The sequence below is a fragment of the Salmo salar genome, chromosome 09 (genome assembly GCF_965601325.2).
Source record: "Salmo salar chromosome 09, fSalSal1, whole genome shotgun sequence".
Classification (NCBI taxonomy): domain Eukaryota; kingdom Metazoa; phylum Chordata; class Actinopteri; order Salmoniformes; family Salmonidae; genus Salmo; species Salmo salar.
The window spans coordinates 70865727-70924531 of record NC_138299.1 but is presented as its reverse complement, the minus strand read 5'-3'; the positions used below and the strand labels follow the sequence as shown (position 1 = coordinate 70924531).

At 43.7% G+C, this 58805-nt stretch overlaps 4 protein-coding genes across 7 annotated transcripts; 3 read left to right on the top strand and 1 right to left on the bottom strand.

The window, feature by feature from the left end:
• Nucleotides 1-2921: 2921 nt before the first annotated feature.
• Nucleotides 2922-24852, top strand: slc49a3 (solute carrier family 49 member 3). The gene is made up of 10 exons (XM_014212043.2): nt 2922-3252; nt 10814-10972; nt 11486-11702; nt 12029-12105; nt 12208-12345; nt 16929-17045; nt 17168-17320; nt 18406-18563; nt 18674-18786; nt 24190-24852. The coding sequence occupies exons 1-10, from the start codon at nt 3109-3111 to the stop codon at nt 24348-24350; spliced, it is 1437 nt and encodes a 478-aa protein (XP_014067518.1). The 5' UTR covers nt 2922-3108; the 3' UTR covers nt 24351-24852.
• A 285-nt stretch (nt 24853-25137) lies between these two features.
• On the bottom strand, nt 25138-32463 carry LOC106611634 (nuclear cap-binding protein subunit 1-like). 2 transcript variants are annotated; one of them, XM_014212041.3, is made up of 22 exons: nt 32269-32463; nt 31469-31557; nt 31220-31320; nt 30937-31093; nt 30700-30807; nt 30478-30599; nt 30225-30294; nt 29927-30142; nt 29704-29801; nt 29535-29598; nt 29329-29439; nt 28922-29049; nt 28736-28810; nt 28506-28609; nt 27978-28100; nt 27748-27850; nt 27438-27531; nt 27180-27283; nt 26867-26984; nt 26267-26410; nt 25941-26054; nt 25138-25828 (listed from the first exon to the last, which is right to left on the bottom strand). In XM_014212041.3, the coding sequence occupies exons 1-22, from the start codon at nt 32300-32302 to the stop codon at nt 25715-25717; spliced, it is 2391 nt and encodes a 796-aa protein (XP_014067516.1). In that variant the 5' UTR covers nt 32303-32463; the 3' UTR covers nt 25138-25714. The 2 variants fall into 2 exon arrangements, with proteins under 2 accessions (XP_014067516.1, XP_014067517.1); XM_014212042.3 differs by having other exon boundaries at nt 26267-26407.
• LOC106611636 (thiosulfate sulfurtransferase/rhodanese-like domain-containing protein 2) lies at nt 32410-38032 on the top strand. 2 transcript variants are annotated; one of them, XM_014212045.3, is made up of 9 exons: nt 32410-32553; nt 33535-33806; nt 33882-33990; nt 34073-34195; nt 36580-36685; nt 36805-36920; nt 37038-37196; nt 37317-37455; nt 37640-38032. In XM_014212045.3, exons 1-9 carry the CDS (start codon nt 32410-32412, stop codon nt 37864-37866), a joined length of 1395 nt encoding a protein of 464 aa, XP_014067520.1. In that variant the 3' UTR covers nt 37867-38032. The 2 variants fall into 2 exon arrangements, with proteins under 2 accessions (XP_014067520.1, XP_014067522.1); XM_014212047.3 differs by having other exon boundaries at nt 32517-32927.
• A 250-nt stretch (nt 38033-38282) lies between these two features.
• sec24b (SEC24 homolog B, COPII coat complex component) lies at nt 38283-57759 on the top strand. Of its 2 annotated transcripts, XM_014212039.3 has the most exons (24): nt 38283-38558; nt 39318-39980; nt 40118-40267; nt 40992-41111; nt 42959-43042; nt 43216-43379; nt 45785-45969; nt 46258-46360; nt 47179-47305; nt 47402-47511; nt 47711-47823; nt 48629-48747; nt 49105-49160; nt 49437-49643; nt 49760-49883; nt 50151-50309; nt 50910-51083; nt 51272-51382; nt 51580-51755; nt 51925-52062; nt 52869-52973; nt 53820-53912; nt 54435-54538; nt 56780-57759. In XM_014212039.3, exons 1-24 carry the CDS (start codon nt 38513-38515, stop codon nt 56892-56894), a joined length of 3546 nt encoding a protein of 1181 aa, XP_014067514.2. In that variant the 5' UTR covers nt 38283-38512; the 3' UTR covers nt 56895-57759. The 2 variants fall into 2 exon arrangements, with proteins under 2 accessions (XP_014067514.2, XP_014067515.1); XM_014212040.3 differs by lacking the exon at nt 40992-41111.
• The last annotated feature ends 1046 nt before the right edge of the window (nt 57760-58805 follow it).

Below are 58805 nucleotides of genomic sequence, written 5' to 3'. Positions count from 1 at the left end.
CAATGGGATTGAGATCCGGGCTCTTCGCTAGCCATGGCAGAACACTGACATTCCTGTCTTGCAGGAAATCACGCACAGAACGAGCAGTATGGCTGGTGGCATTGTCATGCTGGAGGGTCATGTCAGGATGAGCCTGCTGGAAGAGTACCACATAAGGGAGGAGGATGTCTTCCCTGTAACACACAGCGTTGAGATTGCCTGCAATGGCAGCAAGCTCAGTCCGATGATGCTGTGACACAACGCCCCAGACCATGGACCCTCCACCTCCAAATCCATCCCGCTCCAGAGTACAGGCCTCGGTGTAATGCTCATTCTTTCGATGATAAACGCGAATCCGACCATCACCCCTGGTGAGACAAAACCGCGACTCGTCAGTGAAGAGCACTTTTTGCTAGTCCTGTCTGTTCGAGCAACGGTGGGTTTGTGCCCATAGGCGACGTTGTTGCCGGTGATGTCTGGTGAGGACCTGCCTTACAACTGGCCTACAAGCCCTCAGTCCAGTCTCTCTCAGCCTATTGCGGACAGTCTGAGCACTGATGGAGGGATTGTGTGTTCCTGGTGTACCTCGGGCAGTTGTTGTTGCCATCCTGTACCTGTTCCGCAGGTGTGATGTTCGGATGTACTGATCCTGTGCAGGTGCTGTTACACATGGTCTGCCACTACGAGGACGATCAGCTGTCCGTTTAGTCTCCCTGTAGCGCTGTCTTAGGTGTCTCACAGTACAGACATTGCAATGTATTGCTCTGGCCACATCTGCATGCATGCCAGCCACATCCTCATGCATGCCTTAGGCACATTCACACAGATGAATGTGAACCCTGGGCATCTTTCTTTTGGTGTTTTTCAGAGTCAGTAGAAAGGCCTCTTTAGTGTCCTAAGTTTTCATAACTGTGACCTTAATTGCCTACCGTCTGTAAGCTGTTAGTGTCTTAACGACCGTTCCACAGATGCATGTTCATTAATTGTTTATGGTTCATTGAACAAGCATGGGAAACAGTGTTTAAACCCTTTACAATGAAGATCTGTGAAGTTATTTAGATTCTTACGAATTATTTTTGAAAGACAGTGTCCTGAAAAAGTGACATTTCTTTTTTTTCTGAGTTTAGTACTGAAAGCATAAGCTACAGCTAGCTAGCACTGCAGTGCATAACATGTGAGTAGTTGTTTCAAAGAGAGAGAAAGACAGTAGGTGAACGGTTTTGAACAAATTAATTTCTTCCAAAAGCAGGAGAGAAAGAGAGATTGTCATTTTCTTTTCACTTTCTGTTTCCCTTACTTAGCTAGCAAATGTAGCTAGCTAGTTTAGCATACTCACACCCTGCTCAACCAGAGCGAGGCTATGTTACCTAGCTGGCTATGACTATCCAACACAACACTGGAACTCTTCCAAGTGAAGATAAGCTTTTGGTTTGACTAATTTATTGCCACAGGGGCCCGCCATTGAAACTGCTAAACTGCTAAACTGCTTACTGACTATACACTGTAACATTACTGCATGATTGTAGCGGGTTTGCTAACACGTTAGTTCTATTAGCTATGTTGACTATGATGTTACTTTAGCTAATATGGTGACAACTCTGTAGGCTGTGTGTAGCAGATATGATATCGTTTGGCTTGGAAAGGTTTTTTTGCCTGGTCACATACAGCTGATGTGTTGTGTATTGAAGTCCACAAACAAAGTGAAAAGGTGAGAGGGGGAGAGCGCATAGATGCGAGAAGGAATATAACGTGGCTGCTATGAAGGTGAACTGTGTTTTCGTGTGATCAGGGGTGTATTCATTCTGCCAATTCTGTTTAAAAAAATGTTTCTTTAATGGAAGCAAATGGAATGAAACGGGGATAAACATACCTGAATTTGTCCAATAGAAACTCTCGTTTGCAACTGTTAGACTAAAGATTACAACCTAGATCAGCCAGATGCAGGCCAGAGTGTGCCAGGTAGTATTGAATGTGTCCCTGTCTGTCTCCTCAAATGTTTGTCTTGACCTGTGTGCACCTACCTTGCAAACTTTCATTCATAGGCTAGGTTGTAGCAACCTCATGATGGGTATAGGGAAAATTTGAGTATCATGTAGTAGCCTTAACCTATCAATGTTGCATTGAACTGGGTGAATGGAATATGAATGACAGTCATCCACTATGCTATAATAGAAATGATAAACAGGTTGGTTCGAGCTCTGAATGCTGATTGGTTGACAACCATGGTATATCAGACCATATACCCCGGGTATGACAAAACATTTATTTGTAGTGCTCTAATTACATTGGTAACCAGTTTATAATAGCAATAAGGCACCTCAGGGGTTTGTGGTATATGGTCAATATACCATGGCTAAGGGCTGTATCCAGGCACTCCTCGTTGCATCGTGCAAAGAGCAGCCCTTAGCGGTGGTATATTGACCATATACTACACCCCCCTGTGCCTTATTGCTTAATAAGGCCATGCTCATGAAAAAAATCATGGTCATCCCTCATCTTAAACAGCACAGACCTCCACTACAGTCTATCATATTCATCTCATCTCACATAATTTATCTGATGGTAACTCCTCATGTTCAATATGAACATGAATTTTGTCACTTATAATAATTGAACAGTTGAATAATAGAATTAGGTGTGTTAGTGCTGGGCTAGAACAAAACTCTGCACACCCTCTACCTCGATCTCCAAAGCCGAATGAGCATTGAACTTGACTATCACTATGACTCAATTTTTAGGGATAGACAAAGGGAGGGGCATCCGAATTGCAGTATTCCTGCTGGGGTGTAGTCATTACGCCGATTCTGTTGCAAAACGTTTCGTCTATTACAAAACGTTTTCTGTTAACTTCAAACGGAAAACGCAAACGGGAGTTTCTATTGGACAAATTCAGGTAGGTCTCTCGCCGTTTCGTTACGTTTGGTCTTTTTGCTTTCCGTAATGAATACCCGTCCTCACTAAAACACTGGGCGGTGTTGTTGATCTCAAACCGGCTGGTTGTGTTGCTTTATCGGAATGACAATGTAGGATATGTTTAAATCAACGTTTTAAAGGCACTATACCCTTGGCTCAAATATGCACGTTTGATATTTGAAAGTCTACTGCATCAGGCTGGATACAACACTACTCATGGAAGATGTTGATGAATTTCGGGACGACGTCATTCCGATTAAACCCAATCCAGTACTCGAAATATGTATTGTATTCAAAGTATACAAGAGGAGATGGTTCATTCTGTTCGTGCTGTGCTTGCTAAATTGCTCAAACTCCATAGTAAGTGGCTTTAATTATCATTTGCTGTCTCATACATTAACTTGGCTGTAATCTGTCAATACATTCATGGTGTGATTTTGTAACTTTTTGTAGCAATGTAAAACTCTGTGGCTCAGATTGCTACAACGTTATACCAATGTAATAATCTCCATTTCTCTGATTGCTACAATGTTACACCAATGTAATAATATCTAGGGCTATATTGCTACATTCTTTTAAAAGGTAAATGAACTGGAGAAGCATGTGACACTGTCATGTAGCCTACAGGTTACTTTTGAAAAGTCTGACCTCTACTTTCTATTGTTTGTGATCCTGATATAATATGGTATATTATGTGATTCCCTACTGCCACATTTGATAAATGAACTAGTGTAGCCCACAGCCATATGGCATAGTTTATAGCAACAATTTATGCTATTCTGTTCTTCTGAAAAATACTACATTTACTTCATATCGTGTTTCTTTAGACCTGTCTAGAATAAATAATGGATGTATTGTGATGTTGGCTATATTACATGGTTTTATTAGACTTTTTAAAATGTAGATGTTCTCGAGCAGCATTATGTCCAGGAATTTCCCAAATTGGATCGGTTGTTCGTACCCCCCAGGGCAATTGAACTGATTCCAGAGGCTGATCCAAAACACCCCCGGCGGAGAAGAGGTATTCGGAGTGGACTCCTAATCCGACTCAGCAGGCGCGCTCACCACCCACCGCTTCCGAGTGTATTACTCTCTAATGTTTAGTCTCTGGATAATAAAGTTGACGAGCTCAGGGCGAGGATCTCCTGCCAGAGAGACATCAGGGATTGTAACATACTTTGTTTCACGGAAACATGGCTCTCTCGGGATATACTGTCTGAGTCCATATAGCCAGGTGGGTTCTCAGTTCATTGCGCAGACAGGAATAAAGATCTCTCCGGGAAGAAGAAGGGTGGGGGTATATGTTTCATGATTAACTACTCATAGTGTGATTGTGATAACATATATAAACTCAAGTTATTTTGTTCACCCAACCTAGAATACCTCACAATCATATGCTGACCGCATTACCTCCCAAGAGAATTCTCTTCGGTTATAGTCACAGCCGTGTATATTCCTCCTCAAGCCGTTATCACAACGGCCCTCAAAGACGTACACTAGACTATGCAAACTGGAAACCACATATCCTGAGACCACATTTACAGTAGCTAGGGATTTTAACAAAGCTAATCTGTATAAAACGCTACCGAAGTTCTACCAGCACATTGACTGTAGCACTCGCTCTGAGAAAACATTGGACCACTGCTACTCAACTTTTCGAAATGGCTACAAGGCCCTCCCCCACCCTCCCTTCGGCAAATCTGATCACAAATCTATTTTGCTCCTCGCTTCCTATAGGCAGAAACTCAAACAGGAAGTACCCGTGCTATGGACTATTCAATGCTGGTCAGACCAATCAGAATCCATGGTTCAAGATCGTTTTGATCATGGGACTGGGATATGTTCTGGGTAGCCTCTGAAAATAATATCGACGAATACATGTATACGGTGAATGAGTTTATCAGAAAATGTATAGGAGATGTACCCACTGTGACTATTAAAATCTACCCAACACAGTGCCACCGACGCAGCTAGCTATCAAGGACAGTGGGCTCTCCATCTCTGTAGCCGACGTGAGTAAGACATTTAAGCGTGTTAACCCTCGCAAGGCTTCCAGCCCAGACGGCATCCTTAGCCACGTCCTCAGAGAATGTGCAGACCAACTGGCTGGAGTGTTTACAGACATATTCAATCTCACCATATCCCAGTCTGCTGTCCCCACATGCTTCAAGATGTCCACCATTGTTCCTGTACCCAAGAAAGCAAAGGTAACTGAACTAAATGACTATCGCCCCGTAGCGCTCACTTCTGTCATCATGAAGTGCTTTGAGAGACTAGTCAAGGATCATATCACCTCTACCTTACCTGACACCCTAGACCCACTTAAATTTGCTTTCCGCCCCAATAGATCCACAGGCAATGCAATCGCCATAGCAGTGCACACTGCCCTATCCCATCTGGACAAGAGGAATACCTATGTAAGAATGCTGTTCATTGACTATAGCTCAGCATTCAACACCATAGTACCCTCCAAGCTCATCATTAAGCTTGGGGCCCTGGGCCTGAACCCCGCCCTGTGCAACTCAGTCCTAGACTTCCTGACGGGCCGCCCCCCCAGGTGGTGAAGGTAGGAAACAACACCTCCATTTCGCTGATCCTCAACACAGGGGCCCTACAAGGGAGCTTGCTCAGCTCCCTCCTGTACTCCCTTTTCACCCATGACTGCGTGGCCACGCACGCCTCCAACTCAAACATCAAGTTTGCAGACGACACAACAGTAGTAGGCCTGCTTACCAACAATGACGAGACAGCCTACAGGGAGGAGATGAGGGCCCTGGGAGTGTGGTGCAGGAAAATAACCTCTCACTCAACGTCAATAAAACAAAGGAGCTGATCGGGGACTTCAGGAAACAGCAGAGGGTGCACCCCCATATCTACATTGACGGGACCACAGTGGAGAAGGTGGAAAGCTTCTAGTTCCTTGTGTGACGACCCTCCCACTCTGTCTGCCGTATTTTCTCTCTTTGCTCTTGTTCCTTATTAGGATGCCGGTGGGCGGAGTTGGGAGGGTCGTCAGCTACATGGGAAACACCTGGCCTCGGGTGTGTCCCAGGATAAATAGACCTCTTCCACAGTCATTGGGGAGACTCTCTCCATGCAGACACCTTGTTGTTTTTGGTTGTGCTAGTTGTGGTTTTTTGGTTGTTTGCTTTGGCACCCTTCAACACCCTGCATTATTACATTCATGCATGCAAACACTCACTTACATTACTGATTACACACACCATGGTTCATTGTTCTTAGGTTACTTTATTTAATAAATATATATTTTGATACTCCTTGTCTCCACGTTGTCTCCCTTTTGTTGCGAACTCAGAGCCGGTTCGTAACACTTGGCGTATACATCACTGAAAAACTGAAATGGTCCACCCACACAGACAGTGTGGTGAAAAAGGCACAAGAGTGCCTCTTCAACCTCAGGATGCAGAAGAAATTTGCTTGGCACCTAAAACCCTCACAAACTTTTACAGATGCACAATTGAGAGCATCCTGTCGGGCTTTATCACCGCCTTGTAACGGCTGTCTACGGAAGAAGTGGACCAAAATGCGGCGGAGTTAGGGTTCGTCATTTTTAATGTTACGAACACTATGCAATTAACAAAAACAACAAAACTGACAGCCAACACAGTCCTGTCAGGTGCAACAACAGTGACAAGCACAATTACCCACACCACACAACGGAAACGTAGGCAACTTATGTGTGACTCCCAATCAACCACAACCCTCTACAGCTGTGCTTGATTGGAAGTCACACGGCCAAAATTAAATGAAACAATAAAACACTTACTCCCTTCTGCCACGTCCTGACCCAACTACACCCTCTACTGGTCAGGACGTGACACGCCTGGTACAGCAACTGCACTGCCCGCAACCTCAGGGCTCTCCAGAGGGTGGTGTGGTCTGCCCAGCGCATCACCGGGGGCAAACTACCTGCCCTCCAGGATACCTATAGCACCCGATGTCACAGGAAGTCATTCTGTTCTACTGTATCTTGGTCTATGCCGCTCCGACATTGCTCATCCAAATATTTATGTTCTTAATTCCATTCCTTTACTTTAGATTTGTGTGTATTGTTTTGAAATGGTTAGTTATTACTTGTTAGATATTACTGCACTGTTGGAGCTAGAAAAACAAGCATGTCAATACACCTTCAATAACATCTGCTGAACATGTGTATGTGATCAATACAATTTGATTTGGACAGACTGCTGTAGATCCAAAATTAGTGTTTACCCTTCACTATGAAATACAGTAGCTTAGCAGCCTATAGTGACGTTTCAGGAGTCATCATGAACCCCTTCAGCATATCACTCATTGAGTCAAAATGCATTTGGTTCAGACTTCTACAAGGGTACTGTGAAGGTATCTGCCATATGCTGCACCCTAATATTTCAGAGAATGTAGCTAATGTACCCCTGGGGCTATTGCTTTAATAGGGGATGTGTGCCTTAGGGCAAATCACCCCTGACTATGTCAATGGAAGCCCCACCTTCCACATTCCTTCAATTCTTCCACTCTTCACCTCTAACTGAGCAGAACAATTCACACATTTCTTATAAAATTATAATATTGTAATGCAAAATGTATCAGGCTTTACTCCAACTTAACTGTCCCAGAGGGCGCACATACTCGGACTCCCGAGTGGCGCAGGGGTTAAAGGCACTGCATCTCAGTGCTAGATGCATCACTACAGACCCTGGTTTGATTCCAGCTGTAACACAACCGGCTGTGTTTGGGAGTCCTATAGGGTTTGGCCAGGGTAGACCGTCATAGTAAATAATAATTTGTTCTTAACTGACTTGCCTAGTTTAATAAAGGATAAATAAAAAATCCTTCTGGACAATGTATATTAAAGTTTAATAGCTAGTTTGGTGAAGTTCCCTCCCAATTTGTTAGTTATTCTTCTGCCTGTTTAGCCTGGCTGAGTAAGATGGTTAACGCAACCAAAAAGACGAAAGCTAACAAGGCGGTTCAGGTTCAAGACCATGCCCAAATAAATTAAAAGATACTCACATTTTGTTTTCTGGTATGTCTCGGCGCGGTGCATACTCTTGCTGCCCCTGCTCGGCTCAGCTTGTGTGCGAGACGAAGGAACGGTGTCAGTAACAGTGGCTTGCTGATGCAACCTTTTCAGCGGTGGGTGATAGGCACATGGACGCATCGTGCCGCCTAAATTGGTCACTCTGGGTGGCCCCGTTATGCCAATGGGCTTTGTTGTTGTTGGGGACCCCCATGGGATGAGTTATATCCCGCAAGGTGATCACGACAGACACATCCCCTGAGGGCAGCTACATTTGGGTTGCTGGCATACATCAACAGACAGGGAAGGGTGCCGTCTCTAACCATCTGATCCTTGGCTCACTCACTACTGCTGTGGAGCAGCGCGCCCTTTCCCTCACTCCGGGCGATGCATCTCCCCGGGTGCCTCAATACAGGTGTGGATCTGCTATCCAGGGGTGCCCCAGTTCTCTGGGATCTCCCAGATATGGGAAATGTTTGGCAAGGATGACGTAGATCTTTACGCATCACAATAAAACGTGCGTTGTTGGCTGGTTTTCTCGATAAGGGCTCTGGGTGCTCCTTGACGCATTTCCCCCTGTGGACCTGATTCAGCCCACACTGGAAAGGGTGCATCTGGAGGGATTGTCGTTGATCCTTGTGGCTTCCCATTGGCCCAAACAACATTGGTTCACGGAGATCATTCTCCTTTTAGGCGTCGACCCGGTTTCTAAACCTATTGCACCCATTTGGGATTTGGCTTTGGTTTTGGATGTGCTCTGTTAGGCCCCCTTTGAACCAATGGAGTCATTGGATAAGAATATCCTCTCCTACAAGACCGCCCTGCTCGTGGCTTTGGCCTCGGCCAAATGCGTTGGAGATACCCACGTGTTATCCATTCACCCCTCCTGTATAAAGTTTGCCCTTGTTGACTCTTGCGTCTGACGTTGCGTCCTATTGCACACTTTGCTGCTAAGGTCATGACTATGTCCTACAGGTCTCTCTAGCTTTGAGCTATTTCCCTTTTCGTCTCCTACATTTGCTTCTGAGGAGCAGTGGAGGTTACATGCCCTGTATCCGTATGAGCGTTACGCATGTACATTGAGCGGGCTAGGGGTGTACGTTTGAGTGTCCATCTTTTTGTCTGTTTTGCTAATCCGGACTGCACCTCAGGGGCTATTTCTCTGGTCCGCTATGACAGCAAAAGGCAGGAATTACCTAACTGTGTACGTTCCCATTTCACCAGGGGTTTGGCAACGTCTTGGGTGTTCTTTAAAGGGTTGCCTTCAGGAGATATCTGTTCTACGGCGAGTTGGGCATTACCAAACATTTTTGTGAGGTTTTATTGCTCGAATTTCATTGCCTCCAGTGTAGCCAACAGTGTGGTTACCGCTGGGGCAGGAGAGGGTCATTAAGCAGCATGCAGATGGCACAATACCCGGGTACCGCAGGTTTTCCTATCGGGTTGGAACTCTGAGTGGTCTGCCATTGGCAATTTCATTTGGTGTCCCCTGGGGTCGGCCTGGGATGTGATTTCATGTCCCCATAGCTTTGTTGTACTGAGTTGAGTGACTGAAAGGGAACGTACAGTTATGACTATAACTACTGTTCCATGAAGGAGGGAAAGGAGGTACAACACCTGTTCGGCCATGAACACCTGTTCGGCCAGTTCTGGGCACGGTGAAGATCGGTACTGAATTGAAGGAATGAATTCGTGCCTTCATATTTGCATGTTGTAGCTTAGACTTTACTTTAAATCATCTGAGGTTTTAGTGTTGTGCCCGCCATCGGTTGAGACACAACACGCTCTTGAGTAGGCTGGAATCTATTGCTCAGAGGCAGATGAAATTTAAACTTTGTCTGGATAGGCCAGAAAAGGTGGCACGTCACTCCCTATGCAAATGTTGGGTGTGAAACCTGACACTTCAAGTAAGCTCTGCTGATTGAGAAGTAGTGGAAAGTACTGGCACTATAAGGTACTGGACCCTGCAACGTTCACAGAGGGTTTTGTACACCAAAATGTAAGTTGGAACCGGTCCATAACCGCTCAAAATCTCCTATATAAGGGACAACATCTAAGAGGTTAAAGTTAGGTTAATCTTTGAAGGGGAGGGCACAGGGTTCAAACTGTATATGGTTAACATGCTGTGATGGTATAGGCCTATCACTGTTTATTAGGTTGGGATGGTTGGTCTCTCTTCTCAGCATAGGAATTCTACATATTCATTTTGACCAATGAATGCCAATATAAGTCATAGACTGTTCTCTCTGCTACCGCACGGTAAGCGGTACCGGAGCGCCAAGTCTAGGTCCAAGAGGCTTCTAAACAGCTTCTACCCCCAAGCCATAAGACTCCTGAACAGCTAATCAAATGGCTACCCAGACTATTTGCAAATAAGCCTATGTAAACACTCCATAGTAGCCTCTGGTTTGAATAGTCCGGCCTAAAGCTGGGTCATATGCTAGTGCCTTGTGAGTCATTGCTTCTGTTTTCACGTGACTTGGAGTTCCACAAGGCAAGGCTGTGATTTACTTCCTGCTTAGTGATGTATATTTTTATCACATGATCACATGTATACCAGTGGGTTGCATTTGTCATGCAGTTTTGCCATATCTTCCTTGGAAAAGAGGTATTCAGTCCTTAATAGGACTTCCTGGTTAAATAAAGGTTAAATAGAATATATCAAGCTTTTTTCATTGGTTGATGTCTTGATTGGACTGGAATATTAACAGATCGTGTCCTATCAGACATTTTTGTGTCACTGCATTGTAACATTGGGCAGATAGAATGATTGAGGAAATATCAGTGAAGAACATTTGTGTACAAGCAGTAAGTTGTAAATAATGTAATAACACATTTATTGTATATAATCAAATGATCCTAAAACACCCTCTTCCTTTGTGTTTGTGCTTGTATCCTCAGTTATGGCTGACCTTTGCTCCAGTGGCAGACCATTCAGCCCAGTTCATGGGTGTCACCCTGGACCAGATCAACTGGCTGTCCATCATCTACATGGTAGTGGCCATTCCTCTCAGTTTTGGGACCACATGGATGCTGGACACCTTAGGACTCCGAATCACAGTATGTACAGTCTGGTCAAGGTAGACCACACACAGGTCTCCCTTGTAGAAGAGGTCTCCTGACCTCAATGGGACTTCCTGGGCAAATAAAGTTTAAATAAATAAAACAGACCAGATTCCATTAAACCTGCCTTGCCTACAGTATCATGCAGAATATTTGTTTACAAGTCTGTGTACACACTGAAAACAAACCTGTGAGGGGAGTCTGTCCAGTACTTGAAATGAAAGATACAGACTGTTCCTTTAAGATATGCATGAAATAAATATGCATGAAAGAGATATGCATGAAAGAGATATGCATGAAAGAGATATGGATGAGAGGTATAAGAGGGACATTCAGTAAAGTGTGAATGTTTGAGTTTGTCTGGAAAAATCTCAGATAGAAAGTGTGTGGGCTTTGGATATGAAGTCTGCTGTCAGTGATAGAGGAAGCTGCCCACATGCAGATGGCACTCTGATTTTTTTTACTAAATCGTGCCCATTGTGACATTTTGCCTTTCTGACTGTTCTATAGCTGGTGCTGGGTTCCTGGCTCAACATGTTGGGAGCTGTGCTGCGTTTCGTGGGCATCATGAGGAGCCTACCAAGTGCAGCCAATTTCCCCGTGGTGATGGGGGGCCAAACTCTGTGTGCCCTGGCCCAGCCCCTGGTTATCTTCACTCCCACCAAGCTGGCAGCCCTCTGGTTCCCAGAGCACCAACGGGCTACCGCCAATATGATAGCCTCCATGTGTGAGTGAGCTATGGTTGCTGTCCTGTCCACCACAGATTTTCCTATCAGTTACTCTGTTAAAACTACCTGTGTCAAGTTAGCATTATTGGTTTAGTCACCACTTGCCATATATGTTTTGAATTGCCAACTGCTCCTCTTTCTGTCAGCTTTCTGAGAGATTTTCAGTCAGCTTTTCAGTCAGCTTTTCAGTCACAGGAACTGAGATCCCCTAAAAAGTAGGAAGAGAAAGTCCAAAATGTCTGTTCGTTTATGCTCCAAATAAAGGACAATATCATGGCGGCCTATTTTACATTTTTCGGTTGTGTTTCTCTATTTCTCCTTTCAGCAAATCCCCTTGGGATTCTCATTGCTAGCATCTTTTCCCCTATGATTGTGGGGACTACCAACAACATCCCTTTATTGGTGAGTTAAGGAAGAAATAGTAAAACAGATTGTCTTGACTTTAGATTGCATATATATTTATCACTGCATTAATACTTTTTCCGTGTTCACTGATCTTCCCAGCTGTTCATATATGCTGTACCAGCAGCTATTATCTGTCTCCTAGCAACAGTGGGGATCCGTGATAGTGCCCCCCCAACGCCCCCCTCAGCCAGTGCCGAAAGCTCCAACTCAGAGCCCTTCCTGGAGGGAATCAAGCTGGTGAGGAGTTATACACACAAAGAATGACAATACTGTACTAATAACATTTGTAGTCCCCCTCAACATTTAATTCACTCCTGATGGTACTGAGGTTCAGGCTCATTATACTTCATTTGAGAGGGGTAGCGGCATCCATATTGCATTGTATATTTGGTATTTATTAGTAGATACTCTTCCTTTTTTACTCTCTGTCCAGCAAAATGAAGGCAGTTATACAATTTTAAAAACATTGCAAAACATTAACAACAGATTTCACAACACATTAAGTGTCTGCCCTCAGGCCCCTACTCTACTACCACATATCTACAACACAAAATCCATGTGTACGTGTGTATAGTGTGTATGTTATCGTGTGTGTCTGTGCCTATGTTTTTGTTGCTTCACAGTCTCCGCTGTTCCATAAGGTGTATTTCTATCTGTTTTTTAAATCAAATGTTACTGCTTGCATGAGTTACTTGATGTGGAATAGTGTTCCATGTAGTCATGGCTCGATGTAGTACTGTGCGCTTCCCATAGTCTGTTCTGGATTTGGGACTGTGAAGAGGAATGTCTTGGGTGTCCGAGCTGTGTGCAAGTAGTTCAAACAGACACATCGGTACATTTAACATGTCAATTCCTCTCTCAAATACAAGTAGTGATGAAGTCAATCTCTCCTCCACTTTGAGCCAGGAGAGATTGACATTCACATTATTAATGTTAGCTCTCTGTGTACATCCAAGGGCCAGCCGTGCTGCCCTGTTCTGAGCCAATTGCAAAAAAGTCCCTCTTTGTGGCACCTGACCACACGACTGAACGGTAGTCCAGGTGCAACAAAACTAGGGCCTGTAGGGCCTGCCTTGTTGATAGTGCTGTTAAGAAGGCAGAACAGCGCTTTATTATGGACAGACTTCTCCCCATCTTAGCTTTTGTTGTATCAATATGTTTTGACCATGACAGTTTACAATCCAGGGTTACTCCAAGCAGTTTAGTCACCTCAATTTCCACATTATTTATTACAACATTTAGTTGAGGTTTAGGGTTTAGTGAATGATTTTTCCCAAATACAATGCTTTTAGTTTTTGAAATATTTAGGAATAACTTATTCCTTGCCACCCATTCTGAAACTAACTGTAGCTCTTTGTTAAGTGTTGCAGTCATTTCAGTCTCTGTAGTAGCTGATGTGTATAGTTGTCATGGGCGTCATAAAGGTTGGACCAAGGCGCAGCTGGTAAAGTGCTCATCTTCTTAATTTATTTAAAGAAAACACTTAAACAAAATAAACAAACGAAAAACAGTTCCATAAGGCTCCCAGGCTATACAGAAAATAACCACCCACAAAACACAAGTGAAAACAAACCCAACTAAATATGGCCTCCAATTAGAGACAACGACAACCAGCTGCCTCTAATTGGAGGTCATTGCCAAAAACCCAACATAGAAATAGAAAACTAGATATACACATAGAAATAGAAAATATAGAACATAAACCAAAAACACCGAAACACACAAAACAAACACCCCCTGCCATGCCCTGACCAAACTACAATGACAAATAACCACTTTTACTGGTCAGGACGTGACAATAGTGTTGAGTCATCCGCATACATAGACACACTGGCTTTACTCATGTTGTTAGTAAAATTGAAAAAATAAGTAAGGGACCTAGACAGCTTCCCTGGGGAAATTCTGATTCTACCTAGATTATTTTGGAGAGGCTTCCATTAATGCCCTGTGTTCTGTTAGACAGGTAACTCTTTATCCACAATATAGCAGGGGGTGTAAAGCCAAAACGCATACATTGTTCCAGCAGAAGACTATGATCGATAATGTCAAAAACTGCACTGAAGTCTAACAAATCTTTTATCATCAATTTCTCTCAGCCAATCATCAGTCATTTGTGTAAGTGCTGTGCTTGTTGAATGTTCTTTCCTATGCAGTGGGGGAAAAAAGTATTTGATCCCCTGCTGATTTTGTACGTTTGCCCACTTACAAAGAAATTATCAGTCTATAATTTTAATGGTAGGTTTATATGAACAGTGAGAGACAGAATAACAACAACAAAAATCCAGAAAAACGCATGTCTAAAATGTTATAAATTGATTTGCATTTTAATGAGGGAAATAAGTATTTGACCCCTCTGCAAAACATGACTTAGTACTTGGTGGCAAACCCTTGTTGGCAATCACAGAGGTCAGACGTTTCTTGTAGTTGGTCACCAAGTCTGCACACATCTCAGGAGGGATTTTGTCCCACTCCTCTTTGCAGATCTTCTCCAAGTCATTAAGGTTTCGAGGCTGACGTTTGGCAACTCGAACCTTCAGCTCCCTCCACAGATTTTCTATGGGATTAAGGTCTGGAGACTGGCTAGGCCACTCCAGGACCTTAATGTGCTTCTTCTTGAGCCACTCCTTTGTTGCCTTGACTGTGTGTTTTGGGTCATTGTCATGCTGGAATACCCATTCACGACCCATTTTTAATGCCCTGGCTGAGGGAAGGAGGTTCTCACCCAAGATTTGACAGTACATGGCCTTGTCAAATGATGCGGTGAAGTTGTCCTGTCCCCTTAGCAGAAAAACACCGCCAAAGCATAATGTTTCCACCTCCATGTTTGACGGTGGAGATGGTGTTCTTGGGGTCATAGGCAGCATTCCTCCTCCTCCAAACACGGTGAGTTGAGTTGATGCCAAAGACCTCCATTTTGGTCTCATCTGACCACAACACTTTCACCAGTTGTCCTCTGAATCATTCAGATGTTCATTGGCAAACTTCAGATGGGCATGTATATGTATTCTTGAGCAGGGGGACCTTGCAGGCGCTGCAGGATTTCAGTCCTTCACGGCGTAGTGTGTTACCAATTGTTTTCTTGGTGACTATGGTCCCAGCTGCCTTGAGATCATTGACAAGATCCTCCCGTGTAGTTCTGGGCTGATTCCTCACCGTTCTCATGATCATTGCAACTCCACGAGGTGAGATCTTGCATGGAGCCCCAGGCCGAGGGAAATTGACAGTTCTTTTGTGTTTCTTCCATTTGCAAATAATTACCTTCTCACCAAGCTGCTTGGCGATGGTCTTGTAGCCCATTCCACCCTTGTGTAGGTCTACAATCTTGTCCCTGAAATCCTTGGAGAGCTCTTTGGTCTTGGCCATGATGGAGAGTTTGGAATCTGATTGATTGCTTCTGTGGACAGCTGTCTTTTATACAGGTAACAAGCTGTGGTTAGGAGCACACCCTTTAAGAGTGTGCTCCTAATCTCAGCTCGTTACCTGTATAAAAGACACCTGGGAGCCAGAAATCTTTCTGATTGAGAGGGGGTCAAATACTTATTTCCCTCATTAAAAAGCAAATCAATTTATAACATTTTTGACATGCGTTTTTCTCGATATTTTTGTTGTTATTCTGTCTCTCACTGTTCAAATAAAGGTACTATTAAAATTATAGACTGATCATTTCTTTGCCAGTGGGCAAACGTACAAAATCAGCAGGGGATCAAATACTTTTTCCCCCCACTGTACGTGTGCTGAAAGTCTTTTGTCAATTTGTTTAGTGTAAAATAGCATTGTATCAAGTCAAACACAATTTTTACTAAGTGTTGGTAACAGGCTGATTGGTCGGCTACTTGATCCAGTAAATGGGGCTTTACTATTCTGAGGTAGTGGAATGACTTTTGCTTCGCTTGCAGGCCTGAGGGCACACACTTTCTAGTAAGCTTAAACTGAAGAAAATATCGTCCGCTATTATCCTCAGTAATTTTCCATCCAAGTTGTCAGACCCCAGTGGCTTGTCACCTCTTCCACCTTCACTTTACGGAATTCAAAATTACAGTGCTTGTCTTTTATAATTTGGTCAGATATATTTGGATGTGTAGTGTCAGCATTTGTTGCTGGCATGTCATGCCTAAGTTTGCTAATCTTGTCAATGAAAAAATCATTATCAGTGGGTTTTGTGATGAATGAGCCATCTGAGTCAATGAATGATGGAACTGAGTTTGCCTTTTTGCACAAAATGTCATTTAAGGTGCTCCAAAGAATTTTACTATCATTCATTATGTCATTTATATTTGTTTCATAGTGTAGTTTCTTCTTCTTTTTATTCAGTTTAGTCACAAGATTTCTCAATTTGCAGTACGTTTGCCAATCTGTTGTGCAGCCAGACTTATTTGCCATTCTTTTTGCCTCATCCCTCACAACCATACAATTTTTAAATTCCTCATCATTCCAGGGGGATTTATCAGTTGTTACAGTCATTTTCTTAATGGGTGCATGCTTATTAGTAACTGGGATAAGCAATTTCACAAATGTGTCAAGTGCAGCATCTGGTTGCTCTTCATTGCACACCACGGACCAACAAGTATTCTTTACATCAATCAACATAGGAATCACTGCAAAACATATTGTATGACCTCTTATACACTATATTAGGCCCAGCCTTTGGAACTTTGATTTTCCTAGATAAGGATAATATTGTGATCACTACATCCGACGGATTTGGATACTGCTTGAAATCAAATTTCTGCAGCATTGAATGATCCCTGATGGCTATCTTCTAACAGGAGCATCTGTAACCCACTGTAACATGCGCCTGTCTGCCTCCTGTTCCTTTGTAGCTCCTGAGGAACAAGGCCTATATGATTCTCCTGCTGTGTTTCGGCTCCGGGATCGCTGTGTTCACCTGCTTCTCTACACTGCTGGAGCAGATTATGTGTGTCCGAGGGTACACTAATGTAAGCACCCATCAATGATCCCAAAGGACCAACAAGATTCGTTTTTCATTGCAAAATATGAAAATATATGTCCCATGATTTGGTTTCCTGAGCAATATTTTCAATGTGTGTTCTTGTTGCAGGACTTTGCAGGACTGTGCGGAGGTCTCTTCATTGTGTTCGGTATAGTCGGAGCTGGCTTCCTGGGTCTCTACGTTGACAAGACCAAGAAGTTCACGGAGGTCACCAAGGTCAACATGAGCCTCTCAGCGCTGGCCTGCATTGCCTTCTCAGTGGTGAGTCGGGGTCAAACCTCAGGGTTATCAGTTTAGTACTTCATGAATAGATGTGATGATGAATTAGTTATGCTTGTTCCAAACTAAGGTTTGGGGTGGAAGAAAACAGCATATATTTGCAGTTTTTCTTCTTTCAAGGTATCAAATCAAATTTAATTGGTCACATACGTGTTTAGTAGATGTTATTGCGGGTGTAGCAAAATGCTTGTGTTTCTAGCTCCGACTACAGTAATATCTAAGTAATACCAAACAATTTCACAACACACAGCCTATACTCACAAATCTAAGTAAAGGAATGGAATTAAGAATATATAAATGTATGGACAAGCAATGTCAGAGCGGCATAGACTAAGATACAGTAGAATAGAAAACCTTATATACATATGAGATGAGTAATGCAAAATATGTAAACATTATTAAAGTGACTAGTGTTCCATTTATTCAAGTGGCCAGTGATTTAAAGTCTATAGGCAGCAGCCTCTCATGTGCTAGTGATGGCTATTTAACAGTCTGATGGCCTTGAGATAGAAGCTGTTTTTCAATCTCTCGGTCCCAGCTTTGATGCACCTGTACTGACATCGCCTTCTGGATGATAGCGTGATGAACAGGCAGTGGCTCGGGTGGTTGTTTTCCTTGATAATCTTTTTGGCCTTCCTGCGACATTGGGTGGTGTCGGTGTCCTGGAGGGCAGGTAGTTTGACCCCGGTGATGAGTACCTCTCCGCTGCCGGCAGTGTTTTGGGTCGGCCTCTGGAATCAGTTAAATTGCCCTGGGGGGTGCGAACAAAGGATTCGCTTTGGGAAAGTCATATTCCTGGTTGTAATGCTGGTAGTGCTGTTCAGTTACCGCCGCTCTGATATCCAATAGTTCTTCCCGGCTGTATGTAATAACACAAAAAAATGTATGGTCTATTAATGTAAAAAATAATACATAAAAAACGAAATACTGCAAATGTTCCTATGAGCTAGAAGCACAGCAGCCCTCTCTGTTGGTGCCATTATCCTCTTTACAATCTTCTATTTTTACCAAGAAGTTCTGTGTCTAACACCTTCTCATCCTTGTGTGTGTGTGTTTCCCCCTACCAGGTATCTCAGATGCGGAATCAGGGAATAGCTGTGGCCGTTGCTTGTTCACTCTTCGGCTTTTTCGGCTTCTCCATTTACCCGGTTGCCATGGAGTTGTCTGTGGAGTGCTCCTACCCGGTTGGGGAGGCCACCTCAGCAGGCCTGATATTTATATCAGGGTACATCTGTCTGATACACTGTTTCATACAGGAAGAACATAGACTAAAGAGCAAGACTCTGAATAAAGGGCTATGTGTTAATAAGCATGTTCTTGTTTTTGTTTTTCCAGACAGATCCAGTCAGTTATCTATATACTGCTTCTTCAGGGGTTGACCAAACCAATGGCCTACTCGCCCTTCTCTACCTGTTCTGTAGGAGGTGATGCGGCCTTGAGTTGGAGGGGTAAGTCAAGAACTACCATGTGTATCGGAGGGATTAAAATAGTATATGAATGCTAATTGAGGTACAATCGGCTGCCCACCATTACATTTCTGTAGGCAATTACAGCTATTGGTTGTTTTGTTAGCGGTTAAGACTTTGCATTTGTATGCAAATAACACAAGGTGCACATGGCGGACCGAAATGTTGGCTGAAACGGCATCCTAGACAACACATGCTTTGCCACAGCTAACAATATACAGTACCAGTCAAAAGTTTGGACACAGTTACTCAGTCCAGGGTTTTTCTTTATTTTGACAATTTTCTACATTTCTACAAAACTGTGAAATAACACATATGGAATCATGTAGTAACCAAAAAAGTGTTAACCTCTTACAGCTCCTTAAGGATAGGGGGCAGTATTGACAATTTCGTAAAAAATGTGCCCATATTAAACTGCCTCCTACTCAAACTCAGAAGCTAGGATATGCATATTATTAGGAGATTTGGATAGAAAACACGCTGAAGTTTCTAAAACCGTTTGAATGGTGTATGTGAGTATAACAGAACTCATATGGCAAGCAAAAACCTGAGAGAAATCCTACCAGGAAGTGGAAATCTGGATGCATGGGCTCTCTTCAAGTCTTTTCCTATTGAATACACAGTGACGTAGTAATAATTGTGCACTTCCTACGGCTTCCACTAGATGTCGACAGTCTTTACAAAGTTGTTTGAAGCTTCTACGATGAACAGAGCCCGAGGAGGAGAAGTTGTTGAGACAGGGGGTGACATCACTTCTTGGGGCACGTTCACGAGGGTGGATCCTCCCGTTCCAAAACCTTTTTCAAGACACAGGAACCGTCCGGTTGAAATATTATTGAATCTTCACGTTCTGAAGGCCCTAAGATTGATGTTTTACAACGTTTGACATGTTTGAACGGACATCGTCCGCACACTTTCTACTCTTGGAGTAGCTTACTGGACGCACGAACAACAAGGAGTAATTTGGACATAAATTATGGACTTTATCGAACAAAACAACATTTGTTGTGGACCTGGGATGCCTGGAAGTGCCTTCTGATGACGATGAACAAAGGTAAGGGAATATTTCTAATGCAATGTATGATTTTAGATGACTCCAAGATGGCGGCTATCTGTATAGCCTAGTGTATTTTTCTGAGCTCAGCACTCAGATTATTGCAAAGAGTGCTTTCCTCGTGAAGCTTTTTTGAAATCTTTCATAGCGTTTGCATAAAGGAGATGTTCATCTATAATTCTTTGAATGACAGTTTAATTTTGTATCAATGTTTATGACAAGTATTTTTGTAAATTGTGGCGCTGATTCACCGGCAGTATTTGAGGGAAAATATTTTCTGAACGTCACGCGCCGATGTAAAATGCTGTTTTTATATATAAATATGAACTTTATCGAACAAAAAATGCATGTATTGTGTAACATGATGTCCTAGGAGTGTCATCTGATGAAGATTGTCAAAGGTTAGTGCTGCATTTAGCTGTGTTTTGGGTATTTGTGATGCATGCTAGTTGCTAGGAAAATGGCTGTGTGGTTGTTTTTGTCGATGTACTCTCCTAACATAATCTAATGTTTTGCTTTCGCTGTAAAGCCTTTTAGAAATCGAACAACGTGGTTCGATTCAGAAGAAGTGTATCTATAAAATGGTGTAAAATAGTCCTATGTTTGAGAAACAGAAATGATTAGATTTGGTTTTGAATATGGCGCTCTGATTTTTTCGCTGGATGTTGATCCGAGCGGCTTAAACAAATCAAAATATATTTTATATTTGAGATTCTTCAAAGTAGCCACCCTTTTCCTTGATGACAGCTTTGCACACTCTTGGCATTCTCTCAACCAGCTTCATGAGGTAGTCACCTGGAATGCATTTCAATTAACAGGTGTACCTTGTTAAAAGTTAATTTGTGGAATTTCTTTCCTTCTTAATGCGTTTGAGACAATCAGTTGTGTTGTGACAAGATAGGGGTGGTATACAGAAGATAGCCCTATTTGGTAAAAGACCAAGTTCCTATTATGGAAAGAACAGCTCAAATAAGCAAAGAGAAACGACAGTCCATCATTACTTTAAGACATGAATGTCAGTCAATTTGGAAAATTTCAAGAACTTTGAAAGTTTCTTCAAGTCCAGCTGCAAAAACCATCAAGCACTATGATGAAACTGGCTCTCATGATGACCGCCACAGGAATGGAAGACCCAGAGTTACCTCTGCTGCAGAGGATAAGTTCATTAAAGTTACCAGCTTCAGAAATTGCAGCCCAAATAAATGCTTCACAGAGTTTAAGTAACAGACACATCTCAACGAATCAAATCAAATCAAATTGTATTGGTCACATACACATGGTTAGCAGATGTTAATGCGAGTGTAGCGAAATGCTTGTGCTTCTAGTTCCGACCGTGCAGTAATATCTAACAAGTGATCTAACAATTTCACAACAACTACCTTATACACACAAGTGTAAAGGAATGAATAAGAATATGTACATATAAATATATGGATGAGCGATGGCCGAACGGCATAGGCAAGGTGCAGTAGATGGTATAGAGTACAGTATATACATATGAGATGAGTAATGTAGGGTATGTAAACATTATATAAAGTGGCATTGTTTAAAGTGACTAGTGATACATTTATTACATCCCATTTTTAATTATCAAAGTGGCTAGAGATTTGAGTCAGTATGTTGGTGGCAGCCACTCAATGTTAGTGATGGCTGTTTAACAGTCTGATGGCATTGAGATAGAAGCTGTTTTTCAGTCTCTCGGTCCCAGCTTTGATGCACCTGTACTTACCTCGCCTTCTGGATGATAGCGGGGTGAACAGGCAGTGGCTCGGGTGGTTGTTGTCCTTGATGATCTTTTTTGGCCTTCCTGTGACATCGGGTGGTGTAGGTGTCCTGGAGGGTAGGTAGTTTGCCCCGGTGATGCATTGTGCAGACCTCACTACCCTCTGGAGAGCTTTACGGTTGTGGGCAGAGCAGTTGCCGTACCAGGCGGTGATACAGCCCGACAGGATGCTCTCGATTGTGCATCTGTAAAAGTGTGTGAATGTTTTTGGTGACAAGCCAAATTTCTTCAGCCTCCTGAGGTTGAAGAGACACTGTTGCTCCTTCTTCACCACCCTGTCTGTGTGGGTGGACCATTTCAGTTTGTCCATGATGTGTACACCGAGGAACTTAAAACTTTCCACCTTCTCCACTACTGTCCCGTCGATGTGGATAGGGGGGTGCTCCCTCTGCTGTTTCCTGAAGTCCATGATCATCTCCTTTGTTTTGTTGACATTGAGTGTGAGGTTATTTTCCTGACACCACACTCCGAGGGCCCTCACCTCCTCCCTGTAGGCCGTCTCGTTGTTGTTGGTAATCAAGCCTACCACTGTAGTGTCGTCTGCAAACTTGATGATTGAGTTGGAGGCGTGCGTGGCCACGCAGTCATGGGTGAACAGGGAGTACAGGAGAGGGCTGAGCACGCACCCTTGTGGGGCGCCAGTGTTGAGGATCAGCGGGGTGGAGATGTTGTTTCCTACTCTCACCACTTGGGGGCGGCCCGTCAGAAATTCCAGGACCCAGTTGCACAGGGCGGGGTCGAGACCCAGGGTCTCGAGCTTAATGACGAGTTTGGAGGGTACTATGGTGTTAAATGCTGAGCTGTAATAAATTCTTACATAGGCATTCCTCTTGTCCAGATGGGTTAGGGCAGTGTGCAGTGTGATTGAGATTGCATCGTCTGTGGACCTATTGGGGCGATAAGGAAATTGGAGTGTATCTAGGGTGTCAGGTAGGGTGGAGGTGATATGATCCTTGACTAGTCTCTCAAAGCACTTCATGTTGACGGAAGTGAGTGCTACGGGGCGATAGTCGTTTAGCTCAGTTACCTTAGCTTTCTTGGGAACAGGAGCAATGGTGGCTCTCTTGAAGCATGTGGGAACAGCAGACTGGGATAGGGATTGATTGAATATGTCCGTAAACACACCAGCTAGCTGATCTGCGCATTCTCTGAGGACGCGTCTAGGGATGCCGTCTGGGCCAGCAGCCTTGCGAGGGTTAACATGTTTACATGTTTTACTCACGTTGTCTGCGGTGAAGGAGAGCCCGCAGGTTTTGGTAGCGGGCCGTGTCAGTGGCACTGTATTGTGGCACTGTTAAGAGGAGACTGTGTGAATCAGGCTTTCATGGTCAAATTGCTGCAAAAAAAACACTACTAAAGGACACCAATAAGAAGAAGAGACTTGCTTGGGCCAAGAAACACGAGCAATGGACATTAGACCGGCGGAAATCTGCCCTTTGGTCTGATGAGTCCAAATTTGAGATTTTAGGTTCCAACCGCCCTGTCATTGTGAGACGCAGAGTAGGTGAACGGATTATCTCCGCATGTGTGGTTCCCACCGTGAAGCATGGAGGAGGAGGTGTGATGGTGTGGGGTTGCTTTGCTGGTGACACTGTCAGGGATTTATTTAGAATTCAAGGCAAACTTAACCAGTATGACTACCACAGCATTCTGCAGCGATACGCCATCCCATCTGATTTACTTTTTGTGGGACTATAATTTCTTTTTCAACAGGACAATGACCCAACACACCTCCAGGCTGTGTAAGGGCTATTTGACCAAGAAGGAGAGTGATGGAGTGCTGCATCAGATGACCTAGCCTCCACAATCACCCGACCTCAACCCAATTGAGATGGTTTGGGATGAATTGGACTGCAGAGTGAAGGAAAAGCAGCCAACACGTGCTCAGCATATGTGGGAACTCCTTCAAGACTGTTGGAAAAGCATTCCGGGTGAAGCTGGTTGAGAGAATGCCAAGAGTGTGCAAAGCTGTCATCAAGGCAAAGGGTGGCTACTTTGAAGAATCTCAAATATAAATTATATTTTGATTTGTTTAACACTTTTTGGGTGACTAGATAAGTCCATATGTGTTATGTCATAGTTTTGATGTCTTCACTATTATTCTACAATGTTGAATACAGTAAACATTAAGAAAAACCCTTGAATGAGTAGGTGTGTCCCAACTTTTGACTGGTACTGTATGTTGCAAATGCATTATTCCCATTGAAATTGAGGGGACAGGTGCCCCGACAAGCTATAGTTTATTTTACAAAGAATACATTCAAAAATATTGCCCTCCAAAAATAAATGACGTGCCCAAGGCCAAAACACAGTAATGCCGGAGGTTATGTTCAGTTAAGTTGCCACTCTTATTTCTAAATATAACATAATGAAATCCTCTCGGGATTTGATAAAGAGGAACAAGCCTGTATTGTTATTGTCTGGTTCTTTGCTGTGGCTCTAGCGGCGTGATTCTAGAACACACACAGTGATTAGTTCCTGTAGAAATGGCTAAAAATGACTTAGCTCCAGTCATTGATTTGTCTTTTTCCTGTGTACGTCTCCACAGTGCCCGTGCTGGTGATGGCAGGCCTGTTCAGTGTCTTTACCTGCTGCTTCGTTATCTTCTTCCACACGAAGTACAGGAGACTGGATGCTGAGGCACAGGCTGGTGGAAAAAAGACAACTCTGACAACCTGTGACAGCACGTCAAACTCTGACCAAAAGTAGGAACAGGTCAGGGGTTAACTGAACTGCTTTGAGATCACTACCTCACTGGCATCATTTCAGAAGCACGCCAATTCTCACAGGAGGCCAAGTGTATTGACTTATCATTACATTCCGTTATAAAGATTATTTAGGTTTTCATTTCTACCTTTGCTATACTGCTTCATTCTCTAGTCCCAAGTGAATGATTTCAGTTTTTACAATAGCAATATTTACTATTGCTTAAACGGTGGTGGTAAACAGTGATCATAAGTTACTCAATTTGAAACTGGGCTTTCCTTTTATACAGGTATGTATTAAGAGGAATAGCATCTTATGCACCTTTTGTACTGATGCGGAGCAGAGTTGAGGTCATTTCGGCTCGGTCTGTTAAATTGGACATTAAATGTATGATGCAAAAGTAATCCAATAACATAATTAAACTGATGGTGGTGGACATGTATGCTTGTGGGGTGTAGACAGACTAGTTCATTAAAAAAAAAATCTGGGTATTTGAATGATGGCACATTTTTGTCAGTACCAAATTCTTTTATATATTCAATTGTGTAAATTTGGTATTTTAAACTACTCCTGTAATATACTTTATAGTAAAATAAACCACCATGTCAGTCATTGGTTTAATTCGCTTCTAAATACATACAACTTAGTGAATAATTGTCAAGACTTTCATTTCTCTGGGATACTATTATGTACCGTTTACCACATGCATACACCCCGACCAAGATACAGGCAGCTGATAAAATGAGCCATTTATCTAAAAGTTCTAAGTTAAAAAAGAGAGAGACAGGGGTTTAAAAAAAAAAGGAAGCCATTTCAGTGCATTTATTTCATCACTGTTCCAAAGTGTTACAGTGACCAACAGAACTGCACTCCCCTCAGTAGAGACACCATACAGACAATACAGGCAGATAAGACTACAGGAGTTTGAATCATTTCCCCAATTTCAATTCACATAAAATACATATAAAAAAAGTAGAACACTCTGGATTCAGGCTCGCCTGAGCAAAAGTGAAAGCCATCGTCTGCCTTTTGCCTAGTTGCAACCTCAGGTTTTTAAAAGAGCCACCTTAACAGGGCTACGAGTAGCGTGGTAAAAATGAACAGCAAAATGAAGGGGGGGAAAAAAAACAACACACAAAGAAATGGCATAAGACCCGAGAGACAGATTCTAACATCTGTCAAATGTACTACTTCCCCAAATAAACAAATCCTCCTTCAAATATGGTCTCTTATAGTTAATACCGTCAATGGCACTCTCACATACAAAGTAAAAATAAAAAAAAGTCATGGGGACATCTTGATGCAAGTGTGTGTGTGTGTATATAGAGTATGGCATATGTAAAGTAATGGTGTGTGTGTGCAGGGTCTCAGAGCTGCAGGGCACAGAACTGCTGGTAAACAGCTAGGATGTGGTGGTCAAGCTCGGCGGTGAACAGCAGGTTCTCCAGGGTCCCCATGTACTGCTGGATGGTCACATGATGCTACAAAGAAAACAAAAGAACCACATGAACATCAGTTGAACTTGAATTACATGGAATTGAACGGACAGGGCCCGTCAGACTGACAAACGGGGCGAGAAAGGGTAGCTAATACCATGAGGAAGATCTGCTGCAGCCTCTCGATGCAGTTCTTGTACCAGGGCGTGCTGAAGTCCACACTGCCTGTCTCACAGCGCACCAGGTGCTCCGTCAGCATCATGATGAAGCGCTGCGGAGACAGAAGAGAGGGACAAGATTAGAAGGGGGAAAAAAGGATGAAATCAGGCTGGGTACTATGGACTCATACAAAACACGTTGGAGTGACATCCTGTCTACTGTCCTCTTTCCTCAGCATCACTGAACAGTTGAAAACAAAAACAGGAAACCATGTTGCCGACATAGTACATTTAACTTCACAAAGATTTATTGCCCACGCACTACCTGGAAGATGACCAGGAAGAGGTTCTTCTGCTCACTCTGGGCCGACTCCACCTTCTCCTGCAGACGCTCGATCTGCTCCTCCAGCTGACCGTCCTCATCCTCACTGTTCTTCTCCATGTCCTCCTCATCGCCACTGTCCTTCTGCTGAGAGAGGGAGGGGAGAGAGACAAACACACGAGAGAGATTGAGGGAGAGAAAGAGTCAATCTTATTTGCGTATTTGGCTCCTCTCGTCCCTTTAAAAATGGCAGCAGCACTGACATCTACTGGTAATGTCTATTACCAGCAAACACAGACTAAACTAATTAAAATGTTTTAATATGATTGAAAGGGACAGTGTGTCCATTCAAGGCCAAATTCAATTTGTTGGGTTGATAATTCACGTGTGATGCATGTTTAGAAAGCAAAACTAGTGCACAATCTAAAAGGACACTATATATAGACAAGGGAACATTCTACCTTGTGCAAACCTTGGAAGAGAAACTACTGGCACAATCAGTACAATATTCAGAGCAATGCTGTTGGTTGATTTGTGCATTTAAAGTCTATAAAGAGGCAGTGTTTACAGCAGCGGTTGCTAGGACACCCTCCTGCTGCCTACCTTCTTATGCTGTTGCCTCTCCAGCTTATCCTTGGCCTCCTCCAGCTCTTTCTGAATCTTCTGGACGTGTTTGTTCATCTTACGGATGGTGGAGTGCAGAATCTCCCACACGTAAAACCTGCCCGCCACAAGGCCAAGCATGGAGTATCCATGAGTTCATTCATTTCAAAACAGTGGATTTTTTATACTGTAGTACATATTAGGATAATTGATAACTATTGATCGCGATACTTGCATGATCTGATTTACAGCAAAGGAAGACACAGCAAACGTGCATGTGCGGGCGCACACACAGAGAGAGTTTAACACCCACCTGGTAAATTCATGAGCCATGTTTGGGGAGAAGAGCCAGTTGGCTACGGCTGCACAGTCCACAATCTGTGTACGGATCAACTTGTCCACCAGCACAGAGATCATCTGCACAGACAGAGAAAGGTCAACCGCACAGTTACACCACAGACTCACCTTTCTCCATACACCCTATGGTCATATCACAATTCACAAAATCTATATTAACTCTGTGGAAATGAGGGTTCTAGTGTAGGTGACGGAGGTGGGTGGTCGGTCTCACTTGTGGGTGGTTCCTCCAGACCTCGTAGACCACCCGGAGGATGTGCAGCTTGCCCTCGTCACAGTCCGTCAGGACCTTGAGAATCTCATGGAACCTGGCAGATGGAAACAGGAGGCGTTGTACTTTAGGCGTTGTACACACAGACAACACACGCAAAAATCAACAGACGACGGATTCCCACCATTCATTCAACTGCCTGGTATCATAGCGATGCTACACTAAGGCTCAAGACTGAACAATGCCACCCTTTTCTGTGGCACAGAAAAGGGCACAGAAAGGGAGGGTGTGGGTCGGCATAACAGGCACTCACTTGGCCAGGGCACTGAAGGAGTGGCTGAAGGACTTGGCAGCCAGATGGAGAAGGGTCTGCAGGAACACTTCTATCTTTAGGGGGTTGAAGCCCTCGCCCTCATCTGGAAACAGACAAAGGAGGAGCGAGTGAGAAATGAGCAGAACATATCCCTATGGTGTACAGTACTGTAATGAGTGTATGTAGGATATAGGAACACTGAGAAGGTGAGTGCTTTGGGGCTAACTGACCGTCGTCATCTTCCTGGTTGGGGTTTGGCACGTCTTTGAGCACGGTGAGGATCTCCTCGTTGGAGGCCCGGTTCTTGATGGCGTTGCCCACGGTTATGGCCACGGCATAGCCTGGCAGCGCACCTGGATAAAGGCAGAGGTGTCGTGTTGTATTTCTGATAGCGCTTACGTCAAGAGTTCAACAGTAAGAAAAAGGAAAACTGCACACTGTATTTACTTAGATTACGCTGAGTGAACTACTTTCCTGTTACAGGCTAATTACATCTGTTCCATTACAGTTTCACTGGAATAACAACACTAATGTGAAGTGTTACCCCTGGGGTTTATTTGAGCTTTACCCTCAAAAGGCTGCCACTTGTGATCACACTCTTACAATCCAACAGAAAAAAATAAATAAATGGCAGACCAATTACGAGCACATTAGAGTCATCTTAGTCCCCAGGCTATGATGCGCCAACAGAGAGAAGTTTACAGAAATACATTCAGGAATACATAAAAGAATGGCCCCTGGTGAGGCAGTGTACTTACTGTTGGCCTCATCTTGGTATTTGTAAAAGAAGATGGGGTCGGCTGGGATGAGGGCTGAGAAAGTGGGCGGGACAATGTCCACTATTCGCTGATGATAGGAGAGCCTGGAGGTCAAGGACAAAAGTCGATTGGTCAATTTACAGGGACAGACTCTATAACACATCCCTCCCCATGTATGATTTAAAACAAGCTGGGTGCAACACAGTATTAGTGAATCTGAATGGAAATACCTCATGCATTTCTCCAGAACCTCCTTGACAAACTTGGGCTTGGGCTTGTCTGCATCCAGCGCTAAACAGTCCGTCCTTTGGAGAATAACATTTATTTGTTCTAAATAGTAAATCAGTATTTCATATAATAAGTAGGGGTTCCAACAAAATAAAATGAAAAGTTGTGTGAAAGACAGCTGATCTTACCAGTCGTCCCAGCTCCATCGGAACTGAAAGTTGCTCAAATGGTGGGAGAACCAGTTGAGGAGTCGGTCTATGCAAGTAGTGTTCATAGTGTCCAGTCTCATGTACATCATCTCTGTGGCTTGGGCCAACTGGGAGGAGGCTGTTAAGGGGTTAACGCTCACTGTTGATGTAAAACAAGTATCCAAGCCTGACAAAAAATGACTTGTGGTCGATCTGTTGATTAAAAAAAAAGTAGGATCTTTCCCATGCCATTTTGTGTACCTTGGTTTCCCACTATTCTCAGATGTTGCATAGGAGAAAAATGTATTTCTAAAGTATTCAAACAAGCATTTCTGTGATGGACCACCCATTCAGTGTGACCTTCACTAGACTGTGATGGGTAGTCCCAGTAGTGGGGAGAAGGATACAACTTGAGGCAGGGAGCCTGGCTGCAGCTTGCAGAGCTCGATGAGCAGTGTGGTGTACATGACGTCGATGTGGGGGGGACAGGGCAGCTGGAAGAGCTCTCCAAAGATCACCTGGCAGAAGAGAGGGAAAGAGGAAGCGAAGCGTCGACTTCGGTCATGTCCTCATATTGATATGAAACCTTGATATGAAGCAGTAATGGGCTTACCTCCACAATGTGATAGTTGAGTGGGATCTTATTTTTTCCTGGATAGCTGAGCAACTGCGCAGCACTGAAAACAAATAATAAGTTGTTCGCTCAATTACGAGTCAGAAATGACTCAGTCGCACAACAAGAGGACACATAAACAAGTAAATTAGAAAGTTCAGCAGCTCACCAGGTCTTCCTCTCTTTCCAGTGGGATTTGATGATGTTGTGAAGGTTATCCTCAATCACAAACCTCTCCACAGAGTGGCTGCCTGGCATGACGGGACCCTGTGGTCAGGGAGAGAGAGAGAGAAAGACTAGTCAGAGCATTCCAAAAAGGCCACCCCATTCCCAAACGTTCCTCTTTCTATGTACTCTCTGACTGGTCTGAGCGAGGGAGTACTACACAGTACCTCGGGGGCATCGGTGTAGTCGAACATGCGGAAGATGACGCGGGGCATGGGGTACTGGCAGTCGGGCATGTGGGCAGGCGGGGTGAAGGGTGGCAGGTTGTGCTGCAGGGCCTCACACAGCACGCTGTCAAAGGCGATGTACGGCCGCAGGATGTGGCGCTCCTGCCAGCGGTCCTTCTTCAGCTTCTGGATCTGAGCCCACAGGCAGTCCAGGTACTGAGGGCGAGCGAGGAAGAGGTGATGGTTATGATGGTTATGACAGAGGATTAACATATATGAACACATATCTCTTACTTACCTCCTCTTGTGGGTGTGGCTTCTCTGCTGTCCAAACCTGAAGCATGGGGACATGAGTCTTTAGTCGCCTCCTAAAAAAAACATAGATTGGTGTCACCATGACCGTCTCACCACTATTGACTGCAGTTGACAAAGGAGTCTCCCTCAAAATACTCATGAATTTCAGTTGCATTACATCATGCACAGTTCCTCAACTAGGAAAGAGCCAGAAAGACATGTTAATACCAAACTAAGAGGGGGGAAAAAAAGCATACTTGAGGTAACTGTCAATCTGGTTAAGGAGCCTGTCCATCTCCACATCCTTCTTCTCATAGAGTTCCTTCCCAACCCAGGGGAGACTGGAGAGTACAACATAGACAAACCAGTCCGAGCGCACCTGGGAAGAGGGAAAACAGTCAAAATGGACCAATACTAAAACTAAACTGTATATACTTGCATACAATTCAAGGGTTTAAAATGCATCAATAAGATGTTACCTGCGGCACATCTTCCTCCTGAGTGACACTAACAAAGTTCTCAAACATGGCCACCATGGAGGGAGCAGCGATCACGTGGCAGTTCACCAGGTCACAGAGGAAGCGCACCTGGAGAAAAGAGGGAAACCATTGTTTAGCATAACGTTAAACATGATTGTAATGCATCTATAATTACTTTGAAAGAACATTGCCTTGGTGAGCCTGTGGACTAATTATTTTATCGCACCAAACACTTACTAGGTAAAGCGCTTCGGTGTACAGGTTGGCCTTCAAGGTCTCTTTGAGTTGTCGGATCATGGCCTCCACAAACTCCCCGCCAAAGTTGTAGTTCCTGGCATTGAGAAGGCCCACTAATGTTGTGTACACGGTCAGCTTCTCGGGTAGAAGTCGAGCCCTGTCAAAACCAGACACACAATTACAGTACCAGTCAAAAGTTTGGACACACCTACTCATTCCATGGTTTTTCTTTATTTTTACTAAAAGTCCTTCAAATGTATAAGAATAACTTCCAATAGCTTACACAGCACACAAAATGCGGAGGATTTTGTTTTTGTAGTTGGGGAGGTCGGCTTCCAAGACACCTGCAAGACCTTCCAAATTGCTTTCCAGGGAAGAGGTACTCTGCAAATGAAGAAATTGTTGTAGGGCAACATATCTGGTGATTTCTGGGGTCAAATCAGGCAACAACAAAAAAGTATAGTGAGTGAGAAAATACACACATGGGTATCATGCAGAAAACATCCCCACACTTACTGCAAAGCCCTATTACCTTTTCTCCCACTCGACATATCAGTGATTCCAGGCGATCCTCAATCTCAATGGGCTCAGACGTTCTCCTTCTTTTGTGAGACTGGCCGCCTTGAAATCAGACACACATACAGGACGGATGATGGGGAGATGGAACATATACAAGCTGAGATAAAGCCTTCCTTCAATGTAGTATTTTGTGCTAGCTCAAATACGCTTAGCTCTAAAAACGTTATCCTTCAGTAGTGTAACAAGTTACTAGCTAGTTAATTTCACTAATCATTATTTTGAACATCCGCTGTCTGTGGGGTAGCATTGCCAGCTAGCGAGATTTACAACTTTTTGGCATCACTGGTTGCCGCCCCCAAGGTCTGAAATAATATTAACAGTTGTTAACAACAAGAGAATAACGTTAGCTATATATCACATTATATGTTGGTCAAATGTTTAACGTTATGGTAGGATAAAGAAGTGTTTTTGCTTTATGTGATGGGGAACGAAAGGTAGTTCGCTAGGCAATTTCTAGTCAACAGGCTAAAAGCAAGGGCTATGCTAATCCATCAGGCTAACTAGCTAGCCAATCACGGGGCGCTGGAAAACTGCCAATGACTTGCGAAATACTTGTTTTAAGGTGTCACATACAAGTATGAACCGATACAGTCATCGTTAGCTAATTGAAATGACTAGCTATAATGATTTAGTTAGCAATCAAGGTGGTTAGCTAGCATGCACACACTGACAAACAGAACGAGCAGCATCAACTCTCGCGGGCTTCAGCTAAACGTTATACCGTTAGCCACGAAGTAACGAGCGACAACTTACCATCATCTCCGTCACTGTGCCGTCTTCTCGACATTTTATTGTTGACACCGTTGGATTAATAATTGTGTGCTGCTTCTTTTGGAATATGGCAACAATATTTTTCGAAATAAGTAACCGAGTTATAAAGATTAGATTTTTTCAATGGTCGCGAAAATAATAGCGGTCAGATTCAAGTCAGGCACATCCGGAGTGGAGGTTAACCAGAAGTACTTGGTTGTGTACTTTATTTGTCTTCCGAATTTCTTGTGTTTGGTTCCGTATTTGTCATCACCGGTGTGTCTTAACGTAAGTTAGCTAGCTAGTACTGTTACTTTATAGCTACATTTTGTTGGTTTTGATGATAAACTCGGGTACAAAGGTTATTTGCTTGTTTTGCTTCGTTTAATGTTTTATTTGCTGACATAAGTAAAAGAAGGCATGGGGGCTAGCTTCAACTGCATGCTAGGTAACATCGTTATTATCATCTTAGCAAATAACGTTATCACTCTAGAAAAGGTCTAGCCACAGAAAGAAGAGGGGACATGATGACAACCGATGATATGGCTTGCAATGAGTTAATTAACATAGATGTTGACACCCTTGCCCCCTATGATTTTAAACAAGAAAAACTCAAACTTTCTGCAACTCTACGAAAGTACTACTCATTCTGTAAGAGGAGGGTGAGTGTTTATTTTTTTTTATTTAACCTTTATTTAACCAGGTAAGCTAATTGAGAACAAGTTCTCATTTACAACTGCGACCATGCCAAGATAAAGCAAAGCAGCGCGACACAAACAACAACACATGGACTAAACAAGCGTACAGTCAATAACACAATATACCAAAATTAAGTCTATATACAGTGTGTGCAAATTGCGTGAGGAGGTAAGGCAATAAATAGGCCATAGTAGCGTAGTAATTACAGTCTAGCAAATGAACACTGGAGTGATAGATGAGCAGATGATGATGTGCAAGTAGAAATACTGGTGTGCAAAAGAGCAGAAAAGTAAATAAAAACAATATGGGGATGAGGTAGGTAGATTAGGTGGGCTATTTACAGATGGGCTATGTACAGCTGCAGCGATCGGTTAGCTGCTCAGATAGCTGATGTTTAAAGTTAGTGAGGGAAATAAGTCTCCAGCTTCAGCTATGTTTTTTTTTTTTTTTTGCTATTCGTTCCAGTCATTGGCAGTAGAGCACTGGAGTGTAACAAACGGTCTATTTTATTGGCTTGCTAAAGTGCTGGTTATTGTATGTCATAATGGAAACGTATCTCTAATCTTGCAGACATTTGGAACATTTGTGGCATCCAAAAGAGCTTCAATAACAGTTTGGAATTGCTGTGGCCAGACCTTCAAGGAACTTTCTTCCATCCACAAACATGTGGCAAGGACTCATGACACTGACATTCACCAGCTTACCCAGTCCACATTTGAGGTTTTACTGAGCCAGATTGAGAAAGAAGCCACTTCGCAACAACAATCAACAGAGAAAGAGCCCGTGGACATTTCCTCCTGGATACCTGACACCAGTCACATCACTGGTGACCAGCTACACAAGTATGGGAGTTATTACATTAGACTGTATGGTACTCTATGAAATCAATAGCTTCTCATGCTCTGTTTCTTGTAAAGTGGCCCAGGCGAGGTTCTTCTGCTCTACTGCTACTGTCAGCTGGCAGATCCACAGCTCATCTGTGCTTGGCAAAAGGCCCTTTGTGAAAAACTCCAGTTAACTGGCAAGGTAACAGAATTACAGAATCTTGGCTTATAAACTGATGATGATGTATATATTTTTACATTCAGTTATCATACAATTTCTACAGGTGAGGGTGGCAACTGAGGGGATCAATGGAACAGTTGGAGGCACAAAAGTGGCGACTAGCTTGTACATCAAGGCAATGTGCTCCCATCCAATCTTCAATATAATGAAAAAAGAAGATTTTAAGGTAAAACAGAAAGGCTTCAGTTTGGGGCAATTCTATTGCCCAAATTTATGAGAAAATCAGGATGAAAGGGGCCATTTTTAGGCCCATTTTAGACCTTTACGTGCCTCCTTTGAGACCCTATGATCCGTGAGACGTACATGATACAGACATCTTGGTGTCATTTTACCAGTGTAGTGGAGGGTATACGCTGTATATCCACTTGTTTTTCAGTGGGCATTGTATATACTCGCGTCTTAATCCCTAAGATGCGTATCAAAGTAGTGTAGTGGAGGTATACACCGTATCAAGGCTGATGGAACCGATCAGAATGTTTAGCTTAATCTTGAACTAGTATTATTTCTTCACATTTTAGGCGCAGCAATGTGCATATGGTGGTAGGCCTAAGTGCGAATGTTCAAAAATGCAATTTGTGGGTAAACACCGTTATAAAATGCACACCGCACATGGACAGAGATGGACATTTACTTTAGAAATGTAGAAAAGATGCAACAACTATCATGGGTTGATAATGCCTTTAACTGCTAGACAATGAAAGAAACTTGAAAGAACCAATAGAACAGGAAAGGAAGTCATTATAAAATAATTACCTCTACGTTTCTATGGTGGGATTTTGTCTATAAGCTATATTGAACAAAAATATAAACGCAACAATTACAGTTCATATAAAGAAATCAGTTCATTTTAAATAAATAAATTAGGCCCTAATCTATGGATTTCACATGACTGGGCCACCCATGTAAACAAATTATACACAACATTTTAGAGAAATAAGCTTTTTGTGCGTATGGAACATTTCTGTGCTCTTTTATTTCAGCTCATGAAACATGGGACCAGCACTTTACATGTTGCGTTTTATATTTTTTCTAAGTATTCTTTGAAGCAAGGCAAGACATGCCTCAATATATGAAGTAAATGTCCAGTTTTAAACAATTAAAGAACAGGAACAATATAGCGACACCAACAATAGGCCTAACCATTGTCTTGTAGATGGAAAGCTTTCCAAGAATGTTCTCAATTAAATGTTAACTAGCTACAAAGTAGCCTATGCCTACCTGGCAGAATCAATCCAGTGGCTGTTTGTTTTGCAAACTGCAACTCGTGCTACAGAAACACATCTAACCAAACCACAGTGCTAGGTGCCTGTGCGCTTGAATTAAAGGGTAACTACATTCGAAAAAACAAAAGTCTTAGATTTTTCCCAAACCTCAAAAGTGGTCTCCTGATGTGGTTCTAAGTCCATAACAATGCTTTAACATCTTTTTTTGTTGTTGTTGAGAGTGAAAATCTGAAACCTATTAATTTATGACAGTTGATTGCCGAATTTATGTTTCAATAGTTGGTCTATTATTAGCCTACTGCACAGTACAGCTTGGGTTGGCCTGACTGTGAAAGACCCATATGGGATTTATCACGTTAGGTCGTTGTGCGTGTCTCTGTTTGTCAAAGAATTTTTCACACGAGGTGCCTTTCCTTTGCCGGGCAGGCCGTCTGGGAAATTTTTGGAAAAATGTGAGTATTCCCACTTCTCCAGGCACCACTACACCATTGCATTTGACTCCTTTTATCGTGTGATCTCAACTATGGAGTATATCATGATCCCGGAAAAAAAAATGTTCACATTCATTTATTCAACATTAAAAATATTAATATCTCAAAAGTACCCTTTTTGATTTTGCTTATTTAAAAAAAAAATGTTTTACATATTGTTTGGAACCATATACTCTTCAAACACGTCAAATTTCCAGAATGGGTTCTCTGGTTCTTTAATATTTGATCCATTTAATGCTTAGAAATTGACATGAATGAAGTCAAAAAGGGTACTTTTGAGAAATTATAATTTATATTGAATATTTTTATTAAATGTTGAATAAAAATGTGTATTTCTGAATCTAGACAGACTCCATTTGTTAGGAGTATAATGACACCAATATGTTGTCTGTATCATGTACATTTCACAGATCATAGGGTCTTACAGGAGGCAAGTCTTCCCTGTGGCTCAGTTGGTAGAGCATGGTGTTTGCAACACCAGGGTTGTGGGTTTGATTCCCACGGGGGGCCAGTACAAAAAAAAAAAAAATGTATGAAATGTATGCTTTCACTACTGTAAGTCGCTCTGGATAAGAGCGTCTGCTAAATGACTAAAATGTAAATGTAAATGCATGTATAGGTCTAAAAAGGGCCTTAAATGGCAATTTTCATCATGACTTTCTCAAACTGTTTGTGATTCAATTGTAAAAAGCATGTCAAACTTTCTTTATCCCAATGAAGTTATGTGAAAATTGTTTTAGCAATCTGAGAAACCTAAAATATTTTCGGGCTGTACTGGCGTGGAATCGACCAAGTGTTGTTTTCAGTGCTCAATATGTCTTTCTGTGTCTCCTTAGACCAGCAATGGGGGCGCAGAGTGTTTTTGTGACCTGAGGGTTGGAGTCTACAAGGAAATAGTGCCAATGGGAGTGGACCCTGATGCCCTCTCTTACAGTCTAGCAGGTAAACAAAATGTGTGTCTCGTGTACGTCTGCGTTGTATATGCTATTTAACATGATGGAACCAGTAAGTGGTTATGGTTGAATATGGCCCTGAGTTAAGCTTCTGTTTTTACCACTTAGGTACTCACTTGGAACCTGAAGAATTCCACAAAGAAGTGGAGGCACTTTTGTCAAAAGGTGACTCTTGCAATGATACAATACTGCTGGACTGCCGGAACTTCTACGAGAGTAGAATTGTAAGTATTGCTTTTGACTGCATATGTTTGTATCCCACTTTGTTCTTTATGACATTTTTTAATTTATCATATAGGGTAATAAAAATAATGGCAGGTTAAATATGTTTTTGTTTTCAGGGCCAGTTCAGCCAGTGTTTGGCCCCTAACATCCGAAAATTCAGTTACTTCCCCGATTACGTTGACCAGAACCTTGACCTCTTTCGAGACAAGAAGGTCCTTATGTACTGTACCGGCGGCATTCGTTGTGAACGCGGCTCAGCCTATCTCCGCTCAAAAGTAAGCCTACCTTTCAGGTTTTGCACAGTGACAGTATATCATTGGAACATTTCAAACACACTTCATCCAACCAAAAAGCGAAACCTAAACAAACAGTGTTTGTTTCTTTCCTACTTCCAGCATGTGTGTAAAGAAGTTTATCAGCTGAAAGGTGGCATTCATAAGTACCTGGAACAATTCCCTGAGGGCTTCTATCGCGGCAAACTGTTTGTGTTTGACGAGCGCTTTGCAATCTCCTCCAACAGTGACATCATCTCAGGTCTGTATTAACTGTGAATTGCCCTTTAAGACTTTGATCATCACAATGTTTTTTTGTTTTTTTATGTAAGCAGTAGCAAACCCAGCATTCCAACATATGGTTTTAAACGATGAATGCAGCCTTAAGATGCTTTTGGGAAACCAGGCCCTGTTCATCAACATTCCTCTCCCCTTCCTGTGTGCAGAGTGTAGGTACTGCAATTCTCCGTGGGACCAGTACCAGCTATGCTCCACCCACTTCTGCTGCCAGCTGGTCCTTTCCTGCTCTGCCTGCAGACAGGGGGGCCACACTGCCTGCTGCCCCATCTGCCAGACCAAGGGCAAGGGAGAAGAGTCCTCCGCCACACCTCCACAGAGAGAGGAGTGCGAGTGCACAGCCATGCGGCCCAGGATCCCCCAGGATGCATTGTGATGTGACATAACCAGTTAAAAAAAGTTCAACAGCGCTAAGCAGAGACCTTACAAGGAGCTTAACCCATGCATGTATTTTAAATGGTCAATCCTTATTCAATAGACTCAAATGTGATTGTGGTGACAATCGGCTTGTGCCTATTTTAAATAAAGAAATCCTCAACAGATCTGTTATTTTATTCGTTTGCCTTTAATTACTCACCATCATGAGTTAAAAATGCAATAACATTTTACACTAGATAGTAAACATAAGACATCATATGTCCCTGATATCATCCCCTGGTTTATTGTTTAATGCAAATAAATAAAACCTCTATATTCAATATTTAGAAAGACAGAAAAAATTGGTGCTGATTCGACTAGCTAAATACTCTGTTTTTCCAACACTGATGCAGCTCTTGCACTTCTGCCTACTGACAGGTGGCGTCGTTATGCCATCTCTAGTCGCATAGAAACGGCAGCTTCACATAAGTGGATGAACCTTGTCGTCTTTGCTAGACAGCCATCGGAGTAGGGGGCACAGAATCCTCAGCCAACACCTAGCTAGCTAATGGGAATATTGCCTTGGTGACAACCTTTCATGTGTTTTTGTCACCCTGTGCATTCGTGACCAAGAGACGAACCTGAAAACCCCTGTCGGTTACAGCATGAACTCTACGCCGAATGGTGGAGCAGCACCCCCCTTTCAGAATGGTAAAACGGGCCGTGGAGATACGGCCGCTAGCTAAACTAGCAAGTGCCAGTGGTTGAAATAGCTAGTGGCTGTGTGAAAGGGTGTTGCATGGCTACATATTGCGTCTGGCAATTAGCTTAGATAACTAACTTACGTAAGCTATAGCGTTATTAGCTAGTAAAAACGGACAAATGTCTGTTTGTTATTAATTAGCATTAACGTTAGCTAGAAACAGCTAGCAACTGTACTGTAGCTAGCTTGCTAGCTAACGTTAAAGAGAAAGCTAAACTTTCTAGCTAACATCCATTCAAGCTTGCAACTAGCCAGCTAGCTAGTTGGCAAGCTATCTTGAACAACCACATCACTAAAGTATTTGTAGTCATATTGGTTATGTTCACAAATGGATGTCGCCAGCAATTATCTATCTTCTTTGCTTATTGTACTAACGCAGCCAGGGTCCATGGAGGGGAGGAACCTTTAGGCTAGCTAACTAGGGTATTGACATCTCATTACTGGTAGGACAATACACCGGTAGCTAGTTAGCAAAATTATTTTACTGTTGGTTTGAATAAGTCAGTAACTGCTTAGCTGACATTGACAGGTTTGACCCCTTCTATATAATATTTAGTAATGTAGGTAGGTAATACTTTTGATAATGGTTGATTACACATTGATGATCCAAAATCCATCAACAATATGTAAATTGGCCGCAAACTCCTTAAAAAAAAATTCTAACATAAATCCTGGTTTTGCTAACCTCAACCTGTCATTCTCCACAGGTCCAGTAGGACAGACCTACCCATCCACATATCCTCCGGGGTACTATGGAGCAGGGCCTCAACAGCAGGGCTACCCAACCATTTCAGGACACTGTGCCCCTGCCCTCAACAAATCTCCTATTACGAACAATGACCACAGTGCTTACTACCACCACAACAGCCACCACCAGCCTATTGCTGCACCTACTGTAGCCCCCTCTGCATACAGAGCAACCCAAGGCTCCCATCCTCCCTCTCAGCCCTATGGCACCCTTCCCACCTCAGTTGCCCCTCCAAACCCCCAACAGGCACCTCCATTCCAACAACCATCCCCCTACGCACCGCATGGGGCCTACCATGGACAGCAGCAGTACCTCACCTCCCAAGCGCTAATCTATCCCCAGCAGCTTAACTTGGTGTCAGCGACCCCCAGCAGCCAAGGCACTCCCGTATACCCCATTGTCTCGTACCCCTCTGCGCCAGGAAGCAGCCAGTACGGCACTTTGCGTTCCTCCCAGTCTCCCACCGGCCCAGGAGCCGTTTCCAACCTGATAGGCGCTCCCCTCCACCAGTATCCCCCAGGAAATGGCACCAGTCACCCAGCATCTACTGCAGCAGTTCCCTCTGGGCATAGCATGGCTCCACCCGGCCAACCAGCCACAGTCAACGGCCAGGGTAATGCAGGTACAGTCGACTGCACTGTTGTGATTGTCCGTACATAATCGATTTTGAGACACTTGTCAATCCCCTTTTCTTTTCAATTTATGTGATGACAATATTTGAAATACTTGCCTCTGCCTTAATTGTCGTCTTCTCCCCAGTCCAAGCCCCAGTCCTCCAGCACTATGACCAAAGCCACCAGGCAGCCATGGCACATGACCACTATGGAGTCACACACAACACCGGGGCTGCTGACGGAGATAGACCACCTTCAGGAACTCCTTTCACTTCCTCCCCGGGGCATCAGCAAGGTAAATGGAGAGAGAAGAGAGGCATTTCAACTTTCGAATTAGCCTCCATATTGCTATAGTAGCTCTATATTTGGTCATCAGCATTGAAGTCCTCAATGGCATGCCCATGTCTGCCATTTTGATGCAAGTTTAAGAGGATCCTGCCGAGGCTGTGACAGTCATGGAATTTTGGATGATGGTAAATGACCGCGGTAATATCCGTTTTCATTATTTATTTTTTTATTTTATTTTTTTTACAGTTATGACGGTTACTTAATTTTCATGACGGTCTTCATCCATAACCGTCAGTTATACGGTAATTTTGCCTGCCCTAGTTCCTGCATTTTTACGTTTGTGTGGTTCTCCGTCCTCACCCTGAGGACCTTCATTAAATGATTGATGAAGGGATCTGTATTTCATCTTTCAAACTCAGTTCTTGTAGGCTTAGTCTAACTAAGTGAATTGAATAGGTCCTCTATCTCCTTTTTGTTCTTGTCCTGTCTCGCTGTCCGTTTTCTCTTCTCCATAGATACAATCCTACCATGATTTGTTTTTGTCTCAATTTGGTAGAAGCTAGTGAGAAGTGATGTTTCCACAGGCGAATCGCAAGCATCCTCACCAACATTCCCACCACACAGACACAGATTTTCTAAACTCACAGTCCTCTGGCTCCGTCCTCGCCCCCTCCTCCCCTCCACATAGTTGACGGTTGTTCTGTTTTGTACCCTCTCCCACCCCTCTACAGGCATGCAGTACGGATATGTAGCCAATAGTGGCGCTAGCTCTGCCAACGCCTCCACCAACGCTGCCCCCTTGTCATCCAGCTCCGATGAGGATGTTGATGAGGAGGAGGATGAGGAAGCAGGTCTGCTTATAGCTTTTATTCCCATCCCTGCCTGCCCGCCCGCCCCTCATCCCAGCCCAACTCCAATAACCACCCAACCAACCCGACCCTCACATCAACCCACTTACTTTCCTTTCAACCCCAGGCACTTTGCATTCATACTCATGTCTCAAAGCCACCTCTGCCCATCTCCAGCAGCTTGCCTGCCCCCCCACTTGCAGATCCATCTCTCTCTGCTGCCCATCTGACGGCGTCCACGCATTCAACATCTACGCCATATCTTCTCCCAACATTATCACAGTGTTCCCAATAGATATTTGATGTTAGTGATGTGAGCTCGTTGTAACTAAAATCACAGAAGCATGGCAGTCAGAATGGTGTGAAGCATCTGATCAGTTATCCTAACTTCATCACAAAGAAGTTCAAACAATGTGAGTACGGTGTAGTGTTTGAGAGTAAATTAGCTGTTTTAGAATCTGTTTAGTCTTCTTGACATTCAGGCTACGCACTCGTTCCTGTCCTTTCCAATCATGTCCTCAGTTTTCCTCTCACCCACGAACCATTTGGGAATGTCTGTCTGCATTTCAATTACAGGAAGGGATCTAACTGGTCTCTGAATGAATAATAACTTTATTGCTTCCCATTGGAATTTCCAAATTGTATCCTCCTGAAAAACAATAGATTTTTGCATGATTGGTTTTGCATTTAAATAAATTATGTCTGCTCTAAACATTTAACACAATTTTCAATAGACCCCTATCTGGGCCAGTCAATAGCCTCCACTTTGTTTGGAACCTGAAATCTTAGCAACTTCCATAGTTATGCTATCCTGATAATGATATTATTCATACCACATTTCATATTTTGTTATCAGCGTACATGCAGTGTTTCAATGAGAAGGTGTTGATGAGTGTCCTAGAGGCGCTGGTGGGTCCCACCCTTGGGTAGTGTGTTATTGTCTAGAGGTTAACAGCTTTTTATATTTAGCATGTCCCCTGTTACCACGGGCCAACAGGCTCTCTGCTGCTCACTGGTCTCCAATGGGAAAAGGGTAGAGGCTGAGGCATGTCAGCACTAGCAGCTAACACTCATTAGCAACTTGGTTAATTTAAGTGTGCTATGCCTTAACTCTTTCTCCTCTGCCCTTGCACTCCAAACGCCCTCGGATGTCATTTTCATGCAAATTTTTTTGCCACTGATGTTTCTCTGTTTGTCCTATTTCTTCCCGAGTGGTTTCTTATCATTCTCTGTAAATTTGGCCAATCATCATTCAGTCACTCTCCATTGCTTGGCTGTCGTTTTGTTTAGGCCTACTTAGCTTTTTTTTGTCATTTTGATATGTTTAATTAGCTGAATTCCCATGTGGTAGGAGGGCTTGTCAGTCATAATACATGTTTCCCCAGGCCCAGGTTCTTTAATATCTAGAGCACTTAATCCACTGAGGTGGCAGGCAGATTTAGCTGCCTGTGATAATTGGAGCTCATCCAATGAGGCAGCGCTATCTTGGTTCACTGTCACAGCCCTCCGTTTTGCCCAATTGGATTAAACGACTCGTTCAGAGCTTCCAGTGCGTGGGTGTGGGTGGCGAGACCTAAAATGTCTTCTCTCAGAGGTCTGGAAGGGAAGGCTGGATGTGTACAGCCTAGAGAGATGATGGTGAACTGCTGCCTGTCTGTCTATGGCTTCACTTATTTTCCTATTTCATCAGCATCACAGTCCTCCTCCCCTGCTTACACACGCCTAACTTGTCCATCTTTCATGTGTCATTTTTCTCCCGCCTGCATGTGAGCTGTAATAAACTTTTAAAGTTAGAGAGCAGCTCCTCAAAACTGTTTTTCTCTTCCTTCCCCCACCATCCCCGCTGTCAGGTGGTGATAGTTCCTCAACTACCACTGGCAGTGCGTCCCCGGTGCCCAACAGCTACGACTCCCTGGAAGGCGGCAGCTACCCAGGTACATACTGTACTCGGCTCTTAAAAATCCAGCTCTACTTTGAGGCATTTGACACAATTGAATGTTTCTGCTGCCACATTTCTCTCTGCTCAACCGCAACCCTAAATGCACTAAGTGGGCAGGCAGTTATCAATTGGTACATTCAACCCTAATGCTTGTCACTCTATTTCTAGAGTCCTCCATTCCCCCCTCTGCCGACATGACCAAACAAGCCCCGCCCTTTGGCTATGGCTACCCCAGCATGCAGCCAGCTTATCAGCAGAGGCCGTCCCCCAGGACAGGCTCCTCCCCCTCACACGGCAGGTACAACCAAACTGGCTACCAGCATTTGTCCCAGGTAAGATATTCTGGTACAACTCACCTGGTTGTGTATGACTAAAAGATAATATATATTCTAAATAAATTGGGTGGTTCAAGCCCTGAATGCTGATTGGCTGACAGCGTTGGTATATTTAAGCAATAAGGTATAGTGGGGGGAAATATTATTTGATCCCCTGCTGATTTTGTACATTTGCCCACTGATAAAGAAATGATCAGTCTATAATTTTAATAGTAGGTTTATTTGAACAGTGAGAAACAGAATAACAACAAAAATCCAGAAAAACACATGTAAAAAATGTAATAAAATGATTTGCATTTTAATGAGGGAAATAAGTATTTGACCCCTCTGCAAAACATGACTTAGTACTTGGTGGCAAACCCTTGTTGGCAATCACAGAGGTCAGACGTTTCTTGTAGTTGGCCACCAGGTTTGCACACATCTCAGGAGGGATTTTGTCCCACTCCTCTTTGCAGATCTTCTCCAAGTCATTAAGGTTTCGAGGCTGACGTTTGGCAACTTGAACTTTCAGCTCCCTCCACAGATTTTCTATGGGATTAAGGTCTGGAGACAGGCTAGGCCACTCCAGGACCTTAATGTGCTTCTTCTTGAGCCACTCCTTTGTTGCCTTGGCCATGTGTTTTGGGTCATTGTTATGCTGGAATACCCATCCACGACCCATTTTCAATGAGCCTGGCTGAGGGAAGGATGTTCTCACCCAAGATTTGACGCTACATGGCCCCGTCCATCGTCCCTTTGATGCATTGAAGTTGTTCTGTCCCCTTAGCAGAAAAACACCCCCAAAGCATAATGTTTCCACCTCCATGTTTGACGGTGGAGATGGTGTTCTTTGGGTCATAGGCAGCATTCCTCCTCCTCCAAACACGGCGAGTTCAGTTGATGCCAAAGAGCTCCATTTTAGTCTCATCTGACCACAACACTTTCACCAGTTGTCCTCTGAATCATTCAGATGTTCATTGGCAAACTTCAGACGGGCATGTATATGTATACTTGAGCAGGGGGACCTTGCGGGCGCTGCAGGATTTCAGTCCTTCACTGCGTAGTGTGTTACCAATTGTTTTCTTGGTGACTATGGTCCCAGCTGCCTTGAGATCATTGACAAGATCCTCCCGTGTAGTTCTGGGCTGATTCCTCACCGTTCTCATGATCATTGCAACTCCACGAGGTGAGATCTTGCATGGAGCCCCAGGCCGAAGGATATTGACAGTTCTTTTGTGTTTCTTCCATTTGCGAATAATCGCACCAAATGTTGTCACCTTCTCACCAAGCTGCTTGGCGATGGTCTTGTAGCCCATTCCAGCCTTGTGTAGGTCTACAATCTTGTCCCTGACATCCTTGGAGAGCTCTTTGGTCTTGGCCATGGTGGAGAGTTTGGAATCTGATTGATTGCTTCAGTGGACAGATGTCTTTTTTACAGTTAACAAGCTGCGGTTAGGAGCACTCCCTTTAACAGTGTGCTCCTAATCTCAGCTCGTTACCTGTATAAAAGACACCTGGGAGCCAGAAATCTTTCTGATTGAGAGTGGGTCAAATACTTATTTCCCTCATTAAAATGCAAATCAATTTATAACATTTTAGACATGCGTTTTTCAGGATTTTTTTGTTGTTATTCTGTCTCTCACTGTTCAAATAAACATACCATTAAAATTATAAACTGATCCTTTATCAGTGGGCAAACGTACAAAATCAGCAGGGGATCAAATACTATTTTCCCCCACTGTACGAGGGGGTGTGGTATATGGCCAATATACCACGGCTAAGGGCTGTTCTTATGCACGAAGAAACCCGGAGTGCCTGGATACAGCCCTTAGCCGTGGTATATTGGCCATATTCCACAAACCCCAGAGGTGCCTTATTGCTATTATAAACTGGTTACCATCGTATTTATAGCAGTAAAAATAAATGTTTTGTCACACCCATGGTATACGGCTGTCAGCCAATCAGCGTTCAGGGCTAGAACCACCCTGTTTATAGTACACCACAGGAATGACAAAACATTTATTTTTACTGCTCTAATTACATTGCTAACCAGTTGTATAATAGCAATAGGGCACCTCGGGGGTTTGTGGTGTATGGCCAATATACCACGGCTAAGGGCTGTATCCAGGCCCTTCTCATTGCGTTGTGCATAAGAACAGCCCTTAGCCGTGCTATATTGGCCATATACCACACCCCCCCGGGCCTTATTGTGTAATTTTAATATGGTCCCTCATGAAATGCATGAAAAGGAGTTGGCCTACTAAGACACTCCATGTCAATACATTTCTCTGGGGGCATATTAGTGTTGTGGATATCGGTTCCTTTCTATCGTGTTCATCTCTGCTCCACACCTGACCCTTGTGGTAATGATCTACCTGTCCCTAGTGACTGTTAGACTAACTACCTCCTGTTTGTCCATGCAGCCCTTCCCTAACATGTCCCAGCTGTCTGCGGCCCTGGGGGGACTGAGCGGTGTGCCAGAGCTAGAGGTGGAGGCGCTGCGGCCCGTCAACCTGCTGCAGGAGAGGAACCTTCTGCCCCACCGGCCCTTGGATGCCCCCGAACCCAACCTCAACGCTGACCTCAAGAAGGCCAACTGCAGCCCGGAGTAAGGGGCAGGGGAAGTTTGTGGGTTTGAGGATATGCTGGTATCTGGACACAACACTAACGGACAATATTCAGTGTAAACTGAAACACTAGGAATGACAAGTGCGATCCCAAGTTTATTTATAGGATCAAGCAAAACGCATATTGGGAACATTTGTTGATTTCAAATGTACTTCTCCTCTATCTCCACACTGCATTGTACCTCCATAGTCCCCGCTCACTCAATTGAACTTATTAGCTCATGCCTTTACAAAGCTGTGCTAAAAGCTCTTCTCTCTGGCCTCCACAGCACATTCAGGTGTACCCTGACCAACATCCCACAGACCCAGGCCCTGCTGAATAAAGCCCGGCTGCCCCTGGGCCTCCTCCTGCACCCCTTCAGAGACCTCGCAGTAAGAAGACACCCAGCCCTAATACCCGGGCCCTGTCCACAAACATCCTCTAGCCCCTAACTCCTATGCGCTGGTGTAGATCTGAGAGGTTTGGTTAGGTGTAAGCAACTGACATTTCAGGAAGCTACCAACTTGGAAGTGCAATTGAATTGAAACGCTACATTGAACATAGCACAAATGTTTTGTTGTGGAATTGAGTGAATATCCTGGAATAAGACACTTTAGTGGTTATTTATATTGACTGGCGTTCAGTGCCCCTTAATAACACCCTGTCAGTATGTCATAGGAAGTTGACCTGAGTTCAGAAACAGAAAAGCAGGAGGCAAGGCAGGATGAGCTGGAGGGTGAGGAGGTGCAGAAAGCCATGATTTTAGTTTCATTGAAAGTGTCCAAGTGCAAGGTGGTAAAAGTACAAAAAGCAGACTGTTGATATAAGGACTTTACAGAAGGAATCCTCTTCTATAGATTGCAGACGCAGGTTTGATCAGATGTAGAATGTAGAACACATTTTCATAAATCATTTAATGAGTAACAAACCACAAATCAACAGTCGTCTTCATCTTTGGGCTCCCGAGTGGCGCAGCGGTCTAAGGCACTGCATCTCAGTGCTAGAGGCGTCACTACAGTCCCTGGTTCAAATCCAGGCTGTATCACATCCAGCCGTGGTTGGGAGCCCCATAGGGCGGCGCACAATTGGCCCAGCGTCGTCCGGGTTTGGCCCGGGTAGGCCATCATTATAATAAGAATTTGTTCTTTAACTGACTTGCCTAGTTAAAAAAATAAATAGTATTTTTTTTTCTCTCTTTCTCCATCCATAGCAACTCCCAGTGATCACGTCCAGCACCATAGTGAGATGTCGCTCCTGTCGTACCTACATTAACCCCTTCGTCTCCTTCCTGGACCAGAGGAGATGGAAATGCAGCCTCTGCTACAGGGTCAACGATGGTACGGATCCCTCTATTCAATGTGTACTTAGGGCAGCACCGTCCAAAATGCGAGACGTTAAATATGACTTGAACGCGCATATTCTCACCCTCGCAGTTCCCGATGAGTTCATGTACAATCCCGTGACCCGCTCCTATGGAGAGCCCCACAAGAGGCCAGAGGTGCAGAACTCCACTGTGGAGTTCATAGCCTCTTCAGATTACATGGTGAGTGATTATTTTGATTTTTTTTTTAGATCAGTGTTCATTCATCCAGAAACAGTTTGCCCACAATCCTCTAGAGGGCAGGTCTCCATCAGATTCATGCAGTCACCAATGGCAAGGCACTGTGCTTTCCAATATCAGACTGTCAGTCTGCAGATGTGAACTGGTTGAATGTTTTGAGTAAAGCATGTTTTGTCCCCAGCTGCGGCCCCCTCAGCCTGCAGTGTACCTGTTTGTGCTGGATGTGTCTCACAATGCGGTGGATGCAGGCTACCTGGACGTCTTCTGTCAGACTTTACTGGAGAACCTGGACAAGTAAGTAGCTTCGCACCTGGATTCATGTGTTCAATATGATCTGAGTTGCTTATAGCACTACTGTTGACTCCTGATAAATTCACTTAGATAACCGGTGCAGAAGCTATAGTTTTCCAGTCAGTTTATATGTGTCTGACAAAGGCCTTTCCTGCTCACACTCCTACTATTAAGTAGTCAAGGCTCCATTTCAAAGAAAAATCAACTAATAAAAGCCATGGATCAAATGTGAAACAGGTCAAGCCCTACTATAAAAGTCATACTAGTATTGGCCGGCTTGCAAGTGCGTAAGAACCGGAGGCATATAAAAGTAAAGGGTGATCGCTCTGTTGCTTTCTGTTTTAGTAGTTAAGTCCGTCAACATTCATACACATGGTGAACAATAAGATTTGGTCAAATCCAAATTTAATCGGACAGTTCCACAGGGAGCAAACCATTTTGAAGTGTATATACTTGAACTCTTGCCAGAAAAAAAGAAAAGAGAAACATGAAATACTTTAGCAGGACTGTCCTTCCTGTTTTTCCCCAGGAAATTATCCTGTTCTTTGTTGCAACTATACAAAACTAGCTCTGACGAAGGTTCACTGCTGGTTCCGATGTCTGGAAAATCTCAGTCACGTCAACTTGAACTCCATAATCCCACATTCTGACGTGAAAAAGAGTTCACCAGAACTCCACACTCACACACATCTGGTATCTCTCAAACCAGAGAGTTATTCTGCCATTTTCTTGACCTGTTCCGTTGTACAGTACTGTTACATGCCGCGGCTAGGCTAACTCTCCGGGGGGTGTCTGTTCTGTGTCTCAGGATGCCGGGGGACACGCGTACCCGAGTGGGCTTCATCACCTTCAACAGCACCATCCACTTCTACAACCTTCACGAGAGCCTCTCGCAGCCCCAGATGCTGGTGGTCTCCGACATCGACGGTGTGTGTTCTGTGTGTGTGTTTCAGTCAGCTCTCCTCCGTCTTTAGGTCCACTGCCTAAAAATCCCCAGCCTGGGTGCCAGTCGGTTTGTGCTCGAGCCAACATGTCGTTGTCTTACCAAACAACAAATAGCTCTTGGCAAGGCAAAGGTGTTGTTGACTGCAGACTGACTACACCCTCCTCTCCCTCAAACCGACATGTCACTTATTCACTAATGGTAAAAATAATGTGTACTGTAGAGATGTAATGACTTGTCCTTCTGCTGGTGAATATAGTCATTTCTCCAAGTGAATTATCCCAGGACATGGAATGTGAGCTGTGGTGATGCAGTAAATTATCTTTGTTCTGTTTTTGTAGATATCTTCATTCCAACCCACGACAGTCTACTGGTGAACCTGAAGGAAAGCAGAGCGGTAAAGGTTTTTCTTTGACTGAGAATGTGTGGAACTATTTGTGTTTACCAGTGTCATCACAGGCTGATTTTTTTTTTTTTTTTTTTTTTTTTGTAATAATAATTATGACTGGAGGGTGAGAGTCTTTGTGTTTCTGACCATGTATGGTTGCTTTAGTGTGATAGTCAATTTGTTTTCTGATGCTGGTGTGTGAGTGCATCTTTAGTCATTTTGACTGTTCTCTCTCCCTCTGATCTCTCTTCTCGCTCTCATTTTCTCTCCCACTCCCCCTCACAGCTGGTGAGGGTCCTGTTGACCTCCCTACCCGGCATGTTTAGCCAGACCAGGGAGACCCACAGTGCCCTGGGCCCGGCACTGCAGGCTGCCTACAAGCTCATGTCCTCCACAGGGGGCCGCGTCTCCGTGTTCCAGACCCAGCTACCCACGCTGGGTGCCGGCCTGCTGCAGTCCCGGGAGGACCCCAACCAGAGGTCCAGCACCAAGGTATGAGTGCTGAGTCGCACACACAGGCATGACACACATACTGTCAGAACATATGGTTCTGTAATGTAAGGTTCCAGTTGTCTATTAAGTCTGTTCTGTATGTTATGTTGTGATAGGGGGTCCAACACCTGGGCCCAGCCACAGACTTCTACAAGAAGCTGGCCCTGGACTGTTCTGGTCAGCAGATAGGAGTCGACCTATTCCTCCTCAGCTCCCAGTACTCTGACCTGGCCTCACTAGGTAAGACGTGATAGTCCATTCCTTAGATTATATAATAGACAGGTTACTGTTTAGGAAAATGCTAAAAGTTGAGAAAGAGACTGGCGTCTTAAAGAGAATGGTTTTGGCAAAATAGAATACAGCAGTCATTAGAGTCAACCTAAGGCTACACACCGCATTCTCTTTTTTTCCCTCTATCTTTCTTTCTTTCCTTCTTTCTATCCTTTTCTTTTTCTACTTCTTTAAAAAAAAATATATATATATATTTTTTTTTTTTTCTCGGGCCAGCGTGTGTGTCTAAATACTCAGCGGGTAGTATCTTCTACTACCCCTCGTTGCACCACGTTCACAACCCGGCCCAGCTGGACAAGTTCCAGAAGGATCTGGAGCGCTACCTCACCAGGAAGATTGGCTTCGAGGCTGTCATGAGGATACGCTGCACCAAAGGTAGGTCTATTTTGTTAGTTTGTTTCTTCAAATGGTATATTTTGTTTTGTATTGTCTGAGTAGTTTTTTTAAATCTTTTTCTGAAAGGTACTGAGGTCACTCCACAAATTTGTTAGTATTTTTTTACGTGTTTTTCTTCCCCAATTTCATCATATCCAATTGTCCCATCGCTGCAACTCCCGTATGGACTCGTGAGAGACAAAGGTCGAGAAACACGACCCTGCCAAGCCACACACTGCTCGCTTAACCCGGAAGCCAGCCGCACCAATGTGTCGGAGGAAACACCGTACAACTGGCGACCGAAGTCGGCGTGCATTGTGCCCGGCCCACCACAAGGAGTCGCTAGAGTGCGATAGGACAAGGACATCCCGGCCCGGCCAAACCCTCCCCTAACCCGGACAATGCCTCATGGGTCTCCCAGTCGCGGCCGGCTGCGACACAGCCTGGGGTCGAACCCGGGTCTGTAGTGACGCCTCTAGCACTGCGATGCTGTGCCTTAGAGCACTGCGCCACTTGGGAGGCCAAACAGTACACATTTCTTGACAATTTCTAGATCGATTTAGCGGTCATCATTACTTTGTATGTCTCCTTGGTCAACAGGCTTGTCCATCCACACATTCCATGGGAACTTCTTTGTGCGCTCGACGGACCTGCTGTCCCTGGCCAATGTCAACCCAGACTCGGGCTTCGCTGTGCAGATGTCTATAGAGGAGAGCATGGCCGACACCTCACTGGCCTGCTTCCAGGCTGCGCTGCTGTACACCTCCAGCAAAGGTGAACACCATCTCACCGTTTCATTCATTGTGGAAATATTTGGAGAAGTCATTCCCGACTTTTACATAAATAATGAATAATTAGTCCCAGTTCTAGTACAAAGAGTTGTTATTTTAATATCGCCTAACAAAGACAAATTCATCTACCCTCATCTCTGCTCCTATCCCCCACTCCCTCCGTCCTCCTAGGGAAGAGGCGGATCAGGGTCCATACTCTGTGTCTGCCAGTGGTCAGCCAGCTGAGTGATGTATATGCCGGGGCTGACGTTCAGGCCATCACCTGCCTCCTAGCCAACATGGGTGAGTGTGTGTGTGTGTGTGTGTGTGTGTGTGTGTGTGTGTATATATATATATATATATATATATATATATATATATATATATATATATATATATATATATATATATATATATATATATATATATATATGCTGCATTTGTTCATGAGATCCGTTTTTTTTTATTCATACATTTTTATTTTGTATTCCTATGAACAGCCATTGACCGGTCGATATCGTCAAGCCTGTCGGACGCCCGAGATGCCCTGGTGAATGCGGTGGTGGACTCCCTGAGTGCGTACAAGAACACCGTCTCGAATCTGCAGCAGTCTGGTCTCATCGCCCCTGCGGCCCTCTGTCTCTTCCCCCTCTACGTGCTGGCATTACTCAAACAGGTCTGTCTGACCAACACACACACACACACAGAGCTTTTGTATGCGCCGTATGTCTCCGTCACTAGTCAGAAGCCGTTCAAGCTGTCAATGCTATCCCTTCTCATGAATCTGTGCTCCCTCCTCTCCTCCTCTTTCCCCTTCCTTCTTCTCCTTTCTCTCCACCTAACAGAAAGCACTGCGCACAGGGACCAGCACCAAGCTGGACGAGCGCGTCTTCGCCATGTGCGAGTTCAAGAGCCAGCCGCTGCAGCAGATCATGCGCACGGTCCACCCCGACCTCTACCGCCTGGACACCATTTCAGACCAGGTGAGAGGTCAACACAGCCCGCTCTGCTTTGAACAACTGATTCATCTCTCCAGCATTCCACTGGTTCCTAGCTGGACACGTTGGTTTTGTTTTACCTGGTGGGTCACAAGTACCGTAATTTCCGGACTATAAGCCGCTACTTTTTTCCCAGGCTTTGAACCTCGCGGCTTAAACAATGATGCGGCTAATATATGGATTCTTCCCACTTTAAAAAATAAAAATTATAAAAAATAAAACATTCTGTGACGTGCTCAGTTTTTTGGCGGCATGAAGCTTTCATTAACCCGTTCGGCAATTTCATTGGTCTAAGGTCAAACAACTTTTGTTTACTGTTTAGATTAAATTGAGTGCGCTCAAACGTCCCATCATTCTGATTACGGTAGTCATTTTGTCACCCTCATCATGGCAAAGACACAGAGAAATGCATATGATGCAGCTTTCAAGTTGAAGGCGATTGATCTGGCTGTTGGAAAAGGAAATAGAGCTGCTGCACGGGAGCTTGGTCTGGAGCAATGACTTTCTTGGTAGGCTACTGTTTACTGCTAATTATTTTTTGTTGTTGTTACAAGCCGTGTTTCGTTAAAGCCTATTTATTTTTGTTACAAGCCGTGTTTCGTTAAAGCCTGTGTAAAGTTCATTTGTTTCAATGTACCGGTAGGCACCTGCGGCTTATAGACATGTGCGGCTTATTTATGTTCAAAATAAATAAAAAATTCAGTGGGTGCGGTTTATATTCGGGTGCGCTCAATAGTCCGGAAATTACGGTATACTAAAAGGTAGACTGCTTTACCCTTTTCTGTCCACAGGGGGCGCTCCACCTGAACGACTGCATAGTGCCCCAGCCCCATCTGCTGCACCTTACGGCTGAGAAGCTGACCAGAGAAGGCGCTTTCCTCATGGACTGTGGCAGCGTAAGTCCTGCTATGTTCTCAGTCAAATGACTGAAGTCCCTGAAAAAATGGACCTCGTCTCTGTTTGAGGACTTTTTAGCAATAAACTCCTCCATCCGTTCCTCCATGATGATAACAGATCTGACAAGGTTGGCTCGGTGAAGGCAATATCGCAGCGTTGCAGTTCTTGACACACTTAAACCGGTGTGCCTGGCACCTACTATACATACACCGCTCAAAGGCACTTAATTAAGGATATGAGTTCGGCTGGGATCTGTGATAACAGATTTTCATCTGTCGCAATTATGGGAGATGTCGCCGTCTCATTCGTTTGGTTAATTAAGGACATGAGTTCGGCCGGGATCTGTGATAACAGGTTTTCAAGTGTCTGAATTATGGGTGGAGATGTCGCCCCTGTCTCGTTCATTAGGTTAATTAAGGATGTGTGTTCTTGTGGTATTCTGGAATGATTCATGTTACATATAGGTTTTTAGCGCGTGTTTTTGCGTTTTTTTTTTTTTTTTATCCGATTGTTGTTTAAATCTTTTGTCTTGCCCATTCACCCTCTGAATAGCACACATACACAATCCAAGGCAATTATTTTTAACCTGTCTCTTCCCCTTCGTCTACACTGATTTTTAAGGTGGATTTAACAAGTGACATAAATAAGGGATCATAGCTTTCACCTGGTCAGTCTATGTCATGGAATGAGCAGGTGTCCATAATGGTTTTCACACTCGGTGTAGATCAGTGTTTACCTCAAGGAAGGGAATGGAGGAAAGATTCATGTATTTGAAGAAGGATCCTTGTTACTGTCCCGTGTAGAAATGTACTCTTCATTAACTTCCTTTCTGTTCTCTTCTCCAGGTGTTTTACTTGTGGATTGGGAAATGCTGTAATGATATGTTCATTCGAGACGTGCTGGGTTGCCCAAACCATGCTTCAATACCCCCTAACATGGTTAGTGGGGCACTAACATTCATTAGACACAATGTGACACATTTATTGCTGTGTATAACTCTGTGCTGTGTCCAGCTGGTGCTTCACAATGAAATAGTACTGTACTTAGTCAGTTCAGCCAGGGAGTAATTTACATTTTAGTCGGTTTGTTTATTTGGTTCTACTTTTTTGACAAAAGGCCCGTGGCTACCTAAATAATGTAATACCACACAACGTGGGTGTGTTACAACCAAACACAGGCCAAGTAGCAATTGTCGAGGTTTTGTTTGCTTTTTTGATTCCATCTTTCGGGAAAAGACCAACACATCCCTAAACCACAGGCCTGCTTCACATTCCGAACCACACTTCCATATTTCACTAAATCACAAACACATCAGACTTGTGGAGATCTGGGATTGAAACCAACTACTAGTTATCTTTAGTTTTTTCACACACAGACACACACCGTGTAGACTGTCTTGAGTAGTAAAAACAAAGCTGTGGGTCTTAGTTTTTTTCTTCTTTGTCTCTTATGAATACCAGACCCAAATTCCTGAGCTGGAAACTCCTCTGTCTGAACGACTACGCGCACTCCTCGCCTGGCTACAGGACTCGCGAACCTTCAGCTCAACACTTCACATCGTGAAGTAAGTCAAGTACCCCTGGTCTGATCCATTGACGCTTATGTGTGTTTGTTGCTAGTGAGTGCCTGGGTCCGTGTCGTGTAGGAAGCCATCGGTGACCACATAGTGAGTGTACAAAACGTTAGGAACACCTTCCTAGTATTGAGTTGTAACCCCCTTTTTAAACTGGTGCGCCTGGCACTTAATTATTTTGCCTTGCCCATTCACCTTCTTCTATATGGCACACATACAGTCGTGGCCAAAAGTTTTGAGAATGACACAAATTTTTAATTTTCACAAAGTTTGCTGCTTCAGTGTCTTTAGATATTTTTGTCAGACGTTACTATGGAATACTGAAGTATAATTACAAGCATTTCATAAGTGTCAAATGCTTTTACTGACAATTATATGAAGTTGATGCAAAGAGTCAATATTTGCAGTGTTGACCCTTCTTTTTCAAGACCTCTGCAATCCGCCCTGGCATGCTGTCAATCAACTTCTGGGCCACATCCTGACTGATGGCAGCCCATTCTTGCACAATCAATGCTTGGAGTTTGTCAGAATTTGTGGGTTTTTGTTTGTCCGCCCGCCTCTTGAGGATTGACCACAAGTTCTCAATGGGATTAAGGCCTGGGGAGTTTCCTGGCCATGGACCCAGAATATCTATGTTTTGTTCCCCGAGCCACTTAGTTATCACTTTTGCCTTATGGCAAGGTGCTCCATCATGCTGGAAAAGGCATTGTTTGTCACCAAACTGTTCCTGCATGGTTGGAAGAAGTTGCTCTCGGAGGATGTGTTGGTACCATTCTTTATTCATGGCTGTGTTCTTAGGCAAAATTGTGAGTGAGCCCACTCCCTTGGCTGAGAAGCAACCCCACACATGAATGGTCTCGGGATGCTTTACTGTTGGCATGACACAGGACTGATGGTAGCGCTCACCTTGTCTTCTCCGGACAAGCTTTTTTCCAGATGCCCCAAAAAATCGGAAAGGGGATTCATCAGAGAAAATTACTTTACCCTCGTCCTCAGCAGTCCAATCCCTGTACCTTTTGCAGAATATCAGTCTGTCCCTGATGTTTTTCCTGGAGAGAAGTGGCTTCTTTGCTGCTGCCTTGACACCAGGCCATCCTCCAAAAGTCTTCGCCTCACTGTGCGTGCAGATGCACTCACACCTGCCTGCTGCCATTTCTGAGCAAGCTCTGTACTGGTGGTGCCCCGATCCCGCAGATGAATCAACTTTAGGAGATGGTCCTGGCGCTTGCTGGACTTTCTTGTTCGCCCTGAAGCCTTCTTCACAACAATTGAACCGCTCTCCTTGAAGTTCTTGATGATCCGATAAATGGTTGATTTAGGTGCAATCTTACTGGCAGCAATATCCTTGCCTGTGAAGCCCTTTTTGTGCAAAACAATGATGAGGGCACGTGGTGCTTGGAACAATGATTCCAAGCACCACCCTCCTTTTGAAGCTTCCAGTCTGTTATTCGAACTCAATCAGCATGACAGAGTGATCTTCAGCCTTGTCCTCATCAGCACTCACACCTGTGTTAACGAGAGAATCACTGACATGACGTCAGCTGGTCCTTTTGTGGCAGGGCTGAAATGCAGTGGAAATGTTTTTGGGGGATTCAGTTCATTTGCATGGCAAAGAGGGACTTTGCAATTCATCTCATCGCTCTTCATAACATTCTGGAGTTTATGCAAATTGCCACCATGCAGACTTCGTGAAAATGAATATTTGTGTCATTCTCAAAACTTTTGGCCACGACTGCACACAATCCATGTCTCAAGGCTTAAAAAAGATTTAACTTGTCTCCTCCCCTTAATCTACACTGATTGAAGTGGATTTAACAAGTGAAATAAGTAAGGGATCATAGCTTTCACCTTGATTCACCTGGTCAGTCTGTCATGGAACGATCAGGTGTTCTTACGTCATGCTGGTGCATTGTTGCACTATAAGCTATAAAAACAGAGTGTTGCACACTATGTATAAACTCCCAGTAATTTATACATAGTGTGCGACTCTTTGTTTTTATTGCTTACAGTTTATTCACCGTTAGTCAGCACCTCTACGCTGCTGTGAGGATCTGTTTGCTACAAATGTCTACAGGCCAGAGGACAATTCTTCATACCAAATGGAAGTCTTACAAATTCAAAGAGGCCTTTTTTAGAGTATCAAAGTAATTTCAATAGAATGTATATGTATTCGGACTATATGCGCTCCTTCTTATTTCACATGCTTATTCATTTCATTACTTCTCCCCGTAGGGATGATGCTTCAGCTAAGACCAGCTTTTTCCAGCACTTGGTAGAGGACCGGTCGGAATCAGCTTTCTCCTACTACGAGTTCCTGCTCCACATCCAGCAACAGATGTCCAAGTAGAATACACAGAGCAGAAGGCCCTTTGGGCCTTGTGTAGAAAAAAAACAAAAAAACAATGAACGTGGCACATGGTAAACAGGAAGTTCCCTCAGACTTAACGTAGAGGGGACAACACAACCAACCCAACCCCACCCACCCTAGTGGTCCGGTCAACCATGGCCTATGACCCGGGGGAGGCAGGTGGAAGGACCAGAAAGAAAATGAAAAATCAGTGACAAAGTGAAGATGACTTCTGGAGTTGAAGTGAAGTAATAGGCCGTTGGACTCACAGATCAAGTGGTGCGCTCTGAACGGGCTGCTTCTTCAACCAGCTCGCTGAACCTTTCCCCTATCGTCTCTCAGCCGCTGTCGTAGCTCCACGTAGCATCTCTCTCCAAGGGAAAGCCAAAGATGCTACTTCCTCCTCATCTGATTAAGTTGACCCTTCTCTGATGCGCCCCCGCATGTTGTGGTATGATCCACTTTTTTATTTTTATTGTCATACATCCTCCACATCCTTCTCCCATTTCCTCCCTCTTCAAACTCATTGACATAAGAGTACAGCATCCCCCTTCTTTGTTTTCAGTGTGTTCTGGAGCTACCTCTGTTACCATTGTGTTTGCTGCTGCTAGTCGGGTAATTGGCTACCCTCTGCTTAACAGGATGCTAGTCAACAGTGGTTGAATACCCCTCCTCTGCACCTCGACTCCTCTCCCAGCTGTTCAAATCCTGTGTCGTCAGATGAAACTGAAACCTTTGTAAACTGCCGCCCTCTTGTTTTTTGATCCGCTACCAGACGTTGCTATCCACTTTGTAACTATTGAAAATAATATTTTATGTGCGATAATTTATAATTTACCAGCTTATTAAATAAAATGAAACAGTATTTCACTTGATTTTTCATTCACATATTTTGTAGAGTGGTATACTAGAAAGCAGGATCAATGAGTTATACTAGAAAGCAGGATCAATGAGCCAGTTAACTTGTGGAAATATTCTGAAATGACTTTTTATTCTTTAGAAATATAAGCTTGAATTGGGCATGGTCTAATGACTCAGTAACCAAAAACACATATCTAAGTTTATCTTTCTTAATGAACCAGAAAATCAAGTTATTTCTGGTTGTTTATCTGGCTAACTCATTAATCCTGCTTTGTAGTTTACCCTTCAGGTGTTGCAGAATTTGTCTGCTACATTAGAGGGCGCTCATCAATGTTTCATTCATGGTTTGTAGGGAATATTAACAGTTGTATCATGTGACAAACTGTTTTGCTTTGGGGGACACAACTATGGTGAAGTGACTGGCAGGGACTTTGCATTTCTTTTGGCTAAGTGAATTATCTTGGCTAAACACATCTACATTCCCTACTGATTTCTCTAAGATGCCTATCACAGGAAAATTAGAGGCATATTGCATTTTTTTGTTCAGAGGACTACTGAGAAAAGCCACAATGGTTAAAAGAAATGGAATGGACTGTTTCCTTGATGGAAAGGTTAGGAATGTTACATATTTGACATATTCAATGAACCACTTTGCTAATCACTATAAGGATTTGTATCTGCGCTGCATACTTTAAAAAGCAGTTCTGTTACTAAGTCCCCTGCTTTATTTCACCAGCTATGTATAATGTCTCACTCTCAGTAGTATAAAATGATCTAGGAATCCTTTAGCTTTATCCATGAAAAGGAAACGGTATTAACATCCATCCTTTTGTGTTCTCAGAAATTAGACCAATGTAAACGACTCATTTTCAAAGTTAGTCAACCTAGTCTTGGAAAATACACTAACTCAAAAAGGGGGGGGGGGGGGGGGGGCATACCTCAGATGTACTAAAGATAACACTGTAAATATACAAAGAAATGAGCCGTCCTGCCTCCCTCGCGGACTCCTTGGGCCTTCCTGGTCCATTTGCAGACATCTCTGGTTCCTAC

Bases quoted from the DNA above. Each gene is read 5' to 3' on its own strand.
- slc49a3 (XM_014212043.2), top strand. From the start codon at position 3,109: ATGGAAGATGTTGATGAATTTCGGGACGACGTCATTCCGATTAAACCC. The intron at 12,106-12,207 runs GTGAGTTAAGGA...TGATCTTCCCAG, and splicing joins CCAACAACATCCCTTTATTG to CTGTTCATATATGCTGTACC. The intron at 17,321-18,405 runs GTGAGTCGGGGT...TCCCCCTACCAG, and splicing joins CCTGCATTGCCTTCTCAGTG to GTATCTCAGATGCGGAATCA.
- LOC106611634 (XM_014212041.3), bottom strand. From the start codon at position 32,302: ATGTCGAGAAGACGGCACAGTGACGGAGATGATG. The intron at 28,610-28,735 runs GTATTTCCATTC...CTTGACCTCCAG, and splicing joins GTTCTGGAGAAATGCATGAG to GCTCTCCTATCATCAGCGAA. The intron at 27,532-27,747 runs GTGAGTGCCTGT...TCCATCTGCCAG, and splicing joins TCCTTCAGTGCCCTGGCCAA to GTTCCATGAGATTCTCAAGG.
- LOC106611636 (XM_014212045.3), top strand. From the start codon at position 32,410: ATGGTCGCGAAAATAATAGCGGTCAGATTCAAGTCAGGCACATCCGGA. The intron at 33,807-33,881 runs GTATGGGAGTTA...TTTCTTGTAAAG, and splicing joins ACTGGTGACCAGCTACACAA to TGGCCCAGGCGAGGTTCTTC. The intron at 36,921-37,037 runs GTAAGTATTGCT...TTTTGTTTTCAG, and splicing joins ACTTCTACGAGAGTAGAATT to GGCCAGTTCAGCCAGTGTTT.
- sec24b (XM_014212039.3), top strand. From the start codon at position 38,513: ATGAACTCTACGCCGAATGGTGGAGCAGCACCCCCCTTTCAGAATG. The intron at 47,824-48,628 runs GTAAGTAGCTTC...TCTGTGTCTCAG, and splicing joins TTACTGGAGAACCTGGACAA to GATGCCGGGGGACACGCGTA. The intron at 53,913-54,434 runs GTTAGTGGGGCA...TATGAATACCAG, and splicing joins CTTCAATACCCCCTAACATG to ACCCAAATTCCTGAGCTGGA.